This window comes from Corylus avellana, chromosome 4 (assembly GCF_965113065.1).
Source record: "Corylus avellana chromosome 4, dhCorAvel1.hap1.2, whole genome shotgun sequence".
Lineage (NCBI taxonomy): Eukaryota > Viridiplantae > Streptophyta > Magnoliopsida > Fagales > Betulaceae > Corylus > Corylus avellana.
Window position 1 is genome coordinate 24877338 of NC_142493.1, and position 71398 is coordinate 24948735.

The 71398-nt window shown below is 37.6% G+C and overlaps 5 protein-coding genes and 2 long non-coding RNA genes across 9 annotated transcripts in view; 5 read left to right on the plus strand and 2 right to left on the minus strand.

Annotated features, from left to right (window-relative positions):
• Positions 1-205: 205 nt before the first annotated feature.
• Positions 206-21954, plus strand: LOC132178269 (uncharacterized). Of its 3 annotated transcripts, XM_059590715.2 has the most exons (9): positions 206-450; positions 1016-1129; positions 4364-4433; positions 5353-5591; positions 6123-6149; positions 12928-13044; positions 16450-16501; positions 20776-21347; positions 21688-21954. In XM_059590715.2, exons 2-8 carry the CDS (start codon positions 1025-1027, stop codon positions 21324-21326), a joined length of 1161 nt encoding a protein of 386 aa, XP_059446698.2. In that variant the 5' UTR covers positions 206-450; positions 1016-1024; the 3' UTR covers positions 21327-21347; positions 21688-21954. The 3 variants fall into 3 exon arrangements, with proteins under 3 accessions (XP_059446698.2, XP_088371479.1, XP_088371478.1); XM_088515353.1 differs by lacking the exon at positions 6123-6149; XM_088515352.1 differs by lacking the exon at positions 6123-6149 and having other exon boundaries at positions 207-450; positions 5353-5597.
• A 2694-nt stretch (positions 21955-24648) lies between these two features.
• Positions 24649-26693, plus strand: LOC132179292 (FHA domain-containing protein At4g14490). The gene has a single exon (XM_059591997.2). The coding sequence runs from the start codon at positions 24711-24713 to the stop codon at positions 26196-26198; it is 1488 nt and encodes a 495-aa protein (XP_059447980.2). The 5' UTR covers positions 24649-24710; the 3' UTR covers positions 26199-26693.
• Positions 26694-33498: 6805 nt separating this feature from the next.
• Positions 33499-35084, plus strand: LOC132178270 (FHA domain-containing protein At4g14490; the record flags this gene model as incomplete). The annotated part of the gene is given in 1 exon segment (XM_059590716.2): positions 33499-35084. A coding segment is annotated over 1 exon segment (1077 nt), but the record flags the coding sequence as incomplete, so codon positions are not given.
• Positions 35085-45226: 10142 nt separating this feature from the next.
• On the plus strand, positions 45227-58335 carry LOC132177623 (quillaic acid 3-O-glycosyltransferase CSL1). Its single transcript, XM_059590022.2, has 8 exons — positions 45227-45897; positions 46017-46097; positions 56074-56211; positions 56328-56546; positions 56641-56740; positions 57026-57198; positions 57295-57642; positions 57733-58335. Exons 1-8 carry the CDS (start codon positions 45295-45297, stop codon positions 58279-58281), a joined length of 2211 nt encoding a protein of 736 aa, XP_059446005.2. The 5' UTR covers positions 45227-45294; the 3' UTR covers positions 58282-58335.
• Positions 58336-61402: 3067 nt separating this feature from the next.
• On the minus strand, positions 61403-61834 carry LOC148586503 (uncharacterized). Its single transcript, XR_015911981.1, has 2 exons — positions 61754-61834; positions 61403-61635 (listed from the first exon to the last, which is right to left on the minus strand). It is a non-coding gene; the product is annotated as an uncharacterized LOC148586503 (long non-coding RNA).
• Positions 61835-64927: 3093 nt separating this feature from the next.
• Positions 64928-66017, minus strand: LOC148586504 (uncharacterized). Its single transcript, XR_015911982.1, has 3 exons — positions 65728-66017; positions 65503-65594; positions 64928-65146 (listed from the first exon to the last, which is right to left on the minus strand). It is a non-coding gene; the product is annotated as an uncharacterized LOC148586504 (long non-coding RNA).
• Positions 66018-66791: 774 nt separating this feature from the next.
• Positions 66792-71398, plus strand: part of LOC132177624 (quillaic acid 3-O-glycosyltransferase CSL1) — a 4776-nt gene continuing 169 nt past the window's right edge. Inside the window, exons 1-8 of the mRNA XM_059590023.2 lie at positions 66792-67443; positions 67559-67639; positions 69265-69402; positions 69518-69730; positions 69826-69925; positions 70199-70371; positions 70497-70844; positions 70932-71398. The exon at positions 70932-71398 is cut by the window's right edge and continues 169 nt beyond it. Of these exons, the coding sequence (XP_059446006.2) occupies positions 66841-67443; positions 67559-67639; positions 69265-69402; positions 69518-69730; positions 69826-69925; positions 70199-70371; positions 70497-70844; positions 70932-71398 (2123 nt within the window). The 5' untranslated portion in view covers positions 66792-66840. The remainder of the gene's footprint in view (positions 67444-67558; positions 67640-69264; positions 69403-69517; positions 69731-69825; positions 69926-70198; positions 70372-70496; positions 70845-70931) is intronic.

Genomic DNA, 71398 nt, shown 5'->3' on the forward strand with positions numbered 1-71398 from the left:
CATACAATTCTTTCTTTTTTTGCCCTTAGTCTGAATAGGGTATAGTCACATTACAGTAGGCTGGAATAAGTGCTAACTTAATCCTGTTACCAAACTGCCAAAGTTCCAACACAAAAAACAGAATAAGAAAATGCTTACACTGGAATAAGCCTATCCGTGCGCTGGAATAGGTATTTCCACCAAGTGCTGCAACCAAGCGGCAGTGTCTTCCCCACCTTAAGCACAACGGCACAGGCAAAAAGTTTCAGAAAATTTTGCAACTCCTACAGCCGATCACCTCCACGTCAGTCGGACACTGTAGAAACCAACAGCCACCGCACCACCGGAGCACACCGTACGTCGCTCGGGTCTTCACCAGAACCCCCGGAGCAGCGCCGATTGTCTACCGCCCACGTCGACGGCGACCCACACAGGCTCAAAGCCACCCAACCGCCACACGCAGTACTACAGGTAACGGTTGAGCAACAGCCCACTGCCGCACAATCAGAACCACACACGGCACCGCAATCTTCCAGGTCACACGGCACTACACAGCGAGGGTTATTTTTTACTCGTTTAGTTATGATTTTGCTTGTTTTTCTCGAGGGTTTTGTGTCGTAGCACAAGGGTATTATTATATTATGTATTTTTTTTTTTTAAGGTTTTACAGGTTTTTCTATAATAATTAACTATAGCCGTCACACAATAGGAGTTTGGAAGATGCAATAAAATTTGTATCGAGAGTTTTCTATGTTTTCCAATCTTGAAAAGTATTTTTTGTGTTTAAACACTGAAAATGCTGTTTAAGCAGCCAACCAAACAAGGTGTTGGTTTTTGTGGTGGCATGCCTGCATCCTCTCTCTTTTTAGTGGTAAAATTCATCCTCTATCTATAAGCTGTAGTAAAAACACAAGTTGAGGAAATTTAGCAAGGACTTGATGTAATTATGAAATGTTTTATGGCTTGGATCTTGGATCATTATATTTATATATCTTTCCTAGAAGCTGCTTATAAGCTGGAAGTGTTTATGTTGCAGCTACATTGTATGATGGACCATGAAGAATATGTTGATCTACCTTTTAAAGTTGGCCAAATGGCAGAGTCAAGATCATTTCTCCAAGGTTTTCGTGGCGCATGGTTTCGATGCAAGGTGTCTATCGGTTTTATGCACCCTGATCAGTTTTCTTCTATTGATTATTTTCGACACTGCAGGACCATTCATTGATAATTAATATTAGTTCATTCTATTTAATTTAAGTCCTATCTTTTCATTTCTACATCCATGATTTGTTGTTTATGACTCTGCCCACTTTTCAACGGGAATGAAAAAAAAATAATGTGATAGGTTTGATTTGTTTTTGGGAAATAAATGAAAAATCAGTCCCTATGGTTTATTTGATTTGCAATTAGCTCATTGTGATATCAAAATGAGCTCACGTGTCTTATTTAAGTTAGTGTCACACTAACAAAATCTGTTAAGTCAGTAGTGTAAGCAGTAAATTGTTTTTTTGGTATACTTCAAGGTCTCTGAGTTCATTTTGACACTATAGGGAGATAATTGTAAGTCAAGTAAACTACAGGGACTGATTTTGTAATTTTCCTTGTTTTTGGGTTATTTTCTTCTTTTTTTTTTTTGGGGGGGTTTGGGGGGGGGGGGGGGTTGTGGGGGGAGGGGCGTTGACGATGGGGAGAGGGCACCATTTGTGATAGTTTGGAGTTTTTCATAGATGACATCAATGCCAGCAAGTTCCTATTTGTTGCAAAGATCTTGGAGTGGGGTGAAGACCTTGGTGCGATCGGCGTTGACGATGAAGATGTGTTCTGATTTAGAGGGATGCAAAGGTTGTGAAGGAAGAGGAGGTTTGAGAGTGGATGGAGCAAGGTGGTTGCAGAAATTGGATTTGACTGGCAGATGTGGACAGATGGAGCTTTTCAGATAAATACGTGCCTTTTACTGTTTCTTTTTCTACTAGAAAATTTAGAAGTTCAAAGTATAAGTTAATATGATATCATGTTAGATCTTGAAGTTTGACGTGATACTTGAACAAAAGTTTAGTTAATGGATGTGGATGAACCATGTTGAGTGAAATTTGAAAGTATGGGGGAGTGATCAAATTGGAACTTGACCAAAATGACAAGAAACCCAAACTTAGACGAAATTTGAAAGTATGAGGGGTTGATGAAATTGGAACTTGACCAAAATGGCAAGAAACCCAGACTTAGATGGACCAATTTGTAGTTTAGCCAAGTTTTTACATATCTGCAACTAGAAAAGTATATGTGTACCTGCATTCTCAATAGACACTTTCTCAATTTTAAAGGTTTGATCAAAGAACAATTTGTGGACCAGCATGCATAGCTTTCATTAATATCCTCCCCAAACTGTCAAAATGAAGAGTCTTATAGCCAATGTTTGGAGTCAAAAGTTGCTTTCTTTAACTAGTCTTTTTGTGGTTGACAACCTCAGACCACTCACCAATTTCTCATTTCACATTAAGAGTATACGAGGTCCTTCACACATCTCTACTAACAAAAGAAATATAGATTGGAATCAGGTACAAAGCTTTTATCCATTGCGGGTTCATTTTTTCTATCTCATGAAGAGCCTGGGTAATCTCATCGTTGAAAGTTGATATCTTTATTATTGGTGTGTCAAAGAGAGAAGGGACAAACACTGCATTTTTGTGCTTGTTTTGTAAAGTTATCAAAAAGTGTTTTTGGTTTTGTTTTTTCGAAAAATATGAAGGAGAAAATTAAAAAGTGTTGTTTGTGGTGCGGTGACAGATTTGGTTGGTCCTTCTTTGGAGCTGGTGGATAGTGAAGAGGAGGACAGAAATTTCTAGGGTATGGAAGAAGAAGAATGCTGGGATGGGGATGGGGAAGAAGGTGGTTTCATCCTGCCTCCTGTTTGGATTGGGATTTGTTGGAGGAGCCGTGTGAGGGGATTGATGCCACCTTAGAGGCTACCTCCCCCAAAAGGTTAAGGGTAGAAGGGGGCTTCTAAATTTAGAATGCTCCATTAATTATGATGCTAAGGGTGCACTCTATAAGCGGGAGAAAGGCAAGTCTCATGTCTTCTAGCATTGAGTGTCGAGGTGTTTTTGGGCTTTGTGGTTTTGTGGTTTTGGGCATGAGGGTTTGTCGGGTTTGAGGGATTGGGTTTTCTGATTGTTTGGATCCTCTTGTGTATACTACCTGTGTACTTAGGGGGACCTTATGCTTTTTAATAAAGTATTATTATTTATCAAAAAAAAGGTGTTGTTTGTGGGGACCATATCTGAAAATTCGTTTGAAAAGAAAAAAGCTTAAAAGTGTTTTGATTTAATTTTGAAATAAATTTTCAAAATATATATTTTTTTGATAAGTGCAAAAAATAAAAAATAAAATAAAACATAAAAGAAATGGAACAAAAAAAGCATAAAAAAAGAAAAAAATATTACCTTATGAAGGCTTGCCTCCACAGGTAGCGACCACCACCCCTCACTAAAGGAGGGAGGTGGCTCTCCCCGCCCCTGCAGGCATGGTGATTCCACCTTGCAAAAGGGGGGGGGGGGGGGGGGGTTATGGAGTGGATGCCTCTTGTGGAGGCCTGAGGGGTGGGTCGCCGCCCGCGCGAGATGCGCAAATGGTGTTGGTCTCCATCCTTATTGCAGTGTCCACTTGCACAAGAGGGGTGGAGAGTTTCACCCCCATTACAGAGGGTGGTGAGGGCGCGGAGTTCCACCCACATTGCAGAGTTCAGTGGGGGTGAAACTCCATGGGGTAGGGGTGGACACTGAACGTGGGCAGGTGAAGGGGTGGCCTCTCCACTTTTTTTTTTTTTGGTTAGTAAGAAGCGCAATCTCCACCTATTATTGTTCATGTTTGGACAAATTGAGCATGCGTTTTCAAAATATTCCCATATGAAGTTTGTTTTTCTATATATGTTCTTCCACAAGATATTTCATCCATATTAATGGATGAAATGGATGGAGATGAAATATTATATGGAAGAAGAATTGCCTATGATTGTTTTCATATTTCTAATTCTTCTAATTGTCTTGAGTTTTTGTTTTGTTTTGGGTTAGGTGATTCTTTTTCATACTTAATGTATTTGGGTTGCGCCCTTTCGCACTTAATAATTTTCAATTACTTTGGTTATTTAATGCCTTGATTGATCTTCTTATATTATAAGAGACATTGATGAACAGACTACTTGAGACCTAGAGGAAAACTTCGTTTACCACCTACTAGGCACATAGTGTCTACTACTCTGCCTATGCATTATGTTTAATGATATAGTCCTATTTTAAAATTTACATTGAAGCTTGTCTCTTTGCTCAAGTTATTCCTTTTTATTAGACAAATACTTCATGCCATTTAATTTTCCTGTACTTTCCATTAGATAAAGGAGATTGGCTCGAGAAAAGGTCTGATGGGGCATGCCTTAGAATTTGTTGACTTTCCAGATGAAAGTAAGTATACTATTGCAGTTCATGTCATTCAGTCTACCATTGGCTATTATAATTTATCATCTCAAGGTTATGCAAATTAAAAATTAATCCTCACGAAATGATTTTTTGTTTTGTTTTGTTTTTTCTTCTTCTTCTTAGGGCCTGTCTGTTTTACTTATAGAAAGTGATTTTAGGTTTCAAAAAGCGATTTAGAAGGGTCAAATTGGCACCTTTATGAAATGTGTTTTTTTTTGTCAAATGAATGGGTCCAAAATTCACTTTCTGGGATATATTACCAAATGCTCACTTGCTACTTAGGTTGTTTGGCCCGAGCTTGAAGGCACATTTGGGAGTCCAAACAGTGGAAACAAACGCTTCATATGTTCTGGAATTAAGTAATAGTGGTAGTCATAAACAAATATATATATATATATATATTTTTTTTTTCTATGTCGGGGAACTTCTCCAAGGCATGGCCTTTCGGACCCACCCCTGCAGAGTAAATCCCGGTTCCGTGCACCGCACCCTCGGAAGTTTCTCTACACGGAATTGGTTAAATCGCTGGCTTTTCACTAGGGGGTGTGGCCTAAAAGGATTGTTTGCACTCATGAGGTTTTGAACCTTGGACCTTGAAGGGGATGATACCTCAAGACCAAGGCCTCCACCACTTATTGACTTTTCTTATCCTAATATTATATATATAAACAAGTGATAGATATGAAAGTCAAACAAATCAATGGAATCCTTGTTAGCTTTTTTGATAGACAACTACTAGAGCATTTGTAGGTGTGAGTTTTTTTATATTTATAAACAAATAGATGGAAAATCTACAAATTTAGTTTGTTTCTAGAATTGAAAACCTAAAAATACATTCACTTGGTCTGATGTTATACTTGTGTTTTTGAAATAGCATCATTCTTCTATTGTACTTTATTTACAGAAACAAAATGGACACAGTTATATCAAAAGCGTAGAAACTGGAAGGAGGTAAAAAGGCAATTGATGGTTCGCCCTCAATTTCCTCCTATCTATCGTGAAAGTCAAATGCCTGACATCAATAGCATCTTAGAAGTGGTAGTCATTGTTGACAATGTTTGGAAAGTGGGGGATTTGGTAGATTGGTTGATGGATAGTTGTTATTGGTCTGGAAGAGTAACTGAATTGTTGGGGGATGAGAAGGTAAAGGTAATATTTATGTGCCTATCCATTTATATCCTCTATTTGGTATTGAATGCTGAATTTTGTTTGCTTGTTATCATTTTTTTTCATTGTGAGGTGGTTTCTGCATATGTGTTTTTAGTCTATCCTGTTAATCATACTCCCCTTTTTATGTATAACCAGTTGCTTTCTTATTTTGTTTGCTGAAACATGTATCATATGGACAGTCCTTACCATGTAGTCTAATCACTTGATTGATTTAGCTTCCTTGATGTTAATAATTTGCTCAAGTCTATTATGTGTTTAATGCAACAACTAATCAAGTGATATCTTCAAAATCAAGCATCAACTTCTCATCAAGTTCATTGAAATTTGGTTTTAATAATCAGGAGTCTGTTTGGTTCCATTCTCAGACATCAGTTTTGAAAAAGGGTTTGTTTTTCTCTGAAAATGGATTGGCTTCAAAGCATTTATATATATTTTTTTCTTTAGACCTAGTTTTGCACTATTTGCTTTGGACTCTGAAGACTAAAAATGATTTCTTGCTAACAGAAACAAACCGGTGGTGACCTTCCTGAGGTATTTTGGTCCGGTTTTGTGTTATCCTTGTCAATTTTCTGTGTGACCTTACTGTGACATCCGATTAATGTTTCAGGAAGTCCATATTATGTTTTTTTTAATAGGGAAATACACCAAAAAAGTCCTTGAATTTAGGAACTTTTGCCAAATCATGACTTACATTTTCGATCTCGCCAATTAAGGACCTTCTTTATGGTCTCCTGCCAAATTTGTCATTTCGTCCAACTTTTGGCTCAATTTTTAACGGGACTTCTGTCATGTGTCATTTTTCCACATCAGACCAATAGCGTGAGGCCACATGTGTAATGAGTTACATGTTAGATTTAAAAACAAATTTTAGACATAATATCATTTATGTCCAAACCCAGCCTCAGAAAAACCGTAGGCTTTCCCTTCATTTCTTTGTGCCCTTGGATTGAGTCCTTTTAAAAGGCGGGTACGATTCTGTGGACTCGGGCTTGGGGTTCTCGCTGATGGGTCTTGGGTCAGGGTGCGGGTGTGGCGTCTTCGGCGGCCATGGATGGCTTTTCTCCGTTTGAGGGGTTGGCCGATGGTCCTTCTCCAGCGCGGTAGGTCTGGTCTCCTCCTTGGGTTGCTCGTTGGGAGAGATTTCAATGCCATCCGAGCACGAGATTTCTCTCATCTCCTCTAATGTGTCATCCTCAGAAGAGAATTTCAAACTTCTCGAAGAGGAAGCTACCATGAAGGCTAATGTTTGGAGATCTCCTCCGGCAAAGGGCTTTCTTCGGCGGGGGTTTCTTGGTCCGAGTCCCATAGTGCAGGTTTCTTCTCTTCCCTCGCCTAAGGTGTTGGTTGTGACTTCATTGTCTCCAGTTGTTAAGGAAGATGGAGTGAATGAAGAATTGAGTGGCTGCTCCTTAGGCACTTCGTCGATGATAAGGGCGAAGATTTCAGGTTGACTGGCTTAATCCAATCTCAGAAGTGGCCGGTAGGTTTTGGTCTGTCTGGGGAGATTGTTGTGTGGGATTAGGGAGATGAAGTTTGGGATGGGGAGGATGGAGACTCCCCTTATCCCTTGGGCGTTTTACCTCCTACCATGCCCTTGGATTGGGTGTGGGATTGTGATAAGGATGAGGATCCATCCTTGGCGCTCCTGGATGTCAGTGAAGAGGACTTTTTGCGTGTCCTAAGAATAGAGGCAGTAGGGAGCTGTTGAATTTAGAAAGTTTCATTAACTATGGTACGGCATGCGCGTCCTCTCAACGAGGGAAAGACAAGCCTCATGTGCTGCAGCGTTTGAGTGCTTCGCATGGGTGTCAGGTTTGGGGTCTTTTGGTTTTTGTGGGCTTCGGTTTGGTGTGCTTGTCAGGCTTTATGGGTTTTTTTTTTTTTTTTCTTTGGGTTTTTGGTAGGTGATTCTTGTGTATACTTCTTATGTACATAGGGGCGCCTTACGCTTTTTAATTAAACTTTTATTACTTATTTAAAAGAAAAAGTCCTGCGTTCAGGACTTTTTCAGGGGGGCGGTCGGCAGCAGGTCTGCGTTCAGGGGGGCGGTCGTCGGAAGAACAGAACGGCCTCGCCGACACTTCAGACAACGTCGCATGTGCTCCTGGAGGTTCGATCGGCAACAAGGTCGCCGGTGGTTTGATCGGAGACTCCCTGAGCCCACCGTCGATCGAGATGCCGGACATGAGAGAGGAAGACATGACCCAGACTTCGCCGAAGAAGCTGTCGATGGTGGTACCCAATGTCAATCAAGAGCTCGGGAAGGTCTCCGGCGGTTATGGAGCGCAAAATGTGGACGGCGATCCACTGACTTCTCCGGTGAGTACATTTCCGGTCAATGGGGAGGCTGGGCTTCAGTTGTCAATGGTGGAGAGGTCCAACCCACTGGACGAGGGCAATTTTTCAGAGGTCGATGCTCACGGCGCCGAGAAGCAGCAGGACTTACAGGTCAGTGAGGGGCGGGATTCATTTCGGGACGTAGGGACTGTAGAAGTGCGTGAGCTTAGTGTGGAGGGCCAAATTCCTGGAGAGGACAGCAGGGTGGTCGAGGCAAGAGTTGAAGCTCTTACATTTGGGGATGAGGACAGAGGCAGTTTGGGGAGGGAGGAAGAAGGGGTTGGGGGTCGTGAGGTCGTTATGTTTTCTCCTTGGAACACGCATGCTAAGGATGCAGTGGGGGCGGCAGGTTATTCAGACTGGGTGATCCAATGCGCTAATGAGATCTATCCGATTGTAGGGATTTCTTACACGGGCCACAAGCTACAGCTGCTAGCTCTGCTGACCTTCTTAGAGGAGGAACGAAGAAATAATGGGATGGCCAGCACAAGTAGCGGAACGAAGGGCAAGAGGGAGGTTAGGAACCTGGAATGTTCGGTGAATTATGATGCTAGAAATATGGGCTCAAAGCGCGGTAGCAGAAAAGGCAAGGGGCAGGTAACCACATTATGAAGCTAAACATCTTATCTTGGAATGTGAGAGGGTTGAACAAGAGGGACAAGCGTATGAGGGTGTGTAATATGCTTAGAGATTGGAAGGTAGACATTGTTTGTCTCCAAGAAACTAAGCTTAGAAGCACGTCTCGCAATATTGTCCGTAGCTTATGGGGGCGAAGTCATGTGGATTGGTGTTGCTTGGATTCGAGTGGGGCTTCGGGTGGTATTCTAATTATGTGGGACAATAGGGTGGTGGAGAAGGTCGATGTTTGTGTGGGGGCTCACACCCTGGCGGTATCTTTCAGGAATATGGGGGATCGCGCTGTTTGGGCTTTTGCTGGGGTGTATGGCCCGAACCTCTATAGGGATAGAAGGATCCTCTGGGAGGAGTTGGCAGGCATTATGAGTTGGTGGGACATGCCGTGGTGTATTGGGGGTGACTTTAATGCCACTCGATTCCCTAGCGAAAGATCAGGGGAAGCTCATTTAGATGCGGCTATGATGGAGTTTTCTGATTTTATCCTTGAACAAGGGCTGATGGATCTTCCCCTGGTTGGGGGTTCGTATACTTGGTCGCTCTCCAACGATCCCCCGGTGTGGTCAAGGATAGACCGGTTTCTTGTATCTCCAGGTTGGGAGGCTTGTTTTCCAGGGGTAAGGCAGAAGAGGCTCACTCGCCTTTGTTCCGATCATTTCCCAATCATCCTCGAGGCAGGGGAAGTGCCTAAGGGGAAAAGGCCATTTAGATTCGAAAATATGTGGCTGAAAGCGGAAGGGTTTGTGGCTCAAGTGCAACAATGGTGGGACTCATATGCTTTCCACGGTTCGCCGAGCTATGTTCTCGCCTGTAAGCTTAAGGCCTTGAAGACGAATTTGAAGACTTGGAATGAAGAGGTGTTTGGCAACATTGAGAGGAACAAGAGGCTTCTTCTTGAAGAGCTCCAGGGGTTCGATGCGAATGAAGAAAATAGGGCCCTGATAGAAGAAGAGGTTAGGAGGAAGGCAGAGGTGGTTCATGAGTTGGAGAAGTGTTTGCTTATGGAGGAGGTGAGTTGGAGGCAGAAATCTAGGGTGATGTGGTTGAAGGAAGGTGACAAGTGCACTAAATTCTTTCACTCCATAGCCAACTCCAATAGGAGACACAATGCTATTGAGTCTCTAATGATTGGAGATAACCTCACTTCGAACCCAACCGAGATCAATGAGCATATAGTTGAGTTTTATAAAAAACTCTTTACGGAGCAATGCCGTTGGAGGCCGTTGGTTGATGGTATTTCCTTCGACTCCATTTCGGAGGAGGAGGCTCGATGGTTGGAAAGAGATTTTGAAGAAGAAGAGGTCAGGAAGGTAGTGTTTAAAATGAATGGTTTTAAGGCGCCGGGTCCTGATGGGTTCTCTATGGCTTTTTTCCAAACTTGTTGGGAGGTGGTGAAGGGGGACATTATGAAGGTGTTTAGAGATTTTCATGCAGGAGGTTTGTTTGAAAAGAGCCTCAACGCGTCCTTTATTTCGCTTATTCCGAAGGTTCCTGGCGCTATTAATCTTAAAGACTTCCGGCCGATCAGTCTTGTGGGAGGCATCTACAAAATCATAGCCAAGGTTTTAGCAAATAGATTGAAGGTTGTCTTGGATAAGATTATCTCTCAGTCACAAAGTGCTTTTATCAAGGGCAGGCAAATTCTTGATCCAATTTTGATTTCCAATGAATGTCTCGATAGTCGGTTGAGAGGGGGGGAGCCAGGGGTCATTTGCAAGATGGATCTGGAAAAAGCTTACGATCATGTGAATTGGGATTTCTTGTTGTATATGTTGAGGAGGTGCGGTTTTGGGGGGACTTGGTGTTCTTGGATTGACCATTGCATTTCTTCGGTGCGTTTCTCAATCCTAGTCAATGGATCTCCTAATGGGTTCTTTAGTAGCTCCAGGGGTCTGAGACAAGGGGACCCCCTGTCTCCTCTGTTATTTGTATTTGTGATGGAAGCCTTGAGTAGGATGATCTCGGCAGCAGTTAATGGGGGGTTGTTAGAGGGTTTCAAGGTTGGTAACACGGTGGTTTCTCATCTCCTGTTTGCTGACGACACATTGCTGTTTTGCAATGCTTTGCCCTCCCAACTCCGTTACTTGAGGAGTATATTTTTATTATTTGAAGCTGTTGCCGGTCTGAAGGTCAATTTGGCTAAGTCGGTGATAATTCCGGTGGGAAATGAGGAGCAAGGGGGTATGTTAGCAGACATTCTAGGGTGTGGGGTTGCATCTCTTCCTATCAAATACCTTGGTTTGCCGTTGGGGGCTCCTTATAAGGCGAAGCATATTTGGGATGAAGTGATTGAAAAGATAGAACGTCGGCTGGCTGGTTGGAAAAGGTTGTATTTGTCAAAGGGCGGCAAGGTCACGTTAATCAAAAGTACTCTTGTGAACTTGCCTACTTACTATTTGTCTCTCTTTCCTATTCCGGTTAGCGTTGCCAAGCGCATAGAGAAACTTCAGCGTAACTTCTTATGGGGTGGGCTAGGTGACGAGTTTAAATACCATCTAGTGAAGTGGTCGAAGGTGTGCACTCCAATTAAGGAAGGCGGGTTGGGGATCAGAAATCTGGTGGACTTTAACCGATCACTTCTAGGAAAATGGTTGTGGCGCTACGGTTTGGAAAGAGACGCTTGGTGGAGGGGGGTGGTGGATGCGAAGTATGGTAGCTTATGGGGAGGGTGGTGTTCCTTGGAGTGTGGAGGTACTTTTGGGGTTGGGTTATGGAAGAATATTAGGAAGGATTGGGATACTTTCCAAGGCTTTACGCGCTTTGAGGTGGGGGAAGGGACTAGGGTTCGATTTTGGCATGATGTGTGGTGCGGTGATACGGCTCTTAAGGAAGCCTTCCCTGGTCTCTTCAATATGGCTTGTGAGAAGGATGCCTCAGTAGCGGCTATCTTGGAGGTGAGTGGTGGCAACAACCTGTGGAATGTGACTTTTTCTAGAGGGGCTCATGATTGGGAGGTGGACGTTTTTGCCTCTTTTTTCCAGTTGTTGCAGTCAGCTCAAGTGAGACCAGGGTGTGAAGATAGGTTGTGGTGGAACTCCTCCAAAAGAGGCCAGTTTAAGGTCAAACTTCTTTATGCGTCTTTGGCTGGTTCTAGACGGGGGCACTTCCCTTGGAAGAGTGTATGGCGTACACATGCTCCGCCGAGGGCAAGTTTTTTTGTGTGGTCGGCAGCTATGGGCAAAATTCTGACCCTAGACAACCTAAGGAAGCGGCATGTGATCGTGACAAACAGGTGTTGGATGTGCAAGAAGGATGAGGAGACGGTGGACCACCTTCTTCTCCATTGCGAGGTAGCTTACGCTTTGTGGTGCGCCTTCTTTGGGCGGTTTGGATTGTCTTGGGTAATGCCGAGACGGGTTTCGGACCTGCTCGCTTGTTGGTGGTCTATGGGAAGGAGAGGGAGCGCTGCGGTTTGGAAAATGGTGCCTACGTGCTTCTTTTGGTGCATTTGGAGGGAGAGGAACAATAGGTGTTTTGAAGATCTGGAAGGGTCTTTGGAAGATTTACTATCCTTATGTCTACACACTTTGTATCTATGGACTGTAGCGTATATCTTCCCGGTGTCGATTAGCTATAATGACTTCCTTGTTCGCTTTTCTCTTTCTAGCTAGGTGATCCTATTGTATACTCCCGGTGTACCTTGGGGCGCCTTTACGCTTTCAATAAAACTGGCTTTTACTTATCAAAAAAAAAAGAAAAAGTCCTTTTAAAAGACCCAAAAGAGATAAAAAGACCAAAAAAGAAAATCAATGAAAGGGATGGGTGGGGTGGAGATCCACCTTCGCTGAAGCAGGGGTGGATCTAAGACCCCCATTTTGGGTGGGGGGCAGGATGAATCTTCACCCTTCCCCCTCTTCGGTGCATTTTTTTTTTTTGTATACAATGATATTATTTTTAAAACATGTTCTTTTTTTTCAAAGCGTTTTAAATGTAATATGTTACTCATTACACGTGCTCTCATGCTATTGGTATAATGTGGAAAAAAAATAATACATTGGGATACAAAATTGCTTATAAAAAAAAAGTTGGACGGAAGGACCAATTTCAGCAGAGGCCATAATGGAGGTCCTTAATTGACGAATTTGAAAAGTGGGTCCCCACTATCAAGAAATTAAGTTTGCAAACTACATTTTAATGATAAGTAGTTGTTAGCCAAAGAAAAAAAAAGAGATAAGATAAAGAAAATCATCTTTAATAAATCTAATTTTTCAAGGGAATGCTATCTTCTCTCCTCTGTTCATATGAATTTTCTAGATAAGCTGAACACTGAGTACTTTGCTACAGCAGAAGCATTATATTTATTTTTCTGTTCTTATATTGTATTTTGTTGCTTTTCTAGATCGAGTTGTTTCCTCCTCCTACGGGTGAAGGATTATCATATGAAGTCCCCTGCAAGGACCTACGCCCATCATTAGATTGGACTCCAGAATATGGCTGGGCAGTGCCTATTCCTGTGGTAGCTTTCTTGAACTCCTGTGTTTTCACTTGTATTTACCAAGAAAGCTTGCTCTATATTACTGTTTGATATGTCTTTCAAGTCTTTCCTAAGTTCTAGAATCTTTACCGATTGTTATAAGATTTTTTGTTATAAAAGTTATATAGTAAATGACAAAAGGGTTGACTTCTCCACCAAACCGAGGAGATGGTTTCCTTTGATGAAACAAACATGTAGGCTGGCTTATTTGCATGTTGAGTGTTTCGATCACCCAACATATCATCATTGGCTGGACAATCTAAGCAAGAATGTTTGCCTGTAACATTGTCAATTTAGGTCCATTGTACCATGGCAATAATTGGAAATATCAACATTTCACACCTGTTGCTATGATTAATTTGTTCTTTGTAGAAGTCAATAAATGCTAATATGGATTCTTTAATTGCAGCTTTTTTAGAGGTTTAATTGTATTGTTTAATCTAAATATTTTTGAAGAGTTGGTGGAAGTCGGGGGGACTTCCACGGCTTCCATCTCCATCTCTCCCCAACCATAAAAGTAAAATTCATGAAGTAAAGGGATCAATTAGGGTCGCTGTCTTCCATGCTCTTTTGCCCACCACAAAAAAGCTATTTTGTTAACTGCTCTTCTATCCAACTTTCCATCGTTTAATTGTGATTCATGAAAGACATCTTATATCGTATTTTATTGTTTTAGAACTTGTGACTATCATTTTAATTTTGTACTTGAGGTATGACTCCTTTGATTTATTATCTTGTTCTGGAAATTTGATATTCTAGCATGGACTTTATTTTTTTTGATAAGTAGCATGGACTTTATTTTTGATAAGTAAATCAATCTTATTAAAAAGCACAAAGGGTGTAACCAAAGTAAACAAGAAGCATACAAGAGAGACCCCCCGATTAGGTAGAAGTACAAGAGAACAAATCCAGAAATTCTAGAAGATTAGATAAACGAGAACTATTGTAAACCGCCGTCCAAACATAAGAGCATCTCCAGTAATGTTAGGTAAAATACCTAATCAAAAAGTACAATTCTTTATTTTAACTACTCAATTTTTAATACAAACTCCAACAGATTTTCTATTTCATTCTCTACTTTCTATAAATATTATTATTCTATTTTCTTTTTCACTTTTCACTCTCTCCCACTCTGATCCAAAACCCAAACCCATGCCCACAACTATATCTTCCTTCCCTTCTCTCTTCCCTACACACTACCATAACCAGTAACCACACCCAAATCCCCATGGTGAGGACCTTTATTCCACTCGCCCAGTAACCTGGCAAAAAAAAAAAGCACACTTGTTCAGCTTCAAACTCGAGCATTGATTGAACCAAACTGAGCCAGAAAAAAACCAGAAACAGTACCAAGGCGAAACAGCAAGAGAGAAAGAGATCTAGGAAGAAAACCGTCAACTAGTAAGAGAAAATACCGATCAACTCCTCTGTTTGCCCTCCACTCCCACCAGCAATTTTTCCCCTCCATTTCTGGCTAGATCGCCGGGCTCCATGCCCAACTGGGCGACAAGAGTGAGAGAGAAGGGAGCATTTCTGAAGGAGAGGGAGAGAGAAAAGGAACCGTTGAGGAGGAGGGAGAGAAAAAATGAAGAGAGAAATAATAAAAAAACTTGAAGATTGTGCTACAGTAATAGCAAAATGTTGCTATTCACTGTAGCAAAAACTGCATTATTGCTACTTGGAAGCCAATCTGTTGGAGAAGGAAATTGGCTGATTTTAGCTAAAATAGCTATTATGGAGGATTTAGCTAATCCGTTGGAGATGCTCTGAGGAGATTTTAACATAATAGTTTTTAGCTCTAGCACCGGTCTCTCACAATCTTTAAAGTTATGAGCATTAGGCTCTCTCCGAATGCACCACGTTACGCATTAGGAAATTGTCTTGGCTTATGAGGTTTGCCAGCTGTTAGTGGAGTCCTCTAACTTACTATCAACGTGTCTTTATGTCACTATGTGTCAGATGAGTACATTGACTAATTGAGTAGTTTGCTTTCAGCCTTTTATAGTGTGTTATTATTAGATGTTAGTGGGCTTTTGTAACCGTTGGATTATTTAGATTGTATTTAACTCTACTGCATTAATGAAAAGGTTATGAGATATTTGCCAAGTGATTTGTGTTTGGAGGAGGCTCCCTCAAAGAAGCCAACTCTTCTTCTTTTCTATTCCTTTTTTGCACTTAACTCTCTTTCTCCGTCTCTTTGAGTTTCAGCCAGCCCATCGCTATCACCACCACCACAGCCACAACCTCACTGCCCCACGAAGCAGGGCTCCACCAGTGAGTCAACGCTCCACCACCATAGCTTAAAATATGGAAACTCAGCGCTCCACCGCCACCTCTCCACTCGGACCAGTGAGTCAGTGACCACTTTGAGCATTTCTCTCTCTCTCTCTCCCCCCGGTGGGCGCAACCACTTTCCACTCTTCAATGGACGTGGCCGAAAAAGCCCACAATTAACTAACTGTACCGTAACCGACTGGTCGGTAACAGTAATTGTTGGAAATTAGTCCTGTTAGTATGAAGTCAGTGAAATAATTGACTTCACTGACTTTGGTGGGACAGTAGCCAAAATACCCCCTACTGTCACCATTTTGACCGATACCCACCCCTAAATCTGACCTTTCCAACTAGCCCACAACTTCACCACCTTTTGGGGCACGACCCACTCTAACCGAAAAAGACAGAAAACTGGTACCCATAACTCTCTAGCCACTTTGCAGTGGAGTAGAAGATGATCTATGGTCTCCCCCCACTCCTCTTAAACATGCAGTACTAATCCATCATTATAATGTGCCTCTTTCTTTGGTTGTCCATAGTTAAATTTTTCCCTAGCATCGCCGTACACAAAGAATGTCACTCTCGAAGGTGCCTTAGTTCTCCATATTCTCTTTCAAGGAAATGAAGAAATAGCAGGGGGAAAAGCGCATGATAGAAAGATCTAACCTCAAACACCCTCCTTTGAAAAGAATCCAACAAATTTTATCCTCGCCACCTCGTCTCAACTTGAGAGTATTAAAAAACGAAGTGACCAACTCTACCTCCCAATGATACTTCTTGGAGTCATCATATGCATTTACGATGGAATCATATGCATTTTACTGTAATGAATTTTAATTACAGCATATGCATTTATGACTACACATCCTGTAAATCTATTATTTTTTATGCTGTGTATTAGCTATCTTGACATTTTTGAATCCAGACTCACGATATATTCCAGTCCGATGGTCCTTGACTTAATTAAAATAATTGTGTCATCCATGTAATTTTATCTTCAATTGTTCTGTAGGTTCTGATACCGTGTTATTTGTAGATGAATATGGTGCCTGTAGGATAGATACTTATGTTTTTTCTTGTATTATTTACATTTGCTGTGCCTGGTGGTTGCAGGAAAATGGAAATGGCCGTCCTTGTGCGCGGCTTATTAAGCCATTTAATGAAGGTAAGAAGTTTGCAGTTTGAGAACTAACTGAATTAAATTGTTGCCTAAGTACAGATTTTTTCTTAATTTTTTAGTTGAATTATGGGAACTCCACATTTCATAATTAATGTTCGAGTTCTAGCCTCCAAAATCCAGCTTGTAGGCCTTTAGTGGCATCACATTTTTTTTTTTTGGATTAATTTCTCTCTGAACTCTTGTTATTCCATTTTAGATAGGTCTATCATCTTGCTGAGGGGGGATCCTATGAGCTGGACAATGTCAGACATGGGCGATACCTCTATCACTATTGTTATAGTCCTTGCTCAAAACTGGACTGTTGAGAGAGTAAAAAAAATGTGATAGGTTGAGAGTTTAGAAGTCTGACTGACAAGGGGTCAGTCGAGGCCTGATGGTGATGTTAATAGTCAATTATAATTGCAAATAAATAGACTATGATATTATAATATCAAAAATCAATCAGTGAGAGGTGCTGCAATAGTGTTGAAATGCCTAATAAACTGTCTATAGAAAGTAGCAAGGCCTTGGAAACTCCTTACCTGGATACTAGATTTACTTTGTTTTCATCCATTAGCAGTCCATTTGAAGACACTGCATACCCCAAGAAAACTACTTTATTCATAGCAAAGCTACATTTCGTCAAGTTTCCATAAAACTTCTCTCTTCTCAAGATATCAAACACCTATTGAATGTGAATCAAGTGTTCCTCCAAACAGCAACTGTACACCAAAATATCATTAAAATAGACCACCACACGCTCCTAAAAGAGGCCGCAACATTTAGGTCATAACTCTCATGAAAGTACTAGGTGCATTTGTAAGTCCAAATAGCATAACTAGTCACTCGAAGATCTTATTGTGAGTTTTGAAAGCGGTCTTCCATTCCTCTCCCAAACAAATTCTAATTTGATGATAACCGCTTCGTAGATCAATCTTATAAAATACTTTTGCCCCCGTGAAGCAATCTAACATATCATCCAATCTAGCAATTCGAAATCGATGCTGAATGGTAATCTTGTTGATTGCTCTACTATCAACACAATTTCTCCAACTACCATCTTTCTTGGGAGTTAAAAGAGCGGGTAAGGCGCAAGGACTAATACTTACCTGGATGCGGCATTTATCTAGAAGCTCTCCAACCTGCCTTTGCAGCGTTTCCTTCTCTTAAGGAGTCATTCTATAGGCTGCTTTATTAGGAAGTGCTGAACTGGGTATTAGATCAATAGTGTTGTAAATCACGCATGGGAGGCAACTTGGGAGGCAATTCTTGAGGGAAAACATTAGCTCCTCCACAGCTCTAGAAACATCAGAATCAGCAATTTCTTGTGCAATCAAAACAAATATGCAGCCACATTCAAGAATTTCCTTCATAAAACTCTTTGCAGTAAGCAGAAAATTTTGTTTGAGGATTTGAACTCGTTTTCTTCTTCATGGGCAGCAAAGTGTATCGTTGATTCCCCTAGCAAAGAGTGTAAGTGTTCTTATCATGAATGGTTTGATGATCATATTGCAAAGGTCTTCCAAGAGAATATGGCAAACATCCATAGGCACCACATCACATCACACCTCATCAAAATACTTCTTCTGGATAGAAAATGAAACCAAACATCTCTTGGCAACCTTGATGTCATTGCCCATCTTACATCAAGAAAGCCTATAAGGATGAGTATGTTCTTCAGTTTTGAGGTTCAACTTATCTACCACCTCTTGAGATACCACATTTTCACAACTATCCCCATCTATAATCATCTTACACACCCTTCCACCAGTACTACAAGTTGTATAGAAAATATTGATTCTCAACTAATCTTCTTCGGTTTCATGCTTTGACACAAGTGCTAGACCATCTTCATCTTTAAAATCTCCTCCAAGTTCTTCATTTAGGGGCTGATCATAAACGGGAAGTTTAATATCCTGCTGTCTCTATTTTTCCAACAAGAGTGCTTTATTGCGGTTCCCATTGTCATTCTACAATCTGGAGATTGATGACCAGGTTTGCCACACTTAAAACACTTGAAACCTCCTCCTTTGGATTGTTTTCCAGCACCCACATGGTTGGAACTGGACTGGTTGGAAGAAGGTACAGGAAACTTGTGGGTTCTTGCTTGCTGTCGATCACCAACATTGCTAACTTTCCCAACATTTGAGGAGTTGCCAATCTTAAAATAGCTTTGATACTGCCGTCCAAGCCTGGAGTTAACTTGAAACTGCTGTCCAGACCTGGAGGCACTTCGATTTTGTTTTGTTTTTTCCACCAATAAAGCTTGATTTTAAGCCTCTGAAACTGTCTACAATGAATGCGGCCCAAGGATATCTTGAATTGAGGGCTTTAAGCCACTAAGGTACCTTGCTATCATTGTTCTTCACTTTCATTCAAATCAACCCTTGCTACAAGTTGATAGAATGCTTCGGTGTAGTCCTCCACACTTCCAAATCGCTTAAGATTGTGCAAATTCTTGTACAAAGTTTGCATATAGTTGAAAGTAAGAAACTGCTCCTTGAGCTTTTTCTTCATTTTGCGCCAATCTTTTAATCTTGCCTTTGCCACTCCTTTGTTTATTCGTTTGCAATTGTTCCTACCATGTGGGGTCCTCTTCCTTTGAGTCGAATAGACACCAATTTCACCTTCTCCTTGGAAACTTCATAGTTGTTAAATACTCTCTCAATAGTCTTTGACCAATCAACAAATTCATTGGGATTGAGACTTGAAATTTCGGAAGTTCAACCTTGATATTATGCTTCCTTTTATGCTCATACCCCTCAAGAACAGGTCTGCTTTTTTGAGGAACTCCAAAAAGATTCTCAAAGCAGGGTTGAGCATCATCGGAATCATCACTCCTCGCACTAGGGGGTTGTAGATGCTGTACCATCTCTGTCAAGACAGCTATTTGTCTCCTTAACTGATCCATCTCATTTATTTGAGGCTGATTTTGTTTCTGAACATCATTCCGATCCATAGGTGGAGGCAAATCTGCTCCATTGTCAAGATTCACTGCATTGCCTCATCCTCTACCCCCTTGAGCTCTTAGTCTTTGGGCCATAACAACAGCAAACTTCAAGAAATCAAAGATCTGTTCTAGAAAGTGATGCTTTGTTTCAAGAAAGGGAAAACAGAGAACCGAGGGCAGATTGCTTCTCAACATGCCAGAAAGGGAAACCAAAGCCTGGTTCTCTGAGACTAAATTGACGCTGCCAGCTTTCAAATTCAAGAAGTAAAGAGAAATCTAGGGTTTATAGAAGAATAACTAATCTGGAATTTTTTTTTGATGACGGGAATCCCTCCAAGGCAAGGCCACTTTGTGTACCCGTCATTACAATTGTCAAAAACTTATTACAAAAGGCTGGTAATCTGTTATTTATACTTTATAACAGCTAATACTAGGCTATACTACCCTTACATTGTGGTTACTTGAGCAAAATGAGTCACTACAAATCATTACAGAAAATGCCCTGCATTTCAAACCTAATTCCATGGCCACATGTTGAATTTTTGTTTGTCCTAAAAAGTTGTTTTTCCTAAATGTTTGCGGTTTTCTTTTCTTCAAAGATCTGTGTCTTCAATTGGTATGAAGTTTTCCATGAATAGTTCATTGAAGGGGAGGGAACTTCAAGTAAGGAAGCCAAAACTCTCCATTAGTAAAACTTATGTGTCTTAAAAAATTTCAAACTAAAATACTAACTTTAATGGTTTTCATTTGTAAATAGTTTCAATGAATATTTTGGTTCTCAAATTTGGTTTTATAAGATGCCAAATGAAAATTTAAGTTCTTTTATAACATCTAATCATCAAAAATCATACAACCGTGTAATTTGAATCTTTACTTAACCCAAGGCTCATGTCACTTATGGTTAGAGAGTTCTCTTTATTACTCTCCTTCCAAAATAAATGTCTTCCATTTCTTTTTGGACGGCTCTTGCTTTCCAAAAAGTAGAAACAGTGTGTCATTTTCTTAGACTATTCTCGTTTTTCTTAATGAAGTAAACAAGATTCTTGTTTAAAGCTGTGCTGACTTCTAATTCAAAGCGAAGGCTTTAGGAAGGTTACTAAGCCTTTCTGCATTTCATTAACAATCTTGCTGTTTGGAACCCAAAAACTTATTTTGTGGTGGAGTATAACAGTTGGCCTGGTTGGAACTGGATTTGTATAGCTTCATATTGTACTCATGTGATTGGTTACTTTCATCATGTTACCACTTGATCTTGTATCCACTCCTGCCATGCTTTTTTGATTTATTTAACGGCTTGGTTTCACATTTGAATTTGATTGGCATGGGATAGTTGGGGGGGGCCCTCCAAATTTGATGGTTGACGCTGAGGGCGAAGGAAGAAATGGAGTTCAGGCTGCCAATACAGCATCTGAGCGTAATGCATCTTTTTCCTCTCATACTTCAACAAGCTCATTACAACAACCAGATGGATCAGAACAAATGCCAAGGCTACCTTTGATCATTACGGCATCCAAGGAGATACAGACGTCAGAATCAAAATTGGAATTAGATATGGGAGATAATGGCCCTGGAAAAGCCAGTTGCTCAGATAGTGTTTCAAGCTCACATGTCAGAGATGCATCAGCTAATATATTGGGAAATACGGCTGGAAAGGGAAAAAATGATAGCTCTGGGTCTTCAAAGAAGCTGAAAGCTGATGGAAGTATTTCTTTAAATTCCATGTGTTCTGATACAATAGAAGCTGCAGTTATGGACCTGGAGGAACTTGTGAACCGAGTTAAATGGATTAGGGGTTTCTTGGAACTTAGAAAACCTCTGTCAAATACTGTCCAGAATCCTTGGAAATTTCTGGAACATCGGGCATCATCCACACCAAAATGAGTGTTCGGTTTTATTGAAAGGGTAAGTTTACAGTTTAGATTGGTGAATCAACAGTCTCTTTTGAATCTGTTTTTGACATTTTTATATCTATCTAAATGTGTCTCTTGTTTTGGGATGTCTTGATGAAGTGAAATAAAACATTTTTGTAAAGAATTTGCTTGACAACTTATCACATCCATAATTTGTTAATCCATGAAAATTTTGACTTGTGTAAATGCTCAACACAAGATTGGAATTATTAAGTTGATTTTTTTTTTTTTTGTATACAATTATTAAGTTTGCATTGCTTAAAGTCAAGATGCTTAGTTGAATAGAGTGGACATGACTGGATTAAATTAAATATGACAAGTTATGATTTCAGGTACAATATTGATACTGCATATAGTGACGACCACTATTTTATTAAACCCAGTGGAGCAGTCAGGTAATTACTGACGTTAGCAAATGAAGTAGATTCTTCTTTCTCGTGGGACCATGACTGATTTTGATTGCTCCTCAATGAAATTTCTCTCTGGGGGATATTCTCATGTGTGCAAGGATCCTAGTGGGGATTGTCACTATTAGATACATTCTTTATAGAAGCTTGTATTGTTGAAAAAATAAAAAGGTACCCAAGCTTCCTTTCTCTTTTTTTTTTCTTAGATGAATGGTAACAAATTAAAGAAACAAACAAGAAGTCCAAGTGCTTAAAGCTCCTCGCAGGAAGGCAAGGGTGCAGCCTAGGTGATGGAATGAAACAAACCTGAAAACAAAGAAATTTTAACTCAGTAAACAGAACAGATCTCCCAGGTCTTTTGGACAGCTAAAAAAAATACTTAAAACTGCAAAAAGGGAAATGGCCAATGACTGTTGGACAGCTGGCATATCATGTTGCATGAAAAAGCAATTGAAGAGGACTTTTTTATTTTTTTTATTTTTTTTATTTTTTTGTTCGGATATTAAGTTGATAAATAAAATATTGGAGTTTGAGTCTTGCCTTTGGTGATAGAGGAATGGGGTGGGATTGACATTGGCTTGAAGCTAGAATGTTGCTTACCAAAAAATAAAAAGTGAAGAGAGTATGGGAAAGTAAAGATTTCATGGTGTATTGACAGAGAAGTACAAACTAATTTATTTAAAGATATTACCTCAAATAAAGTATGGCATTCACAAAATACAAACACCCTTAGGGTTCGGGGGTTCGGGTGCTCGATTTTAAAAAGTGCGATTTAGAAATAACGATTTTAAAATGTGATTTAAAAAAAAAAAGTTAACATTTGATAAAATCACAGTTTTATAGCCATTTAAAATTGTGCGTTTTTAAATTGTAATTTTAAACAATTTATTTTTTACAATTTGGTTTAAAATTGTATTTTTCTTTTATATTTTTTCCTTTAATTAATTAAAATAGTAAATCTATTTAAAAATCCTAGAAAAAAAGTGGGTGGTGCACGGCGAGGAACATCTAGTAGCCGCTAGAACACCTGAATAGGTGTTCAGGCAGCCCCATTTTCAAACCTCTCATTGGGCAAAGTTGATGTGGAATGCACACGCGTAGTGCCTCACGGGGGAAACAACCGGACAAAGACCCCAACAAGAGTACCTAACGGATTTGATTAGGGTTTAACAAATCGCGTGCACATCCCGCCTCACACTCCCGAGAGTTACACGCGCTTCCCCAGCTACTGCTTTTAAGCACCAGAAAATCTTTGTGCCAAAGCAATCTGGGAAAAAGTTCCACAACGTTTTGTTTTTGGCTCCAATTATCGGCAGCAGACAGATATGAAACTCAATTTCTTCGTCGCTTTTTGAAGGTTTTGATGAAAGAATTGGACAAATAGCATGGGCTTCTTTGAGCCAAGTGCTCAACAAAAAACGATTTAGTCCGACAATGGTCTGTAAAGTTGGAAGGAGACCACCATGTTCAATGAACAATGTTCACCTAGTGCCTATAAATTTAGTACGGATAATATTTTAACATATATGCTGTACATGTGGCGCATAAAGTTTGAATACACAATTGTTATCCGCCACGTCTGCCTAAATAAAACAACTGAAAACTAGAATATTGTATAAAAGAATATTAAAATAAGGGCCTTTTGTTTTTCCATAGCGTTGTTCTTAAGATAAATGACTGTAATGGTAATGTTCAATGGTATCAAAGTAATTTCATGTGGGTAGATAAACATTTAAAGCGTGAGTTTAATTTTTGCAATGAAAACTTTTATGTTTGATTAGTATAAATCATCTTAAATTCTGTTGATGTTCTTGTTGAATTAGGTCATTATGACTCATAGTCTCAATCAGACTTGAAAAAACGTTTATAATTTTTAGGGTTAATAACTTTTATAGTACTTGGGTTTGCAGTTTTTTTTGTTTTTTTTTTTCACCTATGATTCTAAAATAGCCACAAATGGTACTTAACCTATCGAAAAAGACTAAGTTGATACCTCCATTAGATTTCGTCACACTTGTTATCATATAAAAATGCCACGTGTCCTAAAAATTAAAAAAGAAAAAAAAAATAATAATAATAAAAACTAAACTTGAAAATAAAGAAAAAAATTGAAAAATCCATGGGGTAGCCGGCCACCCCATTTTGGCCAAGCCACCCCCATTTTGGTCATTGAAGGTGGCTCAACCACCCCTAAGGCCGGTCTGGGGGTTGCTAAACCACCCCTAAGGGCCTTCGGGTGGTTTGGCCACCCCTAATGGCAAAAAATGGGGGTGGCCAAACCACCCCCAAGGCCCTTGGGGTAGTTCGGCCACCCCCAGACCGGCCTTGGGGGTGGCTCAACCACCCCCAATGATCAAAATGGGGTGGCAAGCCCCCATGGAATTTTAAATCTTTTTTTTTTTTTTTTTTTTTTTTTTTTTTAAAGGTTTAGTCTTTATTATTATTATTTTTTAATTTTTAGGAAACATGGCATTTTTATATGGTGACATGTGTGATGGAGGCTAACGAAACTTAAAGGAGGTATCAACTTGGTTTTTCCTCATAAGCCAGGTACCATTTATGACTGTTTTAAAAATTTATTAGGGAAAAAACAAAAAAACTGTTATTAACCCTAATTTTTATTGTTTGAGTTTCTTGTGTTATTGAGTGACTTCTAGTGGACCCAGCGTTCTCACTTTCTAGGGCTACTTTTGGTAATTTATTTGAACTAAAGAGTATTCAATTAGTTATATTTGATGTGTATATTTGTCATTTCACTTTTTTAGGAAATAAAAATACCCCTAAAATATAACCAGATAATTTTCCGGAAATGATACTAATTCATTTTTGGGGGCGGGGGGGGGGGGGGGGGGGGAAACAAAAACAAAGGGGACCGCGCCCTCGCAATTCAAATTTGGTGAATTTTGAGGCTTTTGCTCACAGCCTACACTCACTCAACTCTCTCTACAATGGAGCCCCCACCTCTGAAGCTCGTGATGCTCCAAGGCCCACGCCAGGGCGAAACCCTAGAATTCCGACACGGATCCACCATCCGAATCGGCCGCGTGGTCCGCGGCAACACCGTCGCGATCAAGGACGCCGGAGTCTCCACCAAGCACTTCTGCATCGAGTCCTCCTCGTCGTCCGGGTCAGGCCAATGGATCCTCCGCGACCTCGACTCCTCCAACGGTACCCAACTCAACGCCACCAAGCTCCTCCCGGACATACCCTACGATCTCCACGACGGCGATTCCATCAAGATCGGCGAGTACACCTCGATCTTGGTCCAGATCGAAGGCCACGAAGAGAGCCAGCTGAGGCGGAACCCCAGGCGCCGAGCCGCCGAGAAAGATGCTTGCGGCCGGGGAGGTACGGTTTCGAAGGAAAGCGAAGCTAAATGTGAAGAGAAAGGTGAGGAGTTGCAGACTGGAAATCGAAGGAACGCCCGGCCCAGGAAAGCTAGGGTTCTGAAGAGCGAAGACACAGCAGACGAATTCCCTGATCGGGAGTCGGAGAATGTGAGACCCGTGGAGCAGAAAGCGGCACGGCAAGTGAGTACGCGGCGCACTCGGAGCGCGAAGAATGAGGAATCAGTGGTTTCCGATCTGATACCCGAAACGATTCCAGAGAATTCCGGTGTTGAGTGTCGAGAATTGGAGATTAAGGGTAAGAAGACGCGGGGCGGGACGAGGAGGAGGAGGAATTTAGGTGAAGAGGCCACAGATTGCGCTCGAGTCGATGCTTTGAAGGATAAAGAGAATTTGGAAGAAAAGAATAGAATTGACGTCGATAACGGCGCGGCAGCGGTTTCCAATCCGATATTCGAGACGATTCCAGAGAATTCCGGTGTTGAGTGTGGAGAATTGGAGATTAAGGGTAAGAAGACGCGGGGCGGGGCGAGGAGGAAGAGGAATTTAGGTGAAGAGGACCCGGATTGTGCTCGAGTCGATGCTTTGGAGGATAATGGGAATTTGGAAGAAAAGAATAGAATTGATGTCAATAACGTCGCGGCAGTGGCTTCCGATCCGATAGTTGAGGTGATTCCAGAGAATTCCGGTGTTGAGTGTGGAAAATTGGAGATTAAGAGTAAGATGAAGCGGGGCGGGGCAAGGAGGGGGAATATAGGTGAAAAGGCACCAGATTGCACCCAAGTCGAAGCTTCGGAGGGTAAGGAAAATTTGGAAGATGAAAGCAGAATTGATGTCGATAATGGCGCGGCAGTGAGTGGAGTTGATGAGAAGGTGGGAAATGGGGCGGATTCTGGTGTTAGAGAGGAGGGGCTGGATTTGGAGAAGATGACGCTTGGGGAGTGGTTTGATTATATAGAGGTGCATTTGCCGAAACAGATAATCGATGCGACTGAAGAGATGATTGAGGGTATGAGACGGAAGGCCGAGCGAGTTCGTGAGTATATGGTGGAGCAGAGGAACGGGAAGGGCAAAGTGCCGGTGGGATAGAGGACAGAGCAGGTCGGTTTATGTGGTAATTGGTAGCTTAATTGGCTTGATGTTTTGAATTTATATTGTGGATTATCTGTGAATGTGATCAGAATTGTCTCTGAGCTATGCATTTCCCACTTCACATTTTGGAGAATGTAGTGTTTTGAGTTGGTAATCTTCTGCTTGGAGTCATTGGTCTAGTTTAAGGTCAGTGTCGAGTCCACTTGGAAAGATGGGTAGGTGTCTAGAACTGCTTCCTGATATAGGAACCAAGGAATCTAGGTAAGGCTATTAGACAATTTTTGGATCAATGGGGTGGCTGTGTAGCTTAGGTCAGGTGCTTGCAAGGGTCCTCAGCCCTCGGGATTCTTTGGAAAGTAGTAAAACTCTTACAAATTCCATTTGTTGCTGTATATGTGGGCTTTTAATCTTATGAATGTGATGAACAAGTTAAACTTTTGTAGGCTGTAAGTATCAGAAATTGGTGTTATTTTGTTAATCTACTACTGGATTCTTTAATAATAGAATGACAAATTGGAAGTCATATGTTAATTCCCATATCATGTTTCCTTCTATATATGATTTTATTTATTTATTTATTTTATTTGATATAAGTTCTGGATTAGAATGATATAACATAAGTTTGCAAGTTAATAAAAAATTCCTACCAAGTCTTCTGCCATGGGCAATGTAGTGGTTTGGATGCTTGTAGACCTCACATGTCATTAGTTATTCTGTGCTGCAATAACTGTCTTTGATGTGAAGACTTAAACACTTGACGCTAGGTTTGAATGGAGAGATGCTAGGTCTCATTGTCCTAACCATCTCATAACCATATTTTTTTCAAATGAATTTAAATCCACCATTGAATTTGTATGTCTACATGTGGGTCATACATATTCAATGATAGATTTAAAAAGATATGTATGGAGATGGTTGATAGATGGATAGGAGAATGAGGCCTAGCATTTCTCGGTTTGAATGGATGGTTCGTCGAAGTGAGGTAGCTTGAAACTCTCCCAAATGCTGCTATGTGGTGATAGCCAAGATTACTATTTTCCTTGTTAGACGGGAGCTTCTCTTTCTTGACCAGTAGATTGAAAGTTTTCACTTACTTTGAATTTCCATTAATTCTGGCTAAGTTTTCATCCATCTAAATAAAGAACTAAGAATTCGTGTACACCAATATAGATCCCAAAGAGTATCAAATCTGCATCTAGATCTTCCAAATTATGCAGATGATGAATACAAAATCAATTATATTGTCTAAACCCTCAGGCAAAACCTTGTGCGCCATCCTCTAAGATTTGATCTATTGTGAATTAGAGATATTTTACATGTGGATTGATAAAGTGTAAGTTCCCGACTTAGTAAGTAGTCACACGCGAAACGCCAAAACTTGTTAATATGCAGTGGACTCAATATTTATAAAATAATGATAAATCACATGCAACATCATGTAATAGGGTTTCTGGCAAGAAAATAAGCTAGAAAATCATGCTGATGTATTGTAAAGGACACTTGTTCAAGTCATAATTGTCCTTTTTATAGCTATTTGTACTCATACTCTTTAGGTGAGGTTTGCATGTCCCATAGGACATGTGGTACAAGATTAGTGCCTCAGTGAACTATACTAGCTATCAACCACTAGTTGTTCGATTGGGTCTGAACCTAATGATTCACACAACTAATGATGTCGCAGGGCGTGACCACCATCTGTGAATGGTTGCGCTGATCACAGTAGCTATCGAATCTAAGATAATTAGCATTCTAATTTAATCATGAGTCATAGGGTCAAGCCTATATAAAATAGGACTCTGATACACAGCACACGGCGTGCTATGCATGCCTGTGCAAAATTTTTGTTTTTTAATTAAAAAAAAAGAAAAAAAAATTTTGCACACGGTGTGCGTGGCACGCCGTGTGCTCTTTTACTTCACCCTATAAAATAATATGCACATGCTCAACATTCTTTACCTATTTTTTCAATGGTAGCCATGACATTTAGAGATATTTTTCATTTTCTCAACAATGAGTGAATTTACAAATCACAGTAATTCATTTTTCGAATATTCAATTTTTACACAAAATGTAGAGTTCATCACATTAATAACAAAGCATTTCATGTTGGTATAAAAATAAGCAAGTTTGATATCAAAATAGACATGCTTAAGAATATTGGTAAATAGTTTCACGTGAGTTTTACTCACCTTGGTTATAAGGGTCTTCCTCAAACTCCTCCTTGAACGGACCACCTCCTTGGTCTACAACATATTTTATCATTAGTAGGGCCCATTAGGCTAAGGCCTTAAACCAAGTCCTTAAAACTTCCATTTTAGCAATCTTCTTGAGATTAATCGACCACCCTTGAAAAGCTAGTCGACCACTAAGGAACTGATTAGTAAAGAATATTTGATTGATCAATGACACTGTTCATCGAAATTTTGAAAATTTGAATTTTTAGCTTCAATAAGACCTCTAAAGGCCCTAAGACTCAAAAAGACGCACCCTTTATCACTCCTAGCATTGTCTAACACCTATAATCTGAATGTTTTCGCATTAAAAACTTAGAAGTGCCCCAATTTAGACTTCCACCATTGAAAACTCACCAAAAGCTTCGGTAGGTAGTCCATATTAACAGCTTACAGAGCCTAAAGCTCACCTTTAATTCCTTTTAGTCCCTTTAAAACAAGGCCCAACACAAAGGTACGGTTTTTCTTAAAAAGCTTAAACTTTCTCATGATTCTCATGCTTATAAGCACTAAAACAAACACAATAAGACACACACACACACATCAAACCCTATGAAAATATGATTAATGATATAAGGAGGAATAGAGTTCTCCCAAATGTGATGTGACATTTAAAATCACCAATAGATCAATCAATAATGATCATTTTAAATTTAATGATAATTTTAAAAGGCACGTTACATTTGTGAAGACTTTAGTCCTCCTTATATTATTGTAGAACAATATCTTCTTCATGAGTATGTACATTCTTATTTGTGAAGAAAGAGATGGAGAAGTAGTTATGAGAACTTGATAATTCTAGATATATAAACATTCAATCGTTCTTGATAAGCACTTCATAGCAATCTAGCAAACATGGTATAACATGGATGCCACGAAATTTTGATTTCCAGTCACAAAAATGTTTGCACTTTGACTTTATAATTTCGAGTTCGCTACGATTGTGCATTGAGTTCATAAAAAGGCAATCGAAAAGGAAATGAGGAATACACAAGTGCGTATGGTCTCTTTCTACACATTCTTCAAGTGTTCTTTCAATGCAAATATGAATATAAGTCTTCTCCTCATTATCAAGTTTGAAGGGATGAAGGTTAGTTGGTACTGGAGTGGGAGTGGAAGAGAGAGGGGCAACGTCATTAGCATGCACTTCGAGTATCATGAGGATAGTCAACTCCATCATCACTAACATAATTTTTATCATAGTTTTCCTAAATGTCATATTTCTCCCAGTTTAGAAATTCTCTTAATTGGACGTCAATACAAAAGCTATTTATTGATATGAAATCCTTGAAATGTTATAACAATTAAATAGCTTGATACCCATGAAAGCAAACTTTCTTATTTAAATAGAGTTTTTTTAAGAATTGTAGCTTTTTGAAATATGAAAATGTAACTCTTGGTTCAAATAATGTCTTTGGCGTGGAACATAAGATTTTACATTTTATTTTATTTTTTATTTTTTCCATAATTAATATGCAACTCTTGGTAAAAGTAAACTATAGTAGAAAAATTACTTAAAGGAACATATGAAGCGGTCTCATTATCCAAACTCAGAAAAAATTAAAAATTAAAAATTAAAAATATAAGAAGAGGTATCATCAAATATTTACAACATATTACATGGAAGCCTTCAATTAAATAGTATTTTGAAAGAAAGTATTGGTTTAAAGAAGTGGTAAGTATGTAATATTGGAGTCCTTAAGGGGTAGCTCAATTGGCTGTGGACCACGCCTAATGAAGCGGAAGTCACTAGTTCAAATCTCCTTCTCCCATTTTCCTTGTGTGGACATGTCAAAAAAAAAAAAAAAAAAAAGTAAGTAATATTGGAGTGCATAAAGCCATCATATTATTCACTTATGCAAAGCATTTATAAATGGTAAATGTGACAAATTAAAGTGACTTTCAAAAATGTTGCATCTGTAATAAAAGAACAAACAAATGATTCACTACAATTATGAAAAGATATTTGGAAGGGATGAAGGTTGGTTGGTAGTAGAGTGGAAGCGGAATAAAGTCATCATATTATTCATTTATTTGTTAAGGATAGTGCCCTAAAATCCAATTATCTTGCACGACATTTTTAGTTTTAATGAATATAATTGTTTATTCATCAATTTATTTAATGATATTTTGGCATACAAATTGATTACATGTATGCTTTTAATGATTGTTATTTATCATATACATGTAAGGTTCATAGGTTACATAAATATGGTTTATGGTGTGGTAATTACATTCTCACATAGTAGATCTTAAACCATAAAAATTTCAATTTACAAATTATTGTTCGTAGTCTGTAATGGAATCAGGTATTCCATCTGATAAGACTATAACAGATTACTTGATCATGTGAAGAGGGGACTTCGGATTGATGTGTTAGTGCAGATACAATGCATCGAATGAAAACGTGAATTTTCATTTTTTTATAACTATGCCCAAAGAATAATGTAAAACATACAATTACTTATAGCATTGAATCTAAGTCCTAAAACTGTCGTGAACTCAAATGTAAAGTGGAGATCATTTTGATATACTTAGGAATGAGATCCTCAACGATAAAAAACTTGGTGTGTTGGGTGATCACATGTAGCATTTTGGGAACACCACTCAATTAATAAAAAATCCAAATCCTTTGAATAAATTAAAGGGAGAAGAAATATCTTATTGAGATAGATTTAATGGAATTAAATTATCCGTAGTCTCTGATTGAAGCATTTTAGTAAGAGTTAGTAAAATTATTATGTACATCATGAAATGGGGTTTCACACTTGAGGAATTAAATTGGTTACTCAAAGATAAGAAGTTGTGAATTAAAGTGATAGTCATTTTATGACTTTAGTTCGAGTACAAAATATTTCATGGAAGGGTCAAATGTAAAATATAAGTATAGTTAAGAGGGATTGATTGAATAATTGAAAATAAATAAATAGAGTACACAATTGTTTAGTGAAATTAATTGTAATTAATATTAACTTATGACAAGTTATGAGATGACATGTGTCATAAGCCTATTGAAGTTAGTTTTTATTTTTCTTTCAAGTCCGTCTTCAAGCTGATAAATTTGACCCAAGTAACGCAAGCTTCTAGAACTATTGGTCCTGTTTTTCTTGACATTGAGGCTAGGGTCTCATCCTTCAGTGTCCATGTATCCTTGCTAGCTTGGCATCTTCCACGAAACCTATATGTGCTTATAAAAGGAGAGCTTGCCCTAGGCATGAGATGCACACAGCATTCTCAAGAGTTGAGAGATACAATTGAGAGACCACTCTCTTAAGGTGCGTTTGAGATTTAGATTTCGCAAGAATAACACTTAAGGTTTTGATTTATGACAATTTATGATTTCAGGTACAATATTGTCATGCTGCAGATGGTGACGACCACTATTTATTAAACCCAGTGAAAGTGGATTCTTCTTTCTCGAGGGACCATGACTGATTTTGATTGCACCTCATTGGAATTTCTCTCCGAGGGGGATATTCTTATATATGTAAGGATCATAGTGGGGATTGTCACTATTTATAGAAGCTTGTATTGTTGAAAAAATAAAAAGGTTCCCAAGCTTCTTTTTTTCTCTTCGATGAATGGTAATAAATTAAAGAAAGAAACAAGAAGTCCAAGTGCTTAAAGTTCCTCGCAGGAAGGCAAGGGTGCAGCCTAAGTGATGGAATGAAACAAACCTGAAAACAAAGGAGTTTTAACTTAATAAACAGAAAAGATCTCCCGTGTCTTTTGGACAGCTAAAAAAAACCTTAAACTGCAAGAGGAGAAATGGCCAATGACTGTTGGACAGCTGGCATATCATGTTGCATGAAAAAGTAAATGAAGAGGACTTTTTTTTTTTTTTTTTTTGTTCGGATATTAAGTTGATAAATAAAAATTAAAATATTAGAGTTTGAGTCTTGCCTTTGGTGATAGAGGAATGGGGTGGGATTGACAGTGGGATTGACATTGGTTTGAAGCTAGAATGTTGCTTCCCAAAAAATAAAAAAGTGAAGAGAGTATGGGAAAGTAATGATTTCATGGTGTATTGACAGAGAAGTACAAACTAATTTATTTAAAGATGTTACCTCAAATCAAGTATGACATGAAAATGTACAATTTGAAAACGTACAATTGTACATTTTAAAAAATGCGATTTAGAAATAGTGACTTAAAATGTACTATTTGAAAACGTGAAATTTTTTTTTTAATGAAAAAGAAAAGTTAAACGTTTGACAAAATTGCAGTTTGGTTTTTAAAATCATAATTTATAGCTTTTTAAAATTTTAAAATTGTGCATTTTCAAATCGTAATTTTTAAAAACATAATTCCAAATAATTTATTTTTTACAATTTGATTTAAAATCATATTTTTTTGGTCTATAGAATTAAAATGCTAAATGACATTTTATCATTTGGGTGTTTGATTTAAAAATGTGCGATTTAGAAATTGTGATTTAAAATGTACGATTTGAAAAAAAAAAAAATAGTTAAGCATTTGACAAAATTGTAGTTTGGTTTTTAAAATCACAATTTATAACTTTTTAAAATTTTAAAATTGTGCATTTCTTATCGTAATTTTTTAAAAATCCAATTCTAAATAATTTAATTTTTACAATTTGATTTAAAATTATATTTTTTTTCTATAGAATTAAAATGCTAAATGACATTTTATATTTGTCTATAGAATTAAATTTCGGAAGAAGAAAAAGTGGGGGTGCACGAGAGGTGAGGAACATCTAGTAGCCGCGATAACACCTGAATAGGTGCAGGCAACTCCACCTACAAGCCTCTCGTTGGGCAATATCGACGTGGAATGCACACGCGCGGGCATCGACGTTTCTTTTTTTAACCACACGGGGGAAACAACCGGGCAAAGACCCCAACAAGAGTACCTAATGGATTTGTTTAGGGTTTAAAAAATCGCGTGCACATCCCGCCTCACACCCCCGAAGTTACACGTCGTTCCCCCAGCAACTCTTTTTAAGCACCAGAAAATCTTTGTGCCAAAGCAATGTGGGAAAAAGTTCCACAACGTACCAAGCACTTCTGCATGAGTCCACGTCGTCATCCTGGTCATGCCAATGAATCCTCGACTCTTCCAACGGTACCCAACTCAACGCCACCAAGCTCCTCCCGGACATCCCCTACGATCTCCGCGACGGCGATTCCATTAAGATCGGCGAGTACACCTCGATCTTGGTCCAGATCGACGGCCACGAAAAGAGCCAGCTGAGGCGGAACCCCAGGCGCCGAGCCGCCGAGAAAGATGCGTGGGGCCGGGGAGGTACGGTTTCGAAGGAAAGCGAGGCTAAATGTGAAGAGAAAGGTGAGGAGTTGCAGACTGGGAATCGAAGGAACGCCCGGCCCAGGAAAGCTAGGGTTCTGAAGAGCGAAGACACATCAGAAGAACTCCCTGATCGGGAGTCGGAGAATGTGAGACCCGTGGAACAGAGAGCGGAACGGCAAGTGAGTACGCGGCGCACTTGGAGCGCGAAGAATGAGGAATCAGTGGTTTCCGATCCGATACTCGAGACGATTCCAGAGAATTCCGGTGTTGAGTGTCGAGAATTGGAGATTAAGGGTAAGAAGACGCGGGGCGGGGCGAGGAGGAAGAGGAATTTAGGTGAAGAGGCCCCAGATTGTGCTCGAGTCGATGCTTTGGAGGATAAGGAGAATTCGGAAGAAAAGAATTGAATTGATGTCAATAACGTCGCGGCAGTGGTTTCCAATCCAATACTCGAAGCGATTCCAGAGAATTCCGGTGTTGAGTGTGGAGAATTGGAGATTAAGGGTAAGATGAAGCGGGGCGGGGCAAGGAGGAGGAATTTAGGTGAAAGGGCGCCTGATTGCATCCAAGTCGATGCTTCGGAGGATGAGGAGAATTTGGAAGAAAAGAATAGAATTGATGTCGATAAGGGCGCGGCGGTGAGCGAAGTTGATGAGAAGGTGGGAAATTGGGCGGATTCTGGTGTTAAAGAGGAGGGGCTGGATTTGGAGAAGATGACGCTTGGGGAGTGGTTTGATTATATGGAGGTGCATTTGCCGAAACAGATAATCGATGAGACTGAAGAGATGATTGAGGGTTTGAGACGGAAGGCCAAGCGAGTTCGTGAGTATATGGTGGAGCAGAGGAACAAGAAGGGCAAAGTGCCGGTGGGATAGAGGGCAGAGCAGTTCGGTTTATGTGGTAATTGGTAGCTTAATTGGCTTGATGTTTTGAGTTTATATATATTGTGGATTATCTGTGCAATATCTGTGAATGTGATCAGAATTATCTCTGAGCTATGCATTTCCCACTTCACATTTTTGAGAATGTAGTGTTTTGAGTTGGTAATCTTCTGCTTGGAGTCATTGGTCTAGTTTAAGATCAGTGTCGAGTCCACTTGGAAAGATGGTTAGGTGTCTAGAACTTCTTCCTGATATCGGAACCAAGGAATCTAGGTAAGGCTATTAGACAATTTTTGGATCTATGGGGTGACTGTGTAGCTTAGGTCAGGTGCTTGCAAGGGTCCTCTGCCCTCAGGATTCTATGGGAAAGTGGTAAAATTCTTACAAATTCCATTTGTTGCTGTATATTTGGGCTTTTAATCTTATGAATGTGATGAACAAGTTAAACTTTTGTAGGCTGAAAGTATCAGAAATTGATGTTATTTTGTTAATCTACTACTGGATTCTTTAATAATAGAATGACAAATTGGAAGTCATATGTTAATTCCCATATCATGTTTCCTTCTATATATGATTTTTTTTTTTTAATTTTTTTTATTTGATATAAGTTCTGGATAAGAATGATATAACATAAGTTTGCAAGTTAATAAAAAATTCCTACGAAGTCTTCTGCCATGGGCAATGTAGTGGTTTGGATGCTTGTAGACCTCACATGTCATTAGTTATTCTGTGCTGCAATAACTGTCTTTGATGTGAAGACTTGAACACTTGACGCTAGGTTTGAATGGAGAGATGCTAGGTCTCATTCTCCTAACCATCTCATAACCATATTTTTTTCAAATGAATTTGAATCCATTATTGAATTTGTATGTCTACATGTGGGTCATACATATTCAATGGTAGATTTAAAAAAGATATGTATGGAGATGGTTGATAGATGGTTAGGAGAATGAGGCCTAGTATTTCTCGGTTTGAATGGATGGTTCATCGAAGTGAGATAGCTTGAAACTCTCCCAAATGCTGCTATGTGGTGATAGCCAAGATTGCTATTTTCCTTGTTAGATGGGAGCTTCTCTTTCTTGACCAGTAGGTTGAAAGTTTTCACTTACTCTGAAGTTCCATTAATTCTGGCTAAGTTTTCATCCATCTAAATAAAGAACTAAGAATTCGTGTACACCAATATAGATCCCAAAGTGTATCAAATCTGCATCTAGATCTTCCAAATTATGCAGATGATGGATGCAAAATCAATTATCATGTCCAAACCCTCAAGCAAAACTATGTGCGCCATCCTCTAAGATTTGATCTATTGTGAAATAGAGATGTTTTACAGGTGGATTGATAAAGTGCAAGTTCTTGATTGAGTAAGTAGTTAATTAAAAAAAAAAGAAAAAAGAAAAAAGTAGTCACATGCGAAACGCTAAAACTTGTCAATATGTAGTAAATTCAATATTTATAAAATAATGATAAACCACATGCAACATCATGCAATAGGGTTTCTGACAAGTAACTAAGGCAGAAAATCATGATGATACATTATAATAATATATACTATGACACGTGTTCAAGTCATTATTGTCATTCATATAGCCAATTTGTACCCATAACTCTCTTAAGGTGAGGTTTGCGTGTCCCATGGGACATGTGGTACAAGATTAGTGCCCTAGTAAGGTATAATAGTTAGTTACCACTAGTTGTTTGACTGTGTCTGAACCTGGGTTATTCACACAACTAATGATGTCACAGGGCGTGACTACCATCTGTGAATGGTTGCGCCGATCACAATAGCCATCGAATCTAAAGTAATTAATAGTCTAATTTAACCATGGGTCATAGGGTCAGGCCTATATAAATAATATGCACATGCCCAATTTTCAATGATAGCCATGCCATTTAGAGATATTTTTCATTTCCTCAACAATGCGTGAATTTACAAATTATAGTAATTCATTTTTCAAATATTCCATTTTTGCACAAAATGTAGAGTTCACAACATTAATAACAAAGCATTTCATGTCGGTATAAAAATAAGTAAGTTTGATATCAAAATAGACATGCGTGAGAATATTCATAAATAGTTTCACGTGAGTTTTACTCACCTTAATTATTAGAGTGTTCCTCAAACTCCTCGAACGCACCACCTCCTTCGTTTGCAACATATTTTATCATTAGTAGGGCCCATTAGGCTAAGGCCTTAAACCAAGTCCTTAAAACATCCATTTTAGCAATCTGTTTTAAAATTAATCGACCACCCTTGAAAAGCTAATCGATCACTAAGGACTGATTGATCATTGTTCGAGTAGTGATGATCAATATTGTATTGTCAACAGAGTACATGACAACCGAGTGATTAGTTAAGAATATTTGATCAATCAATGACATTGTTCATCGAAATTTTGAAAAATTGCATTTTCAGCTCCAATAAGACCTCTAAAGGCCCTAAGACTCAAAAAGAGGCACCCTTTATCACTCCTAGCATTGTCTAACACTTATAATTTGAATCTTTTCGCATTAAAAACTTGTAAGTGTCCAAATTTAGACATTCACCATTGAAAACTCACCAAAAGCTTCGGTAGGTAGTCCATATTAACAACTTACAGAGCCTAAAGCTCATATTTATTTCCTTTTAGTCTCTTTAAAACAAGGCCCAATACAAAGGTATCTTTTTTCTTAAAAAGCTTAAACTTTCTCATGATTCTCATGCTTATAAGCACCAAAACGAATGCAACAAGACACACACATCAAACACTATGAAAATATAGTAACTTAACACGAAAACATAAGATAAGATAACGGTTTTCGCCTTTGTGGGGCCTTGATCTCCCAAACACCTCTACAAAAACTTCTTATTTCTCCCTTTCCTGAGCATTTTCCCTAAATTACACATCAACCCTTGTTCCTTATAAATCCTTAGGCCCAAATAAGGGATTTCTTAACCCTAGTTAGATATGGGTTTTACATTCCTCCCCTTTTATAAACAATTTCGTCTTAGAAATTTCAGGTACAAAATATCTACAAGTAAGTGCTGTAGAAATACCTCACCATCATCAAGTGTCTTGCATGCATGGTTTGTGCTCGGTTGGCTCTTGGGAATATAAGAATGTTGTTCCATCCATTAGCCGTTATTAGTCCTCTACGCCCATTTGCAAAAACACGTCCAAATTAAGCTCCACCTTCCAGCTGTTCCAAATATGCGTCTATTTACGTATGTAACACCGCCTAAATGTAGCAAAACTGTAACGTTGATCTGAGCTAAAAGCTAATTACCTTAGTATTGTTTTCTATCATCAATACAAACCAGAGCCTAAAAATTCGCAACAGCCGAAATACAGTACTATTCTCTTATAGAAGTACAACAATACATAAATTTGCCTCTACAAGCCTTTGCTCAGAGACTCAAGCCCTGCACCCCTGGGGCTAACCTGCTGTTTTAATGTTTTATACGTTTTGAATAAATTATGCTTGATAATCATTATTGTAGTAATTATTGTAATGGCCCCACAATTAATTAACTATGATAATTAACATCGAGTGTTATTCATACCGCACCCACTTTAATTAACTTGAGGTACTACTTAATTAGAGCAACAAATATATGAATAAAATGCAGCAAAAATGAACTATTGATCTGACCTAGAAGATTAAATACCTTAATTAGTGTTATTTTCTATCATCAGTACAAACCATAGCCTTCTCTCAGCATCTCAAGCCTGAGAATACATTATTCCATCTCAAGTACAATTAGAAAAAGTACAACTATACACAAATGATATACATAAATCAATTTCTACAAGCCTTCGCTCAGCATCTCAAGCCTTATGAACAGGTCTAAAATGTACTCTTGGGTTACCCTGCTAAACTGTAGAACAAAAGATGTCTTACAGGTGAGAAAGTAACTATGTAGGTTCACGACTTAGTAAATAAATCTCCAACGAAACTTAGCTCATGCATTGAGCCTAGTTTACTTGGAAATAAGTATAAAAAAATCTACATTTGGAAACGTTATGAGGTTTGAAAAAATTAAAAAGGTGATTGTTATCTCCGTAATTATACGGGTAGGAAAATAGCACATTTATAAAAATTTTAAGGCATAATTTCAAGGACACCATATTGTAATTTAAGGCAGAAAATCATGTTGATGAGGTGTATAATGTAATATTCATAATTAATTCACATTTCATAACCGTCTTTCACATTGCCTATCCGTACCCACATCCATTTTATGGTGAGGTTTGCGCTTCCTGTGAGACTTATCATACAATGCCGGTGGCCTAGTGAGGTACAATGGGCTAGCCACCACTAGTTGTTCGAAATGGAAGTTTGAAGAACTAATTATCACAAATGATAATTTGGTCTTTTTGCAAAAAAAGAAGTTAGTTTTAGCATAATATATATAAATTTCTCGAGGAAAAAAAATATCTTAATGAATCTTTCTATTGCTATCCTAAAAGAGAAAACCTTTTATTAAGACCATCCTGATAACACCCTTTTTACAGCCCCCCAATCAATAATCGACACATAAGCAAAAACATATTAAAATTGTACAAAAATAACTTGGACCAAAATACACTAGATTTTAGGGTAATCAAATCCCTAAAGGGTTAACCTTCCACCTCTAGATTTTAATTTTGAATCAAAAACTGAGTTTTTAGGCATTAGAAACGGGTTTTGAGGCATTAGAAATAGGTTTTGAGGCATTAGAAACGGGTTTTGAAGTGGGTCACGGCCAGCGAGGTTTGAGTCGTTCACTGCCGGTCAGACCCGTGCACAGGAAACAGAAGGACTCAAATTTTGCAAATCAGATAACAATTATTGAGAAAGCGAAGGAAGTAAAATGTGCACAATTGAGCCAAACAAGTAATTTGGATTCCTTCCAGACAAGTGGACAACGCATCCAAGAAAAAAAAATAAAAAAGAGAAAACACAAGAACCATAATTTTCCGTCATTTTCATCTTCCTCCAACTGTCTCGGCAACCGAACACTTTTGGATTTGCAAGTGCGAAGCGGAGTGGCAACAAACTTGGATTTGAACGAAGACGGCGAAAGGACTGCAGAAGGACGTGGGTCCGGCCAGACCCACGCCTGGGTTTTGCCGGCTACGGTTTTTTTTTTTCTCTGAATTGGTGTGATTGTTCTCACTTTTATTTTTTACATTTTTCTTAAATTGATGATGTGTCACATGATAATTAGAGGCTGCAAAAAGGGTGTTATCAGGATGGACCTGATAGTGTGGGCTCTCTTCCTAAAAATGTATAAAATTGTTATAGCGTTCTTTTAAAATATACGTGAAAATTTATGCACACATTGTGGAACAATATCTTCTTCATGAGTATGTACATTCTTATTTGTGAAGAAAGAGACAAAAAAGTAGTTATGAACCTTTTACCAAACTCGGAGCTCGATAATTCTAGATATAAACATTCAATCGATCTTGATAAGCTCTTCATAGCAATCTAGCAAACATGGTATAACATGGATGCCATGAAATTTTGATTTCTAGTCACAAAAATGTATGCACTTTGACTTTATAATTTCAAGTTTGCTACGATTGTGCATTGAGTTCATAAAAAGGCAATCGAAAAGGGAATGAGGAAGACACAAGTGCATATGGTCTCTTTCTACACATTCTTCAAGTGTTCTTTCAATGCAAATATGGATATAAGTTATAACAATTAAATAGCATGATACCCATGAAAAACATACTTCTTATTTTAAAAGAGTTTTTTTTTTTTTTTTGTAAGAATTGTAGCTTTTTGAAATATGAAAATGTAACTCTTGGGGCTGAGATAAATAGTACCTTAGTCCAGTTTCAAAATCTAAGCCAGGATATCATATTCCTAAACTAGAATAGGAATATCTGTGCACTGAAATAGCAAAAGGGATTAAAACAAAACCCGTAACCAAACACACTTCTTCTTATCCACAAAATAAACCCTTAAAAATCTAGCTTGAGATGAAGCCCGAAGCTTTGTTGACTTTGGTAACGGCGTCGTGGTGGTGGATCGATGGTTGATGGCGTGATGGGCTGGACTCAGTGAGTCGGTGAAGGTCAGATGGAGGTGGGTCTGCCGAAGATCTATAGTGACGAAGCAAGATCCGAGCGGTGGATAGCTGGAGGGCAAAGGAAGACGAACGTTAGGGCTGGGCCAGGGATGGCTGTAGAGCCACTGTACCATGATCGGAAGGGGGCAGCACTGGCGTTGCTAGATTGTGCATCAATGGTGGGGTGTCAACCCGGTCTCGGTTCCCGGTTATTGGCCAAAACCGGGAATCGGAACAGGGGTACCCCGGTCATTGGTTTTGGGAAATCGGAATCGGGTCCCTGTTAACCGCCCAGTTCCGATTTGTACCTTGTTATTCGGACCGGGTAATCGGTTTTTTAAAAAATTTGTATTTTGGGCTTATTTTAGGTATTGGGCCTAAAATAAGCCCATTTTTTGCATGCAGTTGGCCCTTTTTTTTTAAAAAAAATCTATTAGTTTTTTTGTCCCACTAAATTGGGCTTTCCAAATAATAATAATAATAATAAAAGTTAAAAAAAAGCCCAAAAATCCTAAAAAAATCTATGTTTTTGCTTATAAGGGCCTTAAAAATAAATTTTCAATTATTTTAAATGCCCTAAAAATCATTTTAAAAGCTTACCTAATAGGCTAATACCTAATATATGTAAATAAACCAACAACAAAAAGAGATATCTCCTCACAACTACAAACCTAAAGAAAACAATAAAAACAAGTATTTAAACAAACCAACAACCACAAGAAATGCCCCCTTACTACAACAATTCAACCCCACCCCCCCTCCAAAAAAAAAAAAATAATAAAACAATTATTTAAATAAACTACCAACCAAAAGAAATACTCATTTACAATAAAAATAGTTCATAAACATATTAGAAACACAATGAAACGTAAACTAATCACTAAAAACTATATATGCACTTGGTTACCTGGTTATAACTGGGTGCAAAAAATTGGAACATGAATTGGGGTCCCCGGTTTTTGATTTTTTCCAACCGAAACCAGAACCGGTTCCCCGGTTTTCTAGTTTTCCGGTTCCGGTCTTGGTTTCCCGGTATTTTTTTACACTCCTAGATGGTGGAGGTGCCGTATCGAAGAGGCGAATGGCTAGAGGCTAGAGAAACCGAGCCCAATGAGAAAGACAGAGCTTGGAAGGCTGGAAGCCAACAAACAGAGGACGACTGCAAAGAAGGCGGTGGCCCGGTGAGGCGTTGAGCCGAGGCGATGCGTCAGAGAAGGTGACAGAGGATGAGGATCTGGTCACGTTTTCTCCGGTGATGTCTTTGTTTGGTGGAGTTGCCTGAGTAAACCAAAATTGCAAACTAGAAAATCGTGACACTGTTTACATTTTTTTTTTTTTTTTCAACACTGTGATGTCTCGGATGCACCACAACACGAGGAAAAGTGACAAAAACAAGAAGTCACGTGTGCTTCTCATGTATTGGCTGGATTTTCTAGCAAAACATTAATCGGTAACATCATGAGATAAAGACTTGATCGACAATCTCAAGAAAGAAAACAATAAATTGAAGAAAAAGAATACACATGACCACTCGATCGTATAATGATGTTAGCCTATTGCTTTGATATCATAAAGAAATTCGTAATGAAATAAATTGCAGAATAATAAAATAGACACAAAAGGGACTACATTTTGCTCTTATTGTTTGATTAATATTACAATACAAATACTCCTATTTATAGGAGAATTGAAGTAGATAAGTATAGTAATATTGATTTGATTACCATCAAACCTGATTACAATCACTCTTATATAAGGTAAATAACATATAATATCAATTTAATATATTTCCCTTCAATGTAGGAAATATATTCTCTAACATGGCCCATGGCTGACTCATCACCCTAGAGTGGTGTTGTAATGCCCACGTTCAATTCACCAACCTATATTTAACTCGGAGCACCTTTCAAGTCTCGTTCACTAAGTAAATAAGTCTTAAAGGATCTAATTAACAAATCACAGCAAAATAATTCTCAACTTAATTTAAGATAACACATCTAAATAAATTCATTATTCAATAATTATCCAAAGCAAGAACTAAATCTTCCAAAATAGTTAACTTAAGTCAAAACGTTATAATCCCAAATATATATCCTCAAAACATCAAAGCCGAAAGAAACTCCAAAGTGGATAAAGTCTCAAAACATCAATATTAATATTCAGCCTTAACAATATATATAAGATAAATAACATTGATCAACTCGCGTCAAGCATCCTTGTCACTATGCTCATGTCTTGTAGCCACTTGGCATCTAGAACCTCAAAGACGATCCTGACTATATCATTCACAAGTACAAACCCTCTCCACGACATCACAATCTAGCTGCTGACTATCTATTTCACATGTGAAAAAGAGATCAAGCCACTTAGTGAGATAAAATTACATAAAAGCAGTATATAATTTGTGAACTCATGAAAAGAAAAATAGTTAATTACCTTTTTAGTACCCAGGTTTGCACATTTTTATTTTTTCTTGCTTGGGGTTCAAATCCTATCATAAATAGTATATACTTGACTTAGGGGAAAGACCAACTTAGTACTTCCGTTAACCAAAACTAACAGTATATCACGTGTCATCACATATAAATGCCACGTGTCATAAAAAAAATAGAAAATAAAAAATAAAAAATAAAATAATAATAATTAAAAAACTAAACCCTAAAAAAAAAAAAGCCGTAACCACCCCTAGACCTAGGGGTGGGTATCGGTCAAAACGGTCCGATTTTGGCTCTTATCGGTTATTAATCGATAATTTTCAGTTAAACAATTTCTTGATCGATACCGGGCCAATAAGAATTTTAATCGGAATTATCAGTTATAACAGTACACGGTTAAATGGTTCGGTTAAACGGGTTAACTAGTTCTAAATCTCACATTCTTCAGTTTTCTCTACTTCTCTAACCTCCAAGCACCAAAAGGCAAAAACTCTTACCTGAATTGAATCTTCAATGCTAAAAGGGAGGTATGTGACTATGAGAGTAGATGTTGCGAGAATTGAAAAGAGAAAAAAAAAAAAAATGGGGAAGAAACCCATTCTCCCGCAATGGTGAGACGGAAAACTGGAAAAGAAAGAAAAAAAAAATGAGGAAGAAACTAGAAAGAGTCTGAAAGTGAAAGACAGCTGCATGCCTGTGTGGGAGGTGGAGAAAAAAAAAGAAAAAGAAAGAAATGAAAAGAAATGAAATAACTTAAGTGGAGAGTGTGTGAGCAGACTGTCGGCCAAGTGGGAAAGAAAAGAGAAAAAAAAAAAAAAAAGAAAAAAAAAAAGAAGGAAAAAATGGCCATCTTAGCAGCTCAAACCCACGACCACAAGGTTAAGAGACTTGTGCTCTTAATGCCCTACCAACTGAACTAGACTGACTTTATTAATAGACTTCCTTCGTACTGGTTCTTATCCGTTAAAACGGTTAACTGATAACAAATGGTTAACCGGATCCGACCAGACCGATAAGAATTTTGGTACAAAATTTTTAACCGATAAGAATATCGGTTAAATGGTTACGGTTAATATCGGTTCGGTCGAAACTGGTAGACGGCTGGTAATCGGTAACCGACTAATTTGCCCACCCCTACCTAGACCGGCCTTGGAGTTAACTGGCCAAAATCGGGTGGCTTGGCCATCCCATAATTTCTAATATTTTTATTTTTTTAGGACATGTAAAATTTTTATTTGATGACATGTGTGACAGAACCTAACAAAAATACTAAATTAATCTTTTTCAATAAGTCAAATACCATTTGTAATAAGATTTGAACCCTAAGTAAGAAATAGGACAGACTGTCGAAATATGGTGGAATGACCATGAGTACCGAAAGATGGGCCTTTCAGAAAGTCTCACATCGTTCATTACGTCAGCCATATTTAAATTGTGCATCTAAATTTTATCTATATTTCTTCAACTTTTTTCCTTTTTTTTTTTTTTTTTAAACATTAAATATATGATTAGTTTAGTATATACCAGATGTGCACAACAGTTGTAAAATTGATGGCTTTATATTTTTCGAAAAATGTTAGGTGCTTTTATAGTGTTCTTTTAATTTTAGGTGTAAATTAATTAATTTTTTTTTTAAAAAAATCAAAATTAAAGTGACCCCATCAGTTTATTTCTCTCACCTGGTTCTCCAATAAGCCTGGTTATTTTATTTATTTTTTTTCCTTTGGCCCTTTGTATGTTGACTCTTTAATTTTGTTAAAATTTTAGGTCAATTTCGTCTCTCTCTCACATCCTCTCTCTCTCAACTTTCACAAACTCCTTCTGAATTTCTTTAAACTTTACATTGGTGTACACATGTTGAAACATCTCTTCTAAATAATAAGGGATTAAACAAGGAATCGTGCAATTAAAAGAATATCAAAATCAGAGAGAGACGTTGAGAGAGAGAGAGAGGGAATTGACCTAAAATTTTAACAAAATAAAACCGACTTATTGGAGAACCGGGTGAGAGAAATAAACTATTGTGGCTAATTTTGGCTTTTTTAAAAAAATTTAATTTTCACTTAGAACTAAAAAGACATTAAAAGAATATTAAAAGAGCGCCTAATATATATATATATATATATATATATATATATATATATGTTTGTGTGTGTATGTGTGTGAGAGTGATAAATTCATGCTTGTGCCGGAACACAGTAAAACAACCCACTCGAGACTAGAGAGAGCATTGAAATGAAGGATCCCTTGCCTCTCCATGATTTCCATGTCCACAAATTATCCATACTCACACACAGATCGCATGCACTTATTCACTCCATAGCTTTAGCTTTCTTGATTTACTACAGAGCCTCGTTTCTCCTCCAAGATCCTAAGACTAGAGAATCCCCAACTCTACCATGGGTGCTTATGTTCGCTTCAGAGCTCCTCCTCTCCTTCTTATGGCTCCTCGGCCAAGCGTATCGCTGGCGTCCCGTTTCTCGAACAGCCTTTCCAGAGAGATTACCGGAGGATATTGATAAGCTCCCGCCCATTGACGTCTTCATATGCACCGCGGATCCGAACAAGGAACCCACTGTTGATGTGATGAACACGGTGTTATCAGCCATGGCGCTCGACTACCCGCCGGAGAAGCTCCACGTGTATCTTTCGGATGACGGGGGTTCTCCTCTCACTTTGCATGGTATGAGGGAGTCTTGGAGGTTTGCAAGATGGTGGCTTCCTTTTTGTACAAGGTATGGAATCACGACCAGGTGCCCAGAAGCGTATTTTTCGGCTCTAGAGGAGGATGAAGATGATGGAGGTTCCGAGTTCAAGACACACCGACAGAAGATTAAGGTGAGCTGTGTGTGTGTATGTCGGAGATTGTGTTTTTTTCTGTGCCTTTTAGTTTTCTTCTGGTCTGAAAAATTGTGTTTTAGCAGCCATAGCTTATAGGGCGGGTGATATTGGTGCAGGAAAAATACGAGATGCTCAAGGAATCTATAACAAAAGTAAGAGGAGGAGGCAGTACTCGAGATCACCCTTCAATCATCGAGGTACATCTTATTTTAATTTCTTTCTTTCTTCTTCTTCTTACACTGGAAATGTAAATTTTTTTTTTAAATTTTTTAACTTTTAGTATTTGGTTGATTTAGTACTGGAAAACTCTGGATTTGCTAACAATTTATATCTGTTATAGAGTTATGAGAGGAGAAGGGGAAGGGATTGATTGGTGTGATATATATATATAAAGAAAAAAAAGCATCAGATGCTTGATGAATGTGAGAGAGAAAGAGAGAGAGAGATCTGACTTTGTAAAGAAAAAAAGCATCAGATGCTTGATGAAAGTGAGAGAGACATGTTGGGAACGCGTGCCTTGAACCTAGGGGGTGGGACCCAACCAATTTTGTTGTTTTCTAGAAGGTTTGGAATTCTTTTTCATAGTTGGACTTCGAGTTTTTGTCCTACACGATAGTGGGTTCCTTGTTGGACTTTTAGTAGGAAAAAACACTGACTATGTGCTTCGATATAAAGGCAAGTGCTGTGCAGCAATAGCAAAAGCAAAAAAACAAAGAAATATTTGCTTTTATTTTTGGTGTGCCATCAATAGACAGAAGAAGAGAGAGCAAGAAAAAGTGTTTTCCCCCTTTTTGTTATTATTTTTTTTTTTTGGCAAAGTGAGAATTGGGTGTATTTGAGACTTTGAGTTTAAGTAGTTTTTTTGCCCTGTTATTCTTTTGTACTCATCTTTTGATAGTGAATTTTATTCGGGTCGTCTCTGCTAGTGGATGTAGGCTTGTTAAGCCGAACCACTTAAATCTTTGTGCCGTGTGTGATTGTCTATCTTTGTTATTCTGCATTCTTCTTATTTTTTGCATCTCACGGGTCTTGAGAATATGATTAATTTCCTAACAAGACTGAGATCTGACTTTGTTTTGTTTCGTACACAGAGCTACAAGGGCATAGCCTACCGATGAGGCTTAAAGCAAAATATGATAAGCTTTAACAAAAGTAGAAAGAAAAAGAAGGGAATGGCCTTAAATCACTTGGAGCATTAGGGGTGTCAAAAAATACCAGAGAACCGAAATCGGAATTGGAATCGGAATTGGAAAACCCGAAAATCGGGGACCCGGTTCCAGTTCTGGCTTCGGTTGGAAAAAATAAAAAACCGAGTACTCTGGTTCTAGTACCCAGTTTTAGGTACCCGGTTTTTACCGGGTTACCGGAACCGGGATAATTTTATATATATTTTTATATTTTATATTATTTTTTAATTTTACTCGCTCTGCCTTCTTTTTTTTCTTTCTTCATTTCTCACACACGTCGTCGCCCATTCCATTCTGCCTCTGCCCTCTTTTCTAGTTTTCTCATTTTTCTCTTCCAACACCCGGCCTCTCTCTCTCTGACCCTTTTGGTTTGAACGTTTGGTTGGTCCTCCCCTGCCTCGTACACTCTCTGCCTCTTATCCCTCTCATAGAGAACACAGAATCTACCAGTCAATCCAAACAAAATCCTATAACCCATCTTTCACCTTCTTATCATTGGGTGGTACACATTTTCATCATCCAAGATATGAATTACACGTGTCCATTTCTGCCTGGGAAAAACATGGGGGCATATATATAAGTCAGGCTGCAGAATAATGAAAAAGAATTCTCAACTTTCTCATACTTGAAGAGCTTTCTTTATTTAGTATAGATTTCCATGACCCCATTTGATGATCATCGGGGGTATTCATAGAGCAATGCATTATGTGGAAAGAGCTCAAAGAAGATTTCCTGCAGGTAATCAGAACCCCGGTTAACTGGATCCTGTTCCCGGTTCTAGTTGCCCAAAATCAAGAATCGGAGTATCCTAGTTCCGGTCTTCGGTTTTGGTCAAAAACCGAGAAACTGGACAGGGTTGACAGGCCTATGGAGCATATGTTTTATATGTCATTTTCTTCTTTATGTTTAGAAATTTTTTATAAAAAAATCACAAAAACTTATTCACATTATTCGATTTTCTATATTTAACCGACCCTCAATGATTGCTATAATGTCTCTCAATGTATAGGGAACCAAAAATGGTTCTCTATACATTATTTTAATATAAACATTTTTTTCCTCTCTTTTATTTTATCTTTTTTGTCTTTAATTAGGAATTATGTTGGGATTTTGTGAAAAAAGTAAGGGTAGGAAAGAAACTTATATTTTGTAAAGAAAGAATATTTTAACAGTATAGGAAAATGTAATGAAAGTTATTGGAAAATGTATTTTCATAGGAAAACAAAAAGTAGTTTTGTACCCTAAACTTTAGGAAAATCAAAGGAAAACTTCTGCTAGTGCTCTTTGTGAAATGGCCAATTAATGGGGTAGTGGGTCACACCCTTACCAAAATGGGGTGGGTCAGGCCAACCCATAATACATATTTTTTAATTTTTTTTACGATTTTTTTTTTAATTATTTTTATTTTTTTAGGACATGTAGTATGTTAATCTTACTATATGTGACAGTCCGTAGTTTGTTGAAAATAAGATAGACGTCCACAAAGGCACGCCTCTACGTGTTCCAAGTGATACAACACTTGGCTTGTAAGTAGGAAACTGACATTGTCAATTATTCTAAAAACAAAACTGCTATCTTCATCTAAATAGGAGATAGTATAAATACTCTCCTAATGAATGGTTTGAGAGACGTATAAAAAAAAAGGAAAACAGAAAACAACTCTCTTTAAATATATTTTTTATTGGTGCTCTTAGACTGTGGATTTTGTAAATATTACTCCAGTTATTTCTGGTAGTGTATTTGATTGCAATGCAAATAAGGTACTGTTCCATTTCGCTTTGCATATTATTTTTCTGACATTGGTATCAGTGCCAGGTTGAGTGTTTCTCATTGTATGTATGCTTGTGTAAATGTTTTTCTAAACATAAGAAATTGCAATGAAACCAAGTTTCTGATTCATATACCATTTTCGTTAATATATGGCCTTTAATGGCAAATTTCGAAAATGAATGAATTAGACCACCAAATTTATACCATTTGAATATGCCTACAAAATTTGGTGATGATTGGACATGTATGTTGAGAGATATAACATTCTTAGTTGAAGAACATGAAACTTTGTTTTTTATTTTTCTGATAATTGTTTATCATCAAATGCATTAATTTTTCATATGGTTAGATTATAGTTGTTATAAGGTTTAATTTGACATATGGAATGCGAAAAACGGACTTATAATGAAGGAGATCTGAAGGATTAATGTTTGAAGGGGAATCTGAAAATAGGACGACATTTGGGATTTCAAAGGTTGAAGAACGCCTGATCAAATCTGTAAATAACCCCTTACATATTTAAACGGTCGCACCTCTTGAAGAAGGTTTAGTTTGACATATGGAATGCGAAAAACGAACTTATAATGAAGGAGATCTGAAGGATTAATGTTTGAAGGGGAATCTAAAAATAGGACGACATTGGGATTTCAGAGGTTAAAGAAGGTCTGATCAAATCTGTAAATAACCGCTTACATATTTAAACGGTCGCACCTCTTGAAGAAGCAGGCTTTGGTTTAATAGTGAAGTGGTGCTTCTTCAATTAGGTGGGCCCAGTTTAAATGGCAAATTGGGGGTTTGAACCTTTACCGTGTGGCTACATGGTGAGCATCCTAGCCAGTAGGCTACTGAATCCTTTCAGCAACAAAATTCCTTTTATTATTTATAATGGAATAATAGATATTGGCATAAAAATGAATGAAATGCATGCTTACTCTTTTAAAATTAAATGAGATATGTTTTTTTAGAGCATGTGTAGCCCCTAATATTATTGGCATGAATTGGTATATATTTACTTGATGAGTAAATTATGCCTAGATTATTCTTGATAAGTGAGAGTATGGTTGAGTTAATTTTTTTTTTTTTCTCCCATACATAATTTTGTGCGAAAATTAAGTTAAATATTAATATTTATGACACTCGTGGCACAGGAGATGATTATGAAGCTTAACGATTTTTCGATCTCGCGATGTGTTAATAATTATTTTATTTAACTTAGATTATCGCTGCAAATTTTTTATGTGTGTCTAATATCCCTTTGCGCATTTCTTTGTAGTAATATGGCTTCAAAAGGTATTAATTGTTGCTGATTTGAATAAAAGGGAAAAATTGGTTGGGAAAAATTATGACATATGGCATCGAAAGATTCGATATGTTTTAAATGAACAAGAGGTCTTGGAGACCTTGTCCCATTCATTGACTGAGCCAATGCAAGGGGATACCGAACAAAACATAAGAGATTTTGTTGCTTTTAAAAATTGGCGCAAAAAGGATCAATTAGTGCGCTTTACTATGTTAAGCAGCATGCACAATGATCTAATTGGTGAGTTCAAGGTATATCCAACAACTCAAGATATGTGGGAAGCACTGAAGTTAAAGTATGGTGGCACTTCTGCCATTAGACTGCGCGGATTGGCCATGAGGTTTGACTCCTACAAGATGCGCTCAGATCATACAATGAAGCTGCATCTTAGGGTGATATCACCCATGATCCGCGAGCTCAAAGCAGCTGGAAACCAACTTACTGATGAGCAGCAAGTCCAAGCGGTGATTCGTTCACTACCAAGCTCTTGGGAAGCTATGAGCCAAAATCTGACGCACAATGAGAACATTAAGACTTTTGATGATGTTATGCATCATTTGGAACTTGAAGTTGAGCGCCTAGAGGCTGCTAAGCCCAATAGTTCTACACATTTGGCTGAGTCAAGTTTGCGCAGGGCATATAGGCCTAAGCTCAAGAACAATAACAAACATGGAGCTACTGGACTAGGGCCCAAGAAGGCAAAGACTTACAAGCGCAAGAGAGGTAAATGCGCTGGTAAAAAAGACAAGTCTAAGCTGCTTTGCTTTAACTGCGGAAAGGAAGGCCACTTCGCTCGTGAGTGCACTGAGCCGAAGAAGGAACTCTCTGACTTTTCTCACTATGTTTATGTATCTAGCCATGTTTTGGTTGCTCACTCCTCTCCTATGTGGACTGTAGATTCGGCAGTGACCGAACATGTAGCTCGAGATCAGGTCGGATTTGTGGAGTATCGTCGAATTCCTGTTGGAAGTCGAGACATAAAAGTGGGGAATGGAGCTAGCGTGGAGATACTTGGTATTGGTACCTACAAGCTGGACTTGTGAGGTGGACGCACTCTATTACTCCATGATGTGTTATACGCTCCCGAGATTCGACGAAACTTGCTTTCTATAGTTACATTGCTTAAATTTGGTTTTCGGTTTGTATTTGATAATGGTGTTCACATATATTTGGGAACAACATATTATGGATGTGGTTTTATTTCAGATGGTTTTTTAATATTGGATCTTGATTATTCTAGTTATAATAAATCATTTCCTTTATTGACTTCTTCTGATAATGTTGATTCAATTAGATGGCATGCTAGGCTTGGCCATATTGGACAAGAAAGGATGGCTAGATTAGCTAGAGAAAGCCTATTAGGCAATCTTGCTAAAGTGTTTATGTCCACATGTGAATATTGTCTTATGAGAAAGTCAATTAGAAAACCGTTTGGAAAAGCTACTAGGGAAACTTTTCCATTGCAATTAGTCCATTTAGACATCTGTGGCCCAATGAATATAAGGGCAAGACATGGGGGGTTCTATTTCATCACATTTATAGATGATTTTTTCGCGATATGGTCATGTTTATTTGATTTCCCATAAATCTGAAGCATTGGATTGTTTTAGACGATATATGAATATGGTTGAGAATCAATTAGACAAGAGTATTAAAACTCAAAGAACTGATCGTGGACGCGAATATCTTTCTAAGCAATTTAAAAGGCTTTGTGATGAAAAAGGGAATCAAAAGGCAACTTACGATGCCAAGTACGCCGCAGCAAAATGGCGTGGCGGAAAGGAGAAATCAAACTCTACTAGAGATAGTTAGATAAATGATGGCGCAAGCAAACTTACCAATATCATATTGGGGGGATGCACCTTTGACTGCTGCCTACATTCTTAACTGAGTGCCCTCCAAATCAGTACCTTCTACTCCTTATGAGTTATGGACCGGCAAGAAACCCAATTTGAGTTACTTGCGGCCATGGGGCTCAGCAGGATTTGTTCATGACACTTCTCATAAGTATGGGAAATTAGGCCTTAGAGGAAAAAAATGTATCTTTTTAAGATATTCAGAGCATTCCAAAGGCTACGTGTTGATAGGAGAACAAACCGAAGGAAGGGTGACTGAGATAGAGTCACGAGATGTGGATTTCATCGAAGATAAGTTTCCAACTAGAGGTGAGGTTGAAAGAAATTTAAAGCTTTATAAGACTTTAGATCAAGAGGAAGGCGCTCTAAGTGGCCTAGTTGAGAATAAGGAAGAAATTCCTCAAACTCCTAGGGATAGTGGGAGCGACTTGCCGCCTAGTGGGAGCATACCACTAGTGGAGGATTCACAACAACCTCAACCGCGTAGGAGCAAATGTGGAAATCTTCCCCGTCGTCGATTCGAGATTGAATGGGAAGCTTTCATGATTGCTCCGCATGATGATGATGAGCCTAGGACAGTTCAAGAGGCTCTCTTATCTTTTGCAAAAGATGAGTGGATTAAAGCAATGAATGATGAGATTGAGTCAATAAAGACTAACCAGGTCTGGGATTTGGTGATCCTACCGCCAGAGCGAAAGACCATTGGGAACAAATGGGTTCTTAAGGTCAAACGCAAGGCGAACGGTTCAATAGAAAGGTACAAAGCTCGCCTTGTGGCAAAAGGTTATACCCAACAAGAGGGTATAGATTATGAGGAAACCTTTTCACCAGTAGTAAGGTTTGCCTCAATTCGTCTGATTCTGGCCATAGTTGCTTATATGAATTTGGAACTCTATCAAATGAACGTTAAAACAGCTTTTCTCAATGGAGAACTAGATGAGGAGATCTATATGGATCAACCAATTGGTTTTGTCGCCGATGGATAAGAGCACAAAGAATGCAAGCTAAAACGGTCCATCTATGGCCTGAAACAATCATCTAGACATTGGTATCTAAGATTACATCGAGCTATTCTTTTGAATGGGTTTACGATGATCGAAGAAGACCATTGTGTTTATGTCAAACGATCCAAGGGGAGTTTCATCATTTTGTCATTGTATGTTGATGATATATTGTTGGCTGGAAATGATAAAGATATGATAGTCGCCACCAAAGGGTGGCTATCCTCCAACTTTGAGATGAAGGACATGGGTGAGGCAGACTACATTTTGGGAGTTAAGATTTTCAGGGATCGATCAAAGAAACTTCTAGGTTTGTCGCAGCAAACCTATATAAAGAAGGTTCTTGAACGCTTTCAGATGTATAATTGTAAACCCATTGACAATCCTATTGTTAAAGGCGAAAACTTGTGCCAAGAGATGTGTCGTAAGACTCAATATGAGAAAGAAAAGATGACCCGTGTTCCTTATGCTAATGCCATAGGTAGCCCGATGTATGCTATGATGTGTACTTGGCCGGACATATGCTATGCAGTTGGCTTGGTTAGTAGATTCCAATCTAACCCCGGACAGATCCATTGGAAAGCAGTCAAGAGGATATTAAGATACCTCAAAGGAACTGCAGATTATGTACTTTGCTATCAGGGTTTGAATTTGCGTCTTGTTGGATATAGTGACGCCGACTGGGGTAGTGACCTAGACGAGCGCAAATCGACATCTGGATATGCTTTCTTGCTTAATAATGGTGCCATTACTTGGAGTAGCAAGAAACAACCCTGTATAGCGTTATCGACTTTGGAGGCCAAGTATGTAGCTTGTTCTGCAGCGGTTCAAGAAGCTGTTTGGTTGAGGAGATTCCTTCAACATCTTGAGATTGTCGCGGATGCTCCAAATCCCGTTAAAATTCATTGTAGTAGTATAGCAGCTTTTGCTTGTGCTAAGGACCTCAAGTATCATGGGAAGACCAAACACATCGACATAAGATATCACTACATTAGAGACATGGTTATGCAAAAAGAGGTGGTCCTGAAACACATTTCTACTTGTCAAATGATTGCAGATCCCTTGACAAAGCCTATCGCTAGAGATGCTTTTCAGACTCATGTTAGGAGTTTGGGACTGCGTAGAATGTAATTATTTGTTATTCAGTTGACGATTGTTGTACTCTTTTGGGATATTTATTTATTAATGCATATGATGTTATTCATTATTTGTTTTTTGAATTATCATATGGCATATTGTTTAATACACACACTTACCAAGTGATTGGTTCCATGGTATGAAAGGTATGTCAACAGGTTTAAATTGGCTTACTCACATGAGCAAATTGCCTCTGGCGCTTGGGTAACGAGTTGAGATGAGACATTGTGCCCTTTGATACTTGTGTAACAAGTAAAGGTAGTTGACACAAACAAATGTTGCCTTAGTTGGTGCTAAGATGAGGTCTATAGTGTTGTTTAGACCATGCATAAATAGCCCACAAATTATGTAACCTATGATTAGCTGGATGTGAGACCTTAATTTGGCGCCTAAGTTGGTGAGCAAATGAAGGGCTTGAGTTAGGTGCTTGTGTAGTGACTAAACTAAGATCTGTACAGTTTATTGAGCTTAGACATACATTTTTTTTTTTTTTTTGGTTTTTTGAAAAAGAACTTAACTGTAACATGTATTTCATACTACATGTGCTCATGCGACCAAATTTAGGAGGTATCAATTCCTATTTCCTCACCATGTGAGTCTCACAAGTCATTTTTCCATGACTATATATATTTTGTGCCATTGTTGACTTTTTTTTTGACTATGTCATAAGACGGAGGTCTTTATGTCTACTACTCTAGTATGTTGCCTATGACTATGATTGATGCAGTTTAAAGGGACATAACTGGGAAAGCGATTGGACCAAAGTTGAGTGGCATGAGTGCGAAGGGAAGACTATTCGATAACACATTTATGAGTGTATTCACTATTGACAGGTTAAGGCGCTATATGATAATAGCTACGTAATCATGAATACATCATGGTATTTTATGGGTAGGTTAAACATTGTTCTGAGTTAACTCAAGAGGGATTAGAGATGTTTGATCTGATTTGTTCGAATGAGTCTAGGGCATAACAAGACATTTTTTTTAGGGATGTTGCTATGTTGGTCTTTTTGATAAAGATTTGGTATAGTGCTCCCAACCTTCTTATGCAGGTGTACTCGGTGGTCGCACAGTCTATGTGCAAGTATGAATAATGAAAAATACATTGAAAGATGCATGACGGGGTTGTGCCCATTGTGTGCGAGTGGGAGATGTTGAAAATAAGATAGGCGTTCACAAAGGCACGCCTCTACGTGTACAAAGCCAAGTGATACAAGACTTGGCTTGTAAGTAGAAACTGACATTGTCAGTTATTCTAAAAACAAAACTGCTATCTTCATCTAAATGGGTGATAGTATAAATACTCTCCTAATGAATGGTTTGAGAGACGTATAAAAAAAAGGAAAACAGAAAACAACTCTCTTTAAATATATTTTTCATTGGTGCTGTTAGACTATGGATTCTGTGAATATTACTCCAGTAATTTTTGGTAGTGTTTTCCATCACTGGGAAAAGAAAGAAATTCATTGGAGAATTTGATTGCAGTGCAAATAAGGTATTGTTCCATTCCGCTGTGCATATTATTTTTCTGACAGTTTGAGCTGACAGAATGTGATAGATGTACTAAATTAGTCTTTACTCATAAGTCAACTATATATCTGCAACAAGATTTGAAAACCTATGTGAGAAAAAATAAAAAAGTGAAAACTTAGGGAATAAAAAAGTAATTAACCCTTTTTTTTAGTATAAAGTAAATAAAGTTGTTTGATAATGTGCATTGTGTAGAAATGAGTATGATTTTTTTTTTTTTTTTTTCGAGAAATGAAAGAAATGTCTGCAAAACGTAGACTTTAACTTTGCTAATCATAATCTTCTGAGCAAGAGGCTTTTTGTATAAAATAATTTGATAATTCTTTTTGATGCAGACATGCAGCTGAATTAATAATATAGATTATCTAATTCTCAGAAGTTGGCATGCAGGTGATACAAGCTAATTATGATACCAGCGACACAGTACTGCAGGTAGACCAAGCTAAGATGCCTCTGCTTGTTTATGTTTCTCGAGAGAAAAGGCCTTCTCATCCCCATCATTTTAAGTCTGGAGCACTCAATGTTCTCGTATGAATCTTCCCCTCATATATGTGATTAAAGTATTTAATTAAATAATTAAATTTTAGTAAGCCGTAATTTAACAATATATATATAACTTAGATTAACATGATTATATATTGCAGCTTCGGGTATCGAGCATGATAAGTAATTCCCCTTACGTACTAGTGCTAGATTGTGACATGCATTGCAACGACCCGACATCAGCAAGGCAAGCAATGTGCTTCCACCTTGATTCTAAGATCTCACCCTCCCTATCTTTTGTTCAATTCCCTCAGAGATTCCACAATGTCAGTAACAGTAAGAACGACATTTACGACCGTCGGCTGAGGTCATTATTTTCGGTATGCATGGGAACAGAAACAGATTGTGTTGAGCCTTTTAAGAAGTAGAAGATGGCTGATTTTTTTACTAACATTAATTTTCTGTCGGTTTTAGGTGCAATGGCAAGGTTTAGACGGGCTTAAGGGACCCATCATGTCTGGGACTGGCTTTTATATCAAGAGGGTGTCATTATGTGGAGGCACCACACAAGAAGGTTCTTTGTAAATTTTTTTTTTTTTTTTTTTTTTTTTTTACATCCAATGCCATTAATCCTTGTTAGGGTATATTTGATTATTCTTTGATGAAGATTTGATTATATTACATTACTCTAAATAAAGGAATTTGATTAAATGTCAATAAATTAAAATCATCTATAAGCTCTATAAATATAGTATTCTTTTATTATGCTATTCATTTTTATTTTCCATTCCATTATGATTTTCTTCGATGGATGCTAATATGATCATATACTGACACTAATCCCACTTTTAATTTGTAGACACTGATAATCTCGAGGAGCTTAAACAATCATTTGGTTTGTCCAATGAATTAATCAAATCCCTTCACCGAAACAGCAAACCCAATCTGATCGATGATCAGCATAGATTTCTTAAAGAGACTCAATTATTAGCCTCCTGCACCTATGAAAGTGACACGAGATGGGGTAAAGAGGCAAGTAATTAGTAAACCTCATGATTTTTTTTATGTCATTTTTGAATTATTGATGGATGGCATTTAATATATATTTGTTAATTTCCTCCTTGGCAGGTCGGTTTTTTATATGATTCTGTGTGCGAAGATTATTTGACAGGGTTCACTTTACATTGCAAAGGTTGGACTTCGGTTTATCATGATCCACCGAGGCCACAATTCTTGGGGAGCTGCACCACCAATTTAAATGACTTATTGATTCAAGGCACCAGATCGAGCTCCGGATTATTAGAAGTCGGGTTATCAAATTTCAGCCCCCTTATATATGGACCGCCAAGAATGTCTCTTCTTGAGAGTATGTGCTATGGAGAACTCGCATTTTCTCCTCTTTGTTTCTTGCCACTATGGTGCTTTGCCACCATTCCTCAGCTCTGTCTACTTAATGGCATCCCCCTGTACCCTACGGTAAGAATCTCCTATTATTTTTATTTAATTCTTTTTTTTTTTTTTTTTTTGGATGAATAAGCATATATATACCTTCCATTTGTGTGACAGGTGTCAAACTTGTATTTTCTTGCGTTTATGTTCATCTTTTTGTCGTCCCTTGCTAAACATTTATATGAGGTCCTCTTAACCGGCGGGTCGTTGCAAACATGGAGAAATGAACAGAGGATATGGATGATAAAGTCGGTTACATCTTACTTGTATGGAAGCTTAGATGCTATCATGAAGAAGATTGGAATGAGAGAAGCCAGTTTCCTGCCCACCAACAAAGTTGCGGACGATGAACAAGTCACACTATACCAAATGGGAAAATTTGATTTTCAAACATCAAACATGTTTCTTGTTCCAATGGTTGCAGTAATCATCTTGAACATGGCTTCGTTCGTCGGTGGACTTGTTAGAGTGATCATTGTCGGCAATGGGGACAAGTTGTTTGTGCAAATTTTCATCTCATTCTATATTTTAATTATTAATTTTCCTATAGTGGAGGGGATGATGATGAGAAAAGACAAGGGACGTGTTCGATCATCGGCCACTCTGTTATCTGCTATGTTTTCGGCTATTTACTTGTTTTTGGGTTCTATCATTCTTCTGTACTAAGTGGGACATAAATCATGTAGTGCATATTTATCGTATATTTTAGTACTATTTTTTTTTTTTCATTACTGAAAGACATTTGTATGTCTTTTTCTATGGGAAAATACTTTTGATGTTCTATTTTATTGTTATTATTTATTGATGTGGAAGTAGCTAGGGGTTTGCCTAATTAATCCCCTCACTAGATCAGAAATCAGGTTGGTTTAGGAAAAAGATGAAAAACGTAATGTACCACAGCCTCAGGACAAGGCAAAATGCTCCGATTGCATTCATGTTCGAAAGAGAGTGCAATGGTGCCATTCATGTCTAATTTGAGTGGTTCAATCGCACCCACATGGAACGAGAGTGAGATTGAAACATTCGAAAGGTCGACACAGAATGGCCCATTGCACACATGTTAGAATGAAAGTGCGATTGGGACACTTGATATATATATATATATATATATGCAGCCAACAAGACAGGATTACCAGCCAGATTTTGCTCCATTAATTTCAGTTTATTATTAGTTTCCATATATAACTTATGAGGTGTCATTTTTAGTTAAGTTTCCTTCTTTAGATCATGAAGTATTTGCCTTTTTTTTGGGTTTTCTTTCTTGTATTAATTAGAGTTGGAAAACACAACGATGGGGAGCTTTGAAGGTCCAAAAAATGCAAAATGGACAGCTTAACCAATAACCATCATGCTCGCCTGCAATATAAATAAATGGTGCATGTGCTGAAGATTGAAGTCAATCCATGAAGAAAATATGCATGGCCCCTACTACTGATAATAACCATATACCGATCGATATATACAATAACAGAGAAAATGTGAGGAGTAGTCTTAAGAATATTATGTTAGAGTTATTTATTTGTTATTTATTTTCTTATGTATTATTAGTCTATTAGATTTACCTTTCCTTAGTCTATTAGGTTATTTGTCTTTCTATAAATAGATGCATTTGTATTCATTATCAATACAATTATAATAGAAGAGATGTAGTCCTATATGCTTTCGCTCTCTCTCTCTCTTTCTTCCGCTTCTAATATATTATCTAATATATTTAACATGGTATCAGAGCCACTTTTCTGTGGCCTCCAATAAACGCCTTTGACGTTTTCCGGCGCTCCCTCTGGTGACCTCCCTTTTCCGTTCATCCGCGCGCCGCCAAGCAATCATCCGCTCAAAATCTCTTCCACGCCTTCATTGTAGCCTCATCTGGAAAAAATTAATCCCAGATTCTAGCTTGTGAGGCACAGATCTACAGATTTGTGGAAGATCCGCCGCCATCGACCCTCCAGCAATACCTCTGCCATGTCAGCACTTTTAACCTGATCCAAAACGGTCGACCTGGTCTAGTGGGTTAGACCCAGATCCACGGATCTGGCAATCTGATCTGTCAACTCGACCAAGCGAGTTGACCCGATCCAGTGGGTTAGACTTAGATCCTCAGATCTAGCAATCCGATCAGTCAACTTGACCAAGCGGATCCATCAAAGGCATCTCCAACCCGATCCAAAACTGAGTTAAGGGGGGATATTGGAGTATTTGAGAAATCACCCGGATCCAAGATTTTCAACCCAACGGGTTAGAATCGGGTTCTGCCGCCGCCAGCCTCCGTGCACAGCCTCCGGCCGCCTTTTTCTTTTCATTTTCTTTTACCCAAACTCAAGTTTACCCATTGAGTTTGAGGAGGGATGTTAAGAATATAATGTTAGTGTTATTTACTTTCTTAGGTATTATTAGTCTACTAGGTTTACCTTTTCTTAATTTATTAGGTTACTTGTCTCTCTATAAATAGAGATATTTGTATTCATTATCAACACAATTATAATAGAAGAGATGTAATCCTATATGTTTCTGCTCTTTCTCTTTTCTCTCTCCCGTGCTTTTTAATATATATATATATATATTTTTTAATAATTATAATATTAAAATATATTATTTTAATATTAAAAAACACGGGCATGATCTCTATCAATCACTCGTTATCCATAAAGTGTCGAGTAGTAAATGTGAGGTAGCTAAGTCAGTGTCCTTTGATCAGACAGATGACGTCCTCTTCTGTCTTCTTTGGCGAATTTATGGCCTCTTAAAGAATTGAGAGAGACGTGAAGTGGCTTAATTTCATCCTTTAATAATGGATTGAAGGAGAAATACTAGTGTACGTCTGTGCCTCCGGGACTTGGGAGTTGGGACATGGGAGGGGTTCTCTCGATTTTTTTTTTAACTCAATAAAACTTTTTTTTTTAAAAAATAAAATGGCCTTAAAAAGACTTATACTATTTATCTCACAACTAACTTTTAATATTTTTATTTTTTATATTCAATCAATAATTTTTTATTATTTTTTAAATAAAAATTAACTAAAAACTTTTTTTTTTCTTAATTTCTTCGTATCAATTAAATCTGCACAATTCAGACCACTAAATTTTTTTAAGGCAGTGACAACATAGGAAATGAATTGTCCCATGTCCCTAGCTGTCAGCCAACTATATAAAAGTAATTTGCTTTTTTTTTTTTTTTAATTAAAAAGGTGGGAATGAGCAACAAGTGTAATTTTTCTCCTTGGGCGTTACCATCGGGATTTCCACCCGCTGTGAAATATTCGGTTTGAGCCAATAATTACTGCTTGGAAAGACGAGCCCGTTACCACAACCCCACAAAGGTGTAAGCCAATAGAACCCTTTCTAAGTAGCATCTAATTCACGCATCTACTACCGCAAGTGGATTCGAACACGCGACCACTAGGATGAAAAAAATTTTTTTACCAACTCAACTACCACCCTTTAAGTATAAAAGTAATTTGCTTGAGTGGTCGATATCATTATTAATGGATTACGATGAAACATTGGTGGTTATTGACTTATTGTCAAACACTTGGATACCGTCAAATTTTTTTTTTTTTTTTGTCAAATGTCGATGTCATTATTAATGGATTACATCAACGATGAAACATTGGTGGTTATTGTCAAACACTTGGATACTGTCTACATTTTTTTTTTTTTTTTTGGAGTCAAATTCGACCACTCAAGCAAATTATTTTTATATAGTTGGCTGACAGCTAGGGAGATGGGACAATTCATTTCCTGTCTTTGTCGCTGCCTTAAAAAAATAAGTGGTCCAACAAAATAAAATAAAATAAAAATAATGATTGCTATAAAATAATAGAAAAGTGAAAAATTGTATTGAAAAATAAAAAAATTCCTTTTGTAATGAATTTTTATCAAGTCTTCTGCACATCCAATTATTTACCCATTAAGTAATTTAGGAGCTCACATTGACCAATGGTGTTGGCCATGTTGCTTTTTATAGAATAGCCAAGGGACATGCACTGCCGCATCTTATCATAAGTCATTCCACCACCATTATCTGCAGCACAAAAGTAGAAAGCAATAGATATTTAATGAAAGAAATAGCAAGGACAATAAATAAAGAAATTTTCAGAAAACAAGAATTGAATAGAAGGCAAAACAATAAAGTTACCTACCATCAACTTGCAACGTTTTAGTACCATCTTTCATGTTTTCAAGAACATCTACATAAACATATGTAGCTCCATTATAGACCTACAAATTAAAAGACGAGAAAAAAAATAAAAAGATGAAAATTAATGCATGTAATGATTCTTAACTTTTTGGAAGCAAAGAAGAGTGTAGGTATACCTCATCCAAAAAAAGAGTTATCTAGAAGTTCCGTAAAAGCTGTGCAATTAAGAACCACAGTCAATAATATATTCTTTTATAAATAACACAATAATTTTGGAGGGAAAGAAGAACAAAAACTAAAAAAGAAAAAAAAAAAAAGAGAGAAACATATCGACTATCTACCTACTAGAGCCCATTTATGGCTAGTCGCATTTGAATGTAGAAATTTAGGATGAACTTGACATGATCTATGCCTATTGCAATAAAAATTGAAATATGTTTAGAATTAATAGGTATGATTTTCTTGCTTGGAAATTGTTATAAAAACATTTGATTTCCTCCAATAAATCAAGTTTTTGTTTTTGTTAGATAATGTCAATAACTGCCCAAACAGGTGAACTAAACATAAATTACAAGAAACTCATAACCATAATAATTAGAAAAACAATATGACGTGTTGAATTTATGAAAATTGATAATGTAGAATGCCAAGACCTAATTTTTTGATAAAAAAACAAAAGAAACACAAATTTAAATTAAAAAATAATCACAACGCAAGAGATTTGATTTGTTGTTATAAGACCTAATGCCCCAAAAATGCATATATTGTCACTTACCGGCTCCTCATTAATTCCAGTACCTACTCATATTCATTCAATATATAGCGGTAAGACAATCCACTTACAAAGAATGCTAAAAGAAAAACAGTCAAACAGTTCCAAGTATCTTCTTATTCTTTTTTTTTTTTTTTGTTAGTACTTCCACGTGCAGTAGCAACATGATTCTCGTTAAACAAAAAAAAAAACAAAAAATCCTACCACAGACATGCAAATAGTGAAAACGAAAAGAAAACAAAGGAAGAAAGAAAAAACAAGAAGGAATAATGGCCTCGTTTGCCAACAGCCCGGGGTCGGTACTGTAGCTGAAACGATACTGTTTCAGTTACAGTGCCATCTGACAGGTGCAGCAAAAGTGTAATTTTTAATATTAATATTTTTTTAAAAAGCAAAATATTAAAAAAAAAAAAAAAAAAAGAAAAAAGAAAAAAGGAGGAGAAAGATGGGGTGGTTCCAGCCACCCCTTAGCCAAAATGGGGTGGCCGGACCACCCCATTTTTGGCCAAGGGGGTGGCTGGAGCCACCCCCTGGCTGATCTGGGGGTGGTCGAACTACCCCCTTGGCAAAAAAAATAAAAAAAGGGATCGGGTGCATTTGGGGGTGGCCCTCCTTCGTTTTTTCTGTTTTTTTTTTACCACCCCCAAATGCACCCGATTCCTCCCTCGTTTTTTTTTTTTTTTTTTTTTTTTTGGTTTTTTGGGGGTGGCTGGACCCTTGGCCAAAAATGGGGTGGTCCGGCCACCCCATTTTGGCCAAGGGGTGGCTGGAACCACCCCATCTTTCTCCTTTTTTTTTTTTTTTTTTTTTTTTTAATATTTTGCTTAAAAAATATATATATATATTAATATTAAAAAGTACACTTTTGCTGCACTTGTCAGATGACACCGTTCCAGCTACAGTGCCGACCCAGAGCTGTTAGCAAACGGGGCCAATAAGAAGAGAAAAATAAGTACCTATCAGATGTCAACGCACCCTGTCTAGCAAAATGCATGTTTCGAATTTAAGAGCTTGCAACACTGTTGCAATTGAAGATTAATGTTGAGAGAGAGAGAGATAATTGGATAAGTAACATTTAGGATAAGTCAAGGTCAGCCGCTGGTTGCAATTGAAGGCCATTTATTGCATGGTTTAGATAAAAAATAATAATAAAAATAAAAAGGGCAAATTGTGTTTACAAAAAGCATAAGAAATCAAAGTAACTTGGCCTTCTCCAGTGCCGGATATAGGCAGGGGCGGGGCAGGGGCGCCTGCCCATGCAAAAATCCTGGAAAAAAATTTTGAGCAGTAATGTTTTAAGTTTTTTTATGCCTACCCTTCCTCTTCCTTTCGTTTTCTTTTTCTTCTCTTGCCCCTACTGATCTCCCTCCTTTTTTCTTGCCCCTACCTCTTCCTCCTCCTTTTTTGTTTTTATTCTTCTTCTCTTGCTCAGCTTCTCTCTTCCATCTCTCTCATTCAGTCCTCATGCTTCCCCTCTTTTTCTCCATTTTTCTCTAACAGTTTATTTCTTCTTTCTGGAACTTTCTTTCTCTCTCAAAAGTCTCATATTTTCTTCTCTCTCTCTCTCTCTCTCTCTCTGACTCTCTAGAACATGAGAGAACCACTTTCCTTCTTTTTTCAGCCTACCACGTGGACAATAAATTTTTGGCATTTCAACCCCTCCCCCTTTTTTTTTTTTTTTTTTGTGGTTAATTTCAGCCACTTTAATTGGTTCAAACTCTGCCCACTCTTAAAAAAAAAAAAAAAAAAATCTCCTCTGCCCAATGCTATACGGCCACTCTTAAGAGGATAAATAAGAAAAACACAATAGACTTATATCAATTAACGTGAATATGTTTTCTAAATGTTAAATAAAATAACTCAAAAATAATTACATACCATTAATAGATAATTAAATATTAAAAGTAATTAATTGGATATGTAATATTTTTTCAAAGTGTTTGAAACTTTGAAACAACAAAATAATTTATATTGGTTTTTGGTAAATTATGGTATAATATAATATTATTTTATATTAATTAAATATTAATCTTACATCCCACCCCTACAATAAAAAAATCTTGGCTCCGCCACTGGCCTTCTCAATGAGCCAATGCCTTCTCATTTGCCAATTTTTTAACCGAAAGGCTGTCACAGCACTCTACTTCGCACAAGTTCAAGTATAACATAGCACCAAGTAGCAGGCCAACCAAGGTTTAAAAAATAGCATGTTGGGCAAAAAAGACAAAATGAGTTCACAAAAAACATAAGAAATCAAAGTATATTGGCCCTCTCACATGATCAGCCAATCCCTTCCCATCGGTCAAATTAAAAGAAAAAAAAAAAAAGAAAATCAACCAAAAGGCTCTCACAACATAGAAAAATGAGCAAAACCTGGAAAAAGATTGAACAAAACCCAAAAAAGAAAAAGACAATAGGAAAGAGAACCCAACACAGTTCTACCACATTAATGCCTAAAATAGAGAACTAATCCAAGAAGCCCAATAGAGCACACAATTACCTATGAGCATGAACATCGGGCATTGAGGAAGTGAGTGCAGAGATTTTTCAGGGGTATTGTGGTCACTGGACGTTGCTTTACTTCACTAACTTGTGTTGGTTATGGCTTTCCAGTGGGATATGCTTCAAAATTTCGCAAACATGAGAAAGAACAAAAATTTCAATTTGTACCCAAGTTAAGACAATGTTTGAGTAGTTTAACAATTAAATCAGTGCAACTTAGGAATATGCTGTCCATTTTGACATTCAGAGAAAACAGAACATAACATAAGAAAAAAACAAATATTAGAGTCTGCATGTCATTGGAGTTAAAAAACATAACAAAGGAGAGAAAACATAATCAAAACGCATTTGCACACAAATATGACTCTCACCCCAAAAGAAAAAGAAGGAAAAAAATTAATACAATCATGTAGATAACCTAACATTTAATGTTAAAGAAACGAAAACAGAAATGGAGAAAAAATGTTGGGGCTTACCATGGGTGACTACAGAAGAGCAAAGAAGAGCCGAATAGATAATGAGAATACAGGAATTGAACACTCTCTGTCTAGCCCTCCTCTTTCCCGCCCTTTCTCCTCTCAAAACAAAATGGATTTAGGTAGATTTTTTTTCTGACTCATGTACTCCGACCGAAGAGGATGGACAAACAAACATCAATATATTTTAGAGCAAAGAATTACAATCGAAGAGAAAAAATATACCTTATAGTGGAGAGAGTTTGTGATGAACAGCTGCTTCTCTCTTCAGCAATAGCAAAAGGATGGGAATTTATTTTTGGGTTTTTATCTAAGTGTCGCTTATATCTTTCGCGACCAAAGACACCAGATTTTTAGCCGAAAATCCAGGAGGTTGTTGATAGAGTTGGTAGATCGTATCTTAGCATCTCTCTAAAGAGTTGGTAATTTCTGAAAAAAGAAATTGAAGATTTTGTTCTTGACTCCTTTCACCTCCATTCCTTCTCTGAATACACAAATGGGTTTAGGTAGATTTGTACACTTCTTTGTAGCAACTGAAAAAAAAAAAAAAAAAAAAAAAGGAAAAAAAATTGCTTTTCTTTCTTGCCCATTCCTTCTTAATCGACCGTGAAGTCCTTCTGCACCTTCCTTCTGAAGCTTCCTCCTTAGAAGACCAAAAAATCTCTCTAAAAAACTTTGACTCTTTACGGGACAAAATGATAATTTAAATATAAAAGATAAAAATATTCAAACATCTTTTTAAATTCATTAGATTCAAAAAAAAAAAAAATTAATAATTTCGAAATCTAAAAAAATGTTAAAAGACAAATAACCTTATCTAACTAAATTATGATGAACAAAAATTAAGGATAAAATAATAAAATTAAAGTGCAAAAAAAAAATACTATTTAACTTGCATTCTCACTTTCTATATATCTTTAAGTAAAAATTATGTATATATATATATATGGCCATGATACAAAGAACGTCTGCGTTCATTCAGGCTTCTTTTTATTTTTAATTATAATAATAAAATATTATATTTTATTATGTTAAAATATCAAATTATCTGGTGCATCATGGGCGTGATGTTTAACATCACTCATATATATATATATATATATATATATATATGTGTGTGTGTGTGTTTGTGTGTGTGAGAGACGTGTGTGTGTGTGACGGTGCATCATGGGCGTGATGTTTAACATCACTCATAAATATATATATATATATATATATATATGTGTGTGTGTGTGTGTGACGTGTGTGTGCGCGCGCGCGTGTGTGAGAGAGTGATAAAGTCATGCTTGTGCCGGAACACAGTAAAACAATCCACTAGAGACTAGAGAGAGCATTGAAATGAAGGATCCCGTGCCTCTCCATGATTTCCATGTCCACAAATTATCCATACTCACACACAGATCGCATGCACTTATTCACTCCATAGCTTTAGCTTTCTTGATTTACTACAGAGCCTCGTTTCTCCTCCAAGATCCTAAGACTAGAGAATCCCCAACTCTACCATGGGTGCTTGTGTTCGCTTCAGAGCTCCTCCTCTCCTTCATATGGCTCCTCGGCCAAGCGTGTCGCTGGCGTCCCGTTACTCGAACAGTCTTTCCAGAGAGATTGCCGGAGGATATTGATAAGCTCCCACCCATTGACGTATTCATATGCACCGCGGATCCGAACAAGGAACCCACTGTTGATGTGATGAACACCGTGTTATCAGCCATGGCGCTCGACTACCCGCCGGAGAAGCTCCACGTGTATCTTTCAGATGATGGGGGTTCTCCTCTCACTTTGCATGGTATGAGGGAGTCTTGGAGGTTTGCACGATGGTGGCTTCCTTTTTGTACAAGGTATGGAATCACGACCAGGTGCCCAGAAGCGTATTTTTCGGCTCTAGAGGAGGATGAAGATGATGGAGGTTCCGAGTTCAAGGCACACCGACAGAAGATTAAGGTGAGCTGTGTGTGTGTATGTCGGAGATTGTGTCTTTTCCTGTGCCTTTTAGTTTCTGGCCTGAAAAATTGTGTTTTAGCAGCCATAGCTTATAGGGCGGGTGATATTGGTGCAGGAAAAATACGAGATGCTCAAGGAATCTATAACAAAAGTAAGAGGAGGAGGCAGTACTCGAGATCACCCTTCTGTCATCGAGGTACATCTTATTTTAATTTCTTTCTTTCTTCTTCTTCTTACACTGGAAATGTTAATTTTTTTATTTTTTTTTATTTTTAGTATTTGGTTGATTTAGTACTGGAAAACTCTGGATTTGCTAACAATTTATATCTGTTATAGAGTTTTGAGAGGAGAAGGGGAAGGGATTGATTGGTGTGATGTATATCTCTCTCTCTCTTTCTCTCTCACATTCATCAAGCATCTGATGCTTTTTTTTTCTTTATATATATATCTCTCTCTCTTTCTCTCTCACATTCATCAAGCATCTGATGCTTTTTTTTCTTTATATATATATCTCTCTCTCTTTCTCTCTCACATTCATCAAGCATCTGATGCTTTTTTTTTCTCTCTCTCTCTATATATATATATATATATATATATAGAATGTGAGAGAGAAAGAGAGAGATCAGATCTATATATATAGAGAGAGAGAGAAAAAAAAGCATCAGATGCTTGATGAATGTGAGAGAGAAAGAGAGAGAGAGAGATCTGACTTTGTTTTCTTTCGTACACAGAGCTACAAGGGTATAGCCTACCGATGGGGCTTAAAGCCTAAATACGATAAGCTTTGACAGAAGTAGGAAGAAAAAGAAGGGAATGGCATTAAATCGCTTGGAGCATATTTTCTTCTTTTATGTTTAGAAAAATTTTAAAAAAATCACAAAAACTTATTTACATAATACATTAGATTTTTTATATTTAACCAACACTAAATAATTATTGCATTATTTCTCGATATGTAGAAAATCAAAAATGGTTCTCTATACATTATTCTAATATAAACATTTTTTTTACTTGCTCCTATTTCATATTTTTGTCTTTAATTATGAATTATGTTAGAATTTTGTAAAAAAAGTGAGAGTAGAAAGAATTTGTATTTTGTAAAAAAATAATATTTTAACAGTATAGAAAAATGTAAAGAAAGCTATTGGAAAATATATTTTCATAAAAAATCAAAAAGTAGTTGTGTACCTTAAACTTCAGAAAAATTAAAAGAAAACCATTGTTAATGCTCTTAGTGATGGCTGAGCCATCCTCAAATGGCCAATTAATGGTGTAGCGGGTCAACCCCTTACCAAAATGGGGTGGGTCAAGCCACCCCATAATATATATATATATATATATATATATATATATTTTACGATTTAGTTTTTTTAATTATTTTTTATTTTTTTAGGATATGTAGTATGTTTATCTTAAGATACGTGAAAGTCCGTTAGTTTGTGCTGACGGAATGTGATGGATGTATACTAAATTAGTTTTTACTCATAAGTCGATATATATCTGATTTGAAACCTATGTGAGAAAAAAAAAAAAAAAAAAAAAAGTGAAAACTTAAGAAATAAAAAAGTAATTAGCCCTTTTTTTTAAAGTAAAGTAAACAAAATTGTTTGATAATGTGCATTGCGTAGAAATGAGTATGATTTTTTTTTTTTTTTTGGAGGAATGAAAGAAATGTCTGCAAATCGTAGACTTTAACTTTGCTAATCATAATCTTCTGAGCAAGAGGCTTTTTGTATAAAATAATTTGATAATTCATTTTGATGCAGATATGCAGCTGAATTAATAATATAGATTATCTAATTCTCAGAAGTTGGCATGCAGGTGATACAAGCTAATTATGATACCAGCGACACAGTACTGCAGGTAGACCAAGCTAAGATGCCTCTGCTTGTTTATGTTTCTCGAGAGAAAAGGCCTTCTCATCCCCATCATTTTAAGGCTGGAGCACTCAATGTTCTCGTATGAATCTTTCCTCATATATGTCATTAAAGTATTTAATTAAATAATTAAATTTTAATAAACCGTAATTTAACAATATATATATAACTTAGATTAACATGATTATATATTGCAGCTTCGGGTATCCAGCATGATAAGTAATTCCCCTTACGTACTAGTGCTAGATTGTGACATGCATTGCAACGACCCGACATCAGCAAGGCAAGCAATGTGCTTCCACCTTGATTCTAAGATCTCACCCTCCCTAGCTTTTGTTCAATTCCCTCAGAGATTCCACAATATCAGTAAGAACGACATCTATGACAGTCAGCTGAGGTCATGTTTTTCGGTATGCATGGGAACAGAAACCGAGTGTGTTGAGCCTTTTAAGAAGTAGAAGATGGCAGATTTTTTGACTAACATTAATTTTCTGTCGGTTTTTAGGTGCAATGGCAAGGTTTAGACGGGCTTAAGGGACCCAGTCTGTCTGGTACTGGCTTTTATATCAAGAGGGTGTCATTATGTGGAGGCACCATACAAGAAGGTACTTTGTATTTATTTATTTATTTTTTCTGACATCCATTGCCATTAATCCTTGTTAGGGTATATTTTATTATTCTTTGATATTTTTGATTATTACATTACTCTAAATAAAGGAATTTGATTAAATGTAAATAAATTAAAATCATCTATAAGCTCTATAAATATAATATTCTTTTATTATGCTATTCATTTTTATTTTCCATTCCATTATGATTTTCTTCGATGGATGCTAATATGATCATATACCGACACTAATCCCACTTTTAATTTGTAGACACTGATAATCTCAAGGAGCTTAAACAATCATTTGGTTTGTCCAATGAATTAATCAAATCCCTTCACCAAAACTGCAAGCCCAATCTGATCAATGATCAACATAGATTTCTTACAGAGACTCAATTATTAGCCTCCTGCACCTATGAAAGTGACACGAGATGGGGTAAAGAGGCAAGTAATTAGTAAACCTCATGATTTTTTTTTTTTTTTTTTTTTTTGTTATGTCATTTTTGAATTATTGATGGATGGCATTTAATATAATTTTTTTTTTTTTTTGTTAATTTCCTCCTTGGCAGGTCGGTTTTTTATATGATTCTGTGCTCGAAGATTATTTGACAGGGTTCACTTTACATTGCAAAGGTTGGACTTCGGTTTATCATGATCCACCAAAGCCACAATTCTTGGGGAGCGGCACCACCAATTTGAATGACTTCTTGATTCAAGGCACCAGATGGAGCTCCGGATTATTAGAAGTCGGGTTATCAAATTTCAGCCCTCTTATATATGGACCGCCAAGAATGTCTCTTCTTGAGAGTATGTGCTATGGAGAACTTGCATTTTCTCCTCTTTGTTTCTTGCCACTATGGTGCTTTGCCACCATTCCTCAGCTCTGTCTACTTAATGGCATCCCCTTGTACCCGACGGTAAGAATCTCCTATTATTTTTATTTAATTCTTTTTTTTTTTTTTTTGGATGAATAAGCATATATATACCTTCCATTTGTGTGACAGGTGTCAAACTTGTATTTTCTTGCGTTTATGTTCATCTTTTTGTCGTCCCTTGCTAAACATTTATATGAGGTCCTCTTAACCGGCGGGTCGTTGCAAACATGGAGAAATGAACAGAGGATATGGATGATAAAGTCGGTTACATCTTACTTGTATGGAAGCTTAGATGCTATCATGAAGAAGATTGGAATGAGAGAAGCCAGTTTCCTGCCCACCAACAAAGTTGCGGACGATGAACTAGTCAGACTATACCAAATGGGAAAATTTGATTTTCAAACATCAAACATGTTTCTTGTTCCAATGGTTGCAGTAATCATCTTGAACATGGCTTCGTTCGTCGGTGGACTTGTTAGAGTGATCATTGTCGGCAATGGGGACAAGATGTTTGTGCAAATTTTCATCTCATTCTATATTTTAATTATTAATTTTCCTATAGTGGAGGGGATGATGATGAGAAAAGACAAGGGACG

Excerpts from the sequence above, each read along its gene's own strand:
- LOC132178269 (XM_059590715.2), top strand. The coding sequence starts at position 1,025 with ATGATGGACCATGAAGAATATGTTGATCTACCTTTTAAAGTTGGCCAA. Across the intron at positions 4,434-5,352 it reads TGTTGACTTTCCAGATGAAA|AAACAAAATGGACACAGTTA; the intron begins GTAAGTATACTA and ends CTTTATTTACAG. Across the intron at positions 13,045-16,449 it reads GGGCAGTGCCTATTCCTGTG|GAAAATGGAAATGGCCGTCC; the intron begins GTAGCTTTCTTG and ends TGGTGGTTGCAG.
- LOC132179292 (XM_059591997.2), top strand. The coding sequence starts at position 24,711 with ATGGAGCCCCCACCTCTGAAGCTCGTGATGCTCCAAGGCCCACGCCAG.
- LOC132177623 (XM_059590022.2), top strand. The coding sequence starts at position 45,295 with ATGAAGGATCCCTTGCCTCTCCATGATTTCCATGTCCACAAATTATCC. Across the intron at positions 46,098-56,073 it reads ATCACCCTTCAATCATCGAG|GTGATACAAGCTAATTATGA; the intron begins GTACATCTTATT and ends GTTGGCATGCAG. Across the intron at positions 56,741-57,025 it reads TGGAGGCACCACACAAGAAG|ACACTGATAATCTCGAGGAG; the intron begins GTTCTTTGTAAA and ends TTTAATTTGTAG.